Source organism: Papaver somniferum, unplaced genomic scaffold (assembly GCF_003573695.1).
Source record: "Papaver somniferum cultivar HN1 unplaced genomic scaffold, ASM357369v1 unplaced-scaffold_21, whole genome shotgun sequence".
Lineage (NCBI taxonomy): Eukaryota > Viridiplantae > Streptophyta > Magnoliopsida > Ranunculales > Papaveraceae > Papaver > Papaver somniferum.
In genome coordinates this window covers 10,230,714-10,302,802 of record NW_020631041.1, presented here as the reverse complement: position 1 = coordinate 10,302,802, position 72,089 = coordinate 10,230,714, and the positions used below count along the sequence as shown (strand labels likewise).

General features: G+C 37.7%; 3 protein-coding genes and 1 pseudogene across 9 annotated transcripts in view; 3 read left to right on the top strand and 1 right to left on the bottom strand.

Annotated features, from left to right (window-relative positions):
• LOC113340211 (glucan endo-1,3-beta-glucosidase 11-like) overlaps positions 1-1,880 on the bottom strand; it is a 2,988-nt gene extending 1,108 nt beyond the window's left edge. The window contains exons 1-2 of the mRNA XM_026585417.1: positions 1,428-1,880; positions 160-1,304 (exon numbers count right to left, since the gene is read on the bottom strand). Of these exons, the coding sequence (XP_026441202.1) occupies positions 160-1,304; positions 1,428-1,461 (1,179 nt within the window). The 5' untranslated portion in view covers positions 1,462-1,880. The remainder of the gene's footprint in view (positions 1-159; positions 1,305-1,427) is intronic.
• A 34,008-nt stretch (positions 1,881-35,888) lies between these two features.
• Positions 35,889-35,988, top strand: LOC113340394 (annotated as a pseudogene).
• Positions 35,989-41,657: 5,669 nt separating this feature from the next.
• LOC113340056 (polyadenylate-binding protein-interacting protein 11-like) lies at positions 41,658-45,787 on the top strand. Of its 4 annotated transcripts, none has more exons than XM_026585270.1 (11): positions 41,658-41,884; positions 42,020-42,117; positions 42,260-42,883; positions 42,985-43,029; positions 43,129-43,201; positions 43,323-43,435; positions 43,788-43,847; positions 43,935-43,982; positions 44,088-44,156; positions 45,013-45,074; positions 45,166-45,787. In XM_026585270.1, the coding sequence occupies exons 3-11, from the start codon at positions 42,335-42,337 to the stop codon at positions 45,221-45,223; spliced, it is 1,077 nt and encodes a 358-aa protein (XP_026441055.1). In that variant the 5' UTR covers positions 41,658-41,884; positions 42,020-42,117; positions 42,260-42,334; the 3' UTR covers positions 45,224-45,787. The 4 variants fall into 4 exon arrangements, with proteins under 4 accessions (XP_026441055.1, XP_026441054.1, XP_026441056.1 ...); XM_026585269.1 differs by having other exon boundaries at positions 41,659-41,884; positions 42,257-42,883; XM_026585271.1 differs by lacking the exon at positions 43,935-43,982 and having other exon boundaries at positions 41,659-41,884; positions 42,257-42,883.
• Positions 45,788-46,104: 317 nt separating this feature from the next.
• On the top strand, positions 46,105-50,127 carry LOC113340081 (heterogeneous nuclear ribonucleoprotein Q-like). 4 transcript variants are annotated; one of them, XM_026585301.1, is made up of 9 exons: positions 46,105-46,260; positions 46,810-47,341; positions 47,439-47,555; positions 47,663-47,803; positions 47,897-48,073; positions 48,827-49,034; positions 49,226-49,467; positions 49,579-49,664; positions 49,759-50,127. In XM_026585301.1, exons 2-9 carry the CDS (start codon positions 46,859-46,861, stop codon positions 49,895-49,897), a joined length of 1,593 nt encoding a protein of 530 aa, XP_026441086.1. In that variant the 5' UTR covers positions 46,105-46,260; positions 46,810-46,858; the 3' UTR covers positions 49,898-50,127. The 4 variants fall into 4 exon arrangements, with proteins under 4 accessions (XP_026441086.1, XP_026441088.1, XP_026441085.1 ...); XM_026585303.1 differs by having other exon boundaries at positions 46,835-47,341; positions 49,759-50,066; XM_026585300.1 differs by having other exon boundaries at positions 46,531-47,341; positions 49,759-50,066.
• The last annotated feature ends 21,962 nt before the right edge of the window (positions 50,128-72,089 follow it).

The following is a 72,089-nucleotide window of genomic DNA, read 5'->3' as shown; positions in this document are numbered from 1 at the left end:
CTGCTGTGTGGATGATGCATTATAAATATCTAGTCAGTTGGCCTACAAAGGGTCCGTGCTAGAATCTAGCGACATTCTTCGGATGAATTAGGGTCCATTAAATCTAAGTTAACAAAAAATGTCTAACGTAACAAATTAAAGGTTGCAGAAAGAACTTGCCGTGCTAGATGAGAAGGATAAGTAACTAGCCGGTCCTCCGTCCTCTCCGCCTGTGCCGCCAATAATGCTGGTACTGTTGCCGTTGTTGTTGTTGTTGCCGTGACTTCCACTGCTGGTAGAACTACTACTGGTCAGCGAGGACAATTGATAAGCCGGAGTACCATCAGGCTTGAACAATCCGTAATTCCTCTCGGAGAGTGGTCCAGGCTTCAAATTCTCATTGAACATTGCAAAAACATACACACTGAGATCACAGTTAGGCCTCATTGGTGTTCCTTTCTTCTGCGACAACAATTTCATCAAGTTGTTATTGTACTTCATCGCATTCTCCGGCGAGGCTCCAACCTCATCTTCATCCCCTTTAGAAGGCCAGCCGGTCTCGGAAATCAGCACCTGAACTCTCTTGTAACCCATTGTCGTCATAGCCTGGTGAACAGCATCGAGCTGTGCGAACAACATGTTGTCGTAATGCAAATTGGTGTTAGGATCTACAATCCCCTGGTTCTGCTGAAATAAAACGTAGTCGAGCGTAATCTTTGGATTGGCCTTGTAAGCGAAAAACGGATACGCATTGATGAACACAGGGGATCCCGTCGTTTCATGAAATTTCAAGATCTCGTTCACGCAGCCGCGCAGATCTTTCCTGAAAGCACCGGAAGAAGGTGGGTAGGATGTCTCGAGTACACCCAGAGAATGCGCTGTCGTGACGGTCACCTTCTTGTCTAGTCCTAATGTGACCAATGCAGTGTGAATGTTCTGCATCGCCGGCAAGAGACTGTTTGTCAGCGAGGTATCGTTGAATGTCAGAACCTCATTTCCGATGGTGATGCAAGTGATCTTTGTAGCCGGCAAGTAGCACTGGACGTTTGTTTTGACCCAGGCGTCGGCTTTGGCCTGATCTTTCATGGTGGCCAAGTATTCGTTTCCGAGTCCGACGACAAACTCAATGCCGGTGTTTGCAAATGCTTTGAGTACTCTGGGATCTGCGTCGTATAGCTTCACTTTGTTGACTCCGATTGATTTGAAGAGAGGTACAACTTTCTCTGGCGGTGGTAGATTGTTTGCGATCTGGCCGTAGTTGATTCCCACTACTGAGTTAGAAGCGGCAACGAATTTCGCCGCCGGCAACAATGCCAAAATTACCACTGCAAGATTGAACATATAAGAACGAGTTAGAGGTGATCAAAGTATGAAATCTGTTTCTGTGTGAAAATGAAAATATAAAATGCAGGTAGAGAAAAGCAAATGTGGGAATGTTAATAAATTACCTGAAATGGAAAGAATAATAAATCTAGTCTCCATGGATGATATTTAATTGATCTTTTGATGATTTCCTTTTGCAAACTTGGATTATAGAGAGATGATGAGCACAAGGTAGGGAGGATGATGTTCTTCAGGCTAGCTCTACCTACTTGGGAGGGAGAGAGAGTAGTAGTAGCAGTAGAAGAAGAGTAGTGTCAGTGTGTGTGGGTAATAGTAATACTAATAAATGGAATCTTGAATGGATGGACAGACGGTTGTTGTAAATTGTAATTATAGGATCAGGGAAGTTGTTGTTTGTTTCATCATCATCTAGAGAGATAGAGAGTCAGAGCCCGATGCTACACATGTTGGAATAACTATTCTTGACTCGGGAATCGGCATTCTTCTTCATGATCAGTTGGTTCACCAGTAGTATTTTGACTTAACTTGGTATTTGGTACCCAGTCCCAGGAGGAGGGTGAGTGAGTCAAATATTGAATGACTAGGATAGCAACGGCTAGCTAAACATAATCAATTGAATAGTGTGGTACAATAGTGTGGTGGATGGATTAAAGTAAAGAAGAAATCGTCATCACATATTCTCATGTCCTGTTATTGGACTTTGTAGCACCCCCTTTATGGCTCTGCTGCTGCTCCTTAATTAATAATTAATAATAAGTTATAAAGTAATTAGACAACGTTACTAATTGGCGGGGATAAACGGCTAATTAGCATGGGTTTGGGTGTGTATGCAACGGATAATCAAAAAGTGGATCACAATATTTCAGACGAATTTGTATTGCCAACATAAAGTCGTAGGAGTATCATATATATGTAATCCATCCATCCATTTTTATCACGATTTATATAAGGGATATCAGTCCTAGTAAATGTTGGTGTCTATTCTCTCTGATATTCTACTATTCTCTATTATTCCTCTTGTGCTACTTTTTTTATATAAATAAAAGATTTGTTCTCGTAATTTGGCTTTAAGATTATGAAATTAGATTAGTTACATTACAATGATAATTAATTAGTAGTACGTACTGGTTCTTTTTTAACATGCGGTAGATAGTGGTGTATCCATGTGGTGTAAAAAATCCTGGGGCCATCCAGCATTTTTGGTAGATCCATATCATCACTTTACACTCAGTCAGTAGTGAAGAAGAAGAAGATCTTGCCGACTGAATCACTCGAGTCAGAATATTATGCATAGTCTGGACAGACAACCATATAGATAGATTCTCCTGTCAAGTGCTACTACGTATAACCAAATATCATCGCACATGCTTGATTTACCACTTTATATATATATAGATAGATAGATACCCCTTGTTACAAAACAAACATTTCTCTCTCAACAGGTTCAGCCAAAATGAATAATGTAATGTCCACTTATTAACTCGATCACCTCTATGCCTAATTATTACAAGTAAATAAGTTAGTGATTAGTGCATGTGATATACGACTAATGTCGGAGCTGTGTACTTCGTACTAAACTCTTTAGTTTAATTCATGTCTGTTTAAGAACCCATTTTCTGGGACTACACTTAAGTTTTTGGGTGGTTATTGGTAGTAATTGCCAATCACCTCTTATCTGATTTTTTTTAAATACCTATTTTATCCTTAACGATTAACTTAGTTAGTGTGATAATTAATTAGTGTTAGTGTTATGATTAGTAACTGATTAGTTAGTGATTATTGAATTATATTAGTGGGATTGTTTTGTTATAACATTATTATTGAGAGATAAGAATAAGAAGAAGAAGAAGGAAATACGAAGTAGAAGATGGGTGAACCCAATTTTTTTCTTTTTTTTAGTTTAGTAATTATTATTTTAGTGATTCATGTGATGATACCTCATCCTCAGAATCAGAACCCCCTTCACTTCATAGTATATTTGTCAATACTTCTAATGATCCAGAAATAAGTTATTTGTTAGATAATGAAAATTTTTTGCCCCAAACTCAAGCTAACCAAACAAATGATGGATTTTATCAGCCATAACCTGAAGATGAAGCTATGGATACTCAGGTATGCCTCATATTTAGTTAATGTAGCTTGATTGTGCAAAAATTTGGCCAAACTCAAAATTTCTGGAAAAAAATTCGGTTAGGTCAACCTTGTTCGGTTACCAAATTTAGTTTGCAAGGAAACCGAACCGTTCTGAATGTGTAGTTCGGTTACTAAATTTAGCACACACGGGTAACCGAACTACATGTCAATGGTGGTTTTTAAGAGTTCGGTTATGTTTTTCCAAAACATGTAACCGAACTATTTTTATAGAGTTTACAGTGCATAGTTCGGTTTAGTCGATATCAATACTTTTGTTACCGAACCTCTTGTTCGGTAATGTCGCAGAATATATGTATACAACGTTTCTAACCGAACCCATGAGTTCGGTTTTGTCAAGTTTATCAGTTTCATGGCCGAACTTTTATATAGAGAATATAAATATCCAGTTCAGTAAGGCCCAAATATATTTCTGGAAACTACATAACCGAACTTGTTGTTCTGTAGGGTCGATAAAAAAATTTAGATTACTGAACTTTAAGTGTTAATTGTTTATGGTATTGACGTTGTGCTATTACTTGTAGGTTCCATGTGATCCAATTGAACCAATGGAAAACCAGCCTTCCCCAGTGGCATTTTGTACGATGACACATCCCATCGCTACATGAATGACTTGGTATTCACAAATCCGGAAGATGCAAAGAGTTGGGCAAGACAACATGCACAAAAAGACATGTGTGTATTAGTATTGAATGGGAGAGAAAGAAAAACTCGCTTTGAAATAGTTTGTGAGAGAAGCGGTGATCCCGAGAAAAGCCACAAGAGGAAGGGTTATGTTTATAAAGGAAAGACAAATAGGAAGAACAAAACTTTCTCAAAGAAAATTAGTTGCCCATTCAAGCTTGCATTTAATTTAAACGAAGATAAGGGTGGATGGGTTCTCTACAGGGTTATGCAAGGTTGTCATAATCATCCTCGTCCGGAGCATCTTGAAGGACATTTCATGGCGGCAAGCGCTAACTCCTAAAGAGATGGACAAGGTAGCCAAAATGAGGACAATGGGTATTTCACCGGTTCAAATGCTTCAAATACTAAAGGAGGATAACAAGGATAACCACTCATCTTTGTCCACAATTTACAATGCAATTGAGACAATTAGAAGGAAGGAATGGAGAGATAGACAAGTAATGCAATAATTGTTTTTTTTTGCCCAAGAGAAAAACTACGCGGCTCAAAAGGATGTGGATTCGGAAGGAGAGATAACACAACTCTTTATTGCGCATACGACAAGTGTTCAATTGGCTCAATGTTTTCATCAAGTTATAATAATGGATTGCACTTATAAGACGAACAAGTACGAGATTCCATTGTTGAATATTGTTGGGCGTACTTCGACGAAGTCACCGTTTACGTGGCGTTTTTTTTCTTAAGAGATGAGCAAGAACCTAGTTACATTTGGGCACTAAAACAAGTTAAGGCAATCTTCCGAGATGATGATATTTCCGGGGTTATAGTGACGGATAATGATGTCGCATTGATGAATGCAATAGAGGAAGTGTTCCCACTAGCACATAATATGCTTTGTACGTTCCATATATGGTGTAATTTGATGAATAGGTGTAAGCCAATAATTTTTCCACCCAAGAAAATAGGATACGAAGAAATTAAGATGTTACTGCAAAAAGAACGAGGTGATGCAAAAGAGAAAGTTGAAAAACAATATGAATATAAATTACGCTAAATGGGTTGCATTGAACGGTGAATGGGAATCATTGTGTTGGTCCCTTACCGAGGAAGAGTATTATCTAAATCTTGCATAGTTTATCGCCCATTGGGATTCTCCCGATTACCCCGGTGTTGTATCGTATGTTCTTCGCCAATGGTTGGAACCACACAAAGAGAGGTTTGTTTATGCCTATACAAACCAATATAAACGCTTGGGAAATCAAGCAACAAGTTTAGTAGAGTCGGATCACCACCGGTTGAAGAAGAGTCTCTTTGGATGTGTTGATAACTTCGTAACCATGTGGAATGCTATGGAAAATTATTTCAAGCGTGACATTGATAGAATTAAAGAGGATTTCCAAAAAAGCCGTATATTCAAAAGGAACGGAAAATATGCCGACCATCCATTGTTCAAGGGGATCCATTAAAACGTATCTCGGCAATGTATGAAGTTGTTGAATATAGAAGTCGAGTTGATTGATAAGTGGGAAACCAAGGCGGACGAGGTGTGTGTATGTAACATGAAGAAGTCTATGAGACTCCCTTGTCGCCATATGATAATCAACTACGAGCATGGCGTAATCCCTTTAAGCGTCATTGATCCATTTTGGAAGCATCTAAGTTTCATCCCTCCTCCAAAGGGAGAAGAAGCCGAAGAAGAGTTTGGTGATAATGAGATGGGTAGAACCGTACTAGAGATGTATCGTGGCATGAACAAGCTCCAAAAACAAATCTTTTGGGATGACATGAGGAAAATTATATATTCACAAACACAATAGAATGTCTATGAACCGACAAAAGACAAACCGAAAGGTAGACCAAGAAAAAAAGAAACTAAAAAGCAACTACGGGAATATGCAAAGGTGTTACGTAAGAAGAAAAATGATCAAAACGCAAATACTAGATATCCTTGTGTCCATGAATATACCGCGACAATGCACTTGGAGAAAACCAAGAAACGAGGTAGGAGTATTGAGGAGGAAGGCGAAACAAGCGAGCAAGATTTGAAGAAAAAGGGTCCGATGTGTCCATCACAACCAAGCCAACCATCTTCCGGCGACATGAAGCTTAAGTCTCCAATGTTCCCCATCCAACCATCTTCCTAGACGTCAAGCTTGAGGATCGAAATAAAGACTATTTGAATGAGCTACCTCTATACATTAGAGAATACGTTATATCCACCGACGACGTTCCTCCGGCTGGTAATTGTGGTTTTCATGTTGTCAATCAACAACTTGGGCCTTTCATCGAATGTGCCAAGCGATATAATGGGTGTGCAATCACTCATATAAGGCAAAGGTTGTTGTCCAAACTAAAGGAGAATCCGGCCTTTTACAAGACAATGTTGTGTGATGGGGAGGGTAGTATCAATGAGCAATTTGTTATATATCAACTTCGTCTTCATAGGGGGAATCCGATCACAACAAATTATTGGATGAGCATGTCGATATGTGGACACTTAATCGCTGAGGCATTCAATTGTGTGGTTCATTATTTCTCAAAATATGCTAGTTTCACCTTCACCCCGAAAACAACCTTATATGTCGAGAAACTTAAGCGAAGGAGATGTGTGATGGCATTGATTAACAACAACCACTTTATAGGCCTCCGGTTAAAACCCGATTGTCCATTGTCTCCAATATGTGGAACCTCTTATTGGCCTGCATTTAATCCGGATATAATGTTGGGTCGGTGTATCATGTATAAGCCTAACATGGAGATGTGGAATTATTTGAAGAAGTCGGAAGAAATTGTAAATGAAGGTCAAATTTCACTTGCGGATGATTAAATGACACATGTGATGGAACTAAGTATGCTTGTCAATGGAATACTATGTTTTTTGAAAAGTGGTATTAATTTTTGAGTAAATGTTAGTGTTTTATGTAGTTGCCAAATAATAGTTCGGTTGGCAGATTTAAATAAAGAGATTGTTGAACTTCTTGTTCGGTTAGCTGCCCAAATATTGCAGGTAGCCGAACTGTAGTTCAGAAGCCTAACATTTTAACTATTGAATTTGACATTGAAGTTCGGTTAGGAATTGAAATTACAGGACAATGCCGAACTGTACGAGACAGAAGTTCGGTTAGGAAATAAAATTACAGGACAATGCCGAATTGTACGAGACAGAAGTTCGGTTAGGATATGAAATTACAAGACAATGACGAACTTTTATAGGACTTTCCAAAATAAAATTACGTACCATCTAATATCTGAAACGCGTTATGAAAAAGTCTTTAAGGAGGCGGAAATGATATTCATATTTGAAATCCTTTCTCTTCCATCTTCGCCATTCGTTTTTCGATGTTAAAATGATTTCGTCGAATCCTTCACCCTAATTCGATACCGCCTTACAATACGAAATAAAGCCATAAATTCCACAACTGTATCTCTAATCTTTCCAAATCGAATGAACAAAGCTATATGATCACGGTTATAAGGGTTTGTTGTGTCGAAGATGAATTTCTCATGAATTTTCCCTCAATAACTTTGACTCATAATACCATTCATTCTTCGTTCTTCACCCCTCTTTGGATAGTATAATATGTAGTTTCTGCAAAGAGAAATATCTTCTTCTAGAATAAATTTAGGAGTAGTTGCTGCCATTTTTAGGAAATTTTGTAACAAAATGTTAACTATGAAACACCATATATATACCACTTGGGTGTATAACGGCTATAAAATTAGCCGTTACTTGATATTACATTCTAATTTTAAAATTATGTACTATATTTGTATCAGCTAAAGGACATTTAAATTTCAAAATTACAAGTTCGGTTAGGAGATAAAAATTTTCGATCCAACCGAACGCCAAGTTCGGTTATATGATAAATACAAGAGGTAACTGAACCTTTTGTTGAAGGCTCACAGCCAAACTGAACACATATATGATACAAAAAACACTCCAAAATAAACCTAAGAGCTGTTTTCTGCGATTTCTGCTTTAAGAGAATGCCTTTTCCAACATGTGCAATACCAAAAATTTGAGTCTCCAGAGAAGATTTCGGTGACCTAAGGAATAATTTTCTGCTTACCTAAGGAATAAATTAAAGTTCGGTTACATGATAAATGCATGAGCTTACCGAACTTTCTGTTGAAGGCTCACAGCCAAACTGAACACATATATGATACAAAAAACACTCCAAAACAAACCTAAGAGATTGTTTATGTGATTTCTTCTTGAAGAGAATGCCTTTTCCAACATGTGCAATACCGAAAATTTGAGTCTCCAGAGAAGATTTCAGTGACCTAAGAAATAATGATCTTCTAACCGAACTAATATATTATGGATGAAAGCTTACTGCTTCAGCCTACAAACAAGTTCGGTAACCAGTGAAAATGTTGCGAGGTAACCGAACTTGGACTTCGGCAACCTGGTATACTTTTACCAGGTCACCGAACTTGTGGTTCGGTGAACAGGAATTTATCACAGGTTACCGAACTACCATACTATATTTCAACATTTCAGTCTTATAACATTGAAAACACAAACCCAATAAAAATCGAAAAAACAAACAAGGTTCTAAAACAAATATAAAAGTGTTATACATACCAAACTACGAAATACTTAAGTAATTGTTTACAAAACACAAGCACACCAAATTAAACCATACGAAATCTATAACTAAGATGTTTTTTGAAACTAAAATCATACGAAATCACTAACGACCAATTTTACGACCCTTCTTGCCACCTCCTAGTTTATCAAAAGTTTTGGGACGAACTTCCTCATCACTTGTGGTATCGTCTCCTCGACCGGTTTCCTCCACAGCGCGACTTGAACCTTCTCCTTGTTGTCGACCCCTCTTACTACCTCCTTGTTTACCACGAGTTTTAGGTCGAAGTTCCTCATCACTTGGGGTTTCATCTCCTCCACCGGTTTCGTCCACAACGCGACTTAAACCTTCACCTTTTTATCGACCCCTCTTTAATTTCTTAGACCTACTTGGCTCCACCATTCTTTTAGTTATGAGACCCTCCCACTGCTTGTAGTAGTCGGTTTGTTCCTTAGTCAACATCGGCTCTCCACTTTTGATTTTAGCCATCCAATTCTTCAACAATTTCGTACCCTTCGATACCTAATTCAAATTTTAAGCACAAGTAAATATATTTTCAATACTTTGAAACAATCGAAAAGTATAAGAGAAATAAATTTTCTTACCACATTATCCCATAACCTTTTAGCTTCTTCTCCAGAAATAGGCATCTCCTTCTGAGATCTCTTAGCCTCCCTATCCTTTTCCTTTTCCTTCCCCGCATCAGTCTTAGCTTGTTGTTCTTTATTTATCTCAAAATGATGACTAATTTCTTCATAAAACTCCATATAATCTTCCTCACATGCATTTACATCTCCCTCACAAGGTACAAGATCACCTCTTGATATGTGGTAGGTAGTAAGTGCATTCCAATGTGCTACCGCAGGAGTTGGTTCATGTTTTGGCTCAAAATAATTCTCGGTGTTCTTTGTTCCTTCAACTAGCAAATTGAAAATTTCATTCTCCACATCAGGATCCATTTGGACGCAACAAAGTTGTCTTAGTACTCTCCTTGGATTATATATTACGTAGCCGTTAGGATACCAAATTGGTACATAATAAGGCGAGACGGTAGAGAAACCATTCAAGTCGTCTTCATCTACAGGGACATCATCGGGTACGGCGTATGGGTGAAATACCACATCGTTCACCGTAAGTGCATCCAATTTCTCTCTCGACGAAGTCAACTTCTCTTCTTTAGACTTTTTTTGTGCATCCAAAAACAACAATTTTCCTGTTGTAGGTTGGTCATAGGGATAAGGGTATTTTTCCCTATCCAATCCCAATTTAGGGAAGTGGTCGTAAATCCAAACCTATGCAAAAATACGAAAATATCCACGTACATGAAAATTGAATTGGAAGCAGAAAAATTTAGCGAATAATTTGCTAATTAACAATGTAGAAAAACTCACCTGAACAAGAGTTAAGTAACCTCCAATTTGATTACACTTAATCCTCGACCCTTTGCTCATCTCTTCTAAAACAAAAGCAAGCACACCAGTGGCCCGAGAGTATTTGTTCATCTCATCGAGATTCTTCAAAAGCTGTAGATAATGTGCATCCACCCTATTTCCAGAAGTGTCGGGGAAAATGACAGTTCCTAGCATATATAACCAATAAGCGGTGACATGATGCCTAAAGGTCTCCCCGTCCATCACCAACTTTCCTTTCTCCACGTTCTTTTTTGTCTCTCCAAATGTTGCCTTCAACTTTACCAACTTGAATTTCTTCAGCTTCTTCTTTAATGCTCCATTTGACTCTCTTGGATTATACTCATCGCCACGTTTAGGGGATCTCACAGAACGTCCAAGCTCACATTAAGACTTTCTTGCATCCCATCCTAGACATTTTAGAGCCAATTCTTCAAGAGCTTCATAACTCATCGAGGGGTTGTAGCCTTCTAAAAGACATTTACCTTCCACTGGTAAGTCGGTGATATTATGGAAATCATCGGGAGTAATTTCCATCTCGCTGAATGGAAGATGCATAGTATATGCCTCGGGATAATGCCTCTCGAGAAATGCGGATACGACAATAGCGTCAAATTCCACATGTGCTAAATCAATAGCTCTCCATAATACACATTCTTTAACCTTCGCTACAAACTCGTCACACACCAAAGAAAGATCCCATGTGGACGCCTTTTGACGTTTAATAAGACGAATTGCATCCTTATGATCCTACGAAAAGAACATAACACTATTAATACTTGACAAAATACTATTAATACGAAAAGTTCATAACACTATGAACTTAAAGAATACCTTTGTCGCATAGATCTTCGCAGACCATGAGTGTTTGTAGACAAACAATGTTGCCCCTACATCATTTGTAGTACCATAAGTTGGGTTCACTAGTGACAAACACAAATTAGTAGGGGGGATGTGTGAGTATCTTTTGCTAGGCGGCTTCGGCTTCTTTTTTTCTTTAGCAGGAACAATTTCTTGCTCTTCTTTATCATCATTCTCCTCCTCCTCTTCTTCCTCCTCTTCCTCCTCTTCATCCTATACCTCCTCTCCATCCTCTTCCTCCTCTTCATCGTCTCCCTCCTTTCCCTCCTCTTCCTCCTCTTGTCCTTCTCCTTCTTTGTCGGGTCCTAGTTCTTCTTCTTTTACATTTTTCTCTTTAGCAGGAACAATTTCTTGCTCTTCTTAATCATCATTCTCTTATTCATCATCATTCTCTTCTTCAATAACATTATCAATTATATTCTCCATCACCTCTTCATTGACATCTTGGATTACATCACGAACATTCTCTTGGTTGACTTCCGGTAATGAGCCCCCTCCATGTTTAGCATTTGTAGCACCACGCGCGTTTTCGGAAATCTAAATGTTTTGCTCCACGAGGGGTGGGAGTTTTCAAATCCTCATCTAGTTGTATTCTCAATCTTTTTCCTTTGTTCCTAATGAACAAAAACTAAAGTATTAGCTAAACATAAGAGAATATTGTGTTATTAAATGAAATAGAACTAAAGAATAAAGTAAACACAACACTCGAAGTTAACAGACTATAGTTCGTTACCTGGAAAAAAAATGCGAGGAAACCGAACTAAATATTTCAAAAGTTCGGTTAGCCAAAAAAGTTATCGATAAAACCGAACTCATTCTTAACTTTTGAAAAATTTAGTTCGGTTACGAGAGTTTTTTTTGCGAGCACAACGAATTAAATATTTCAAAAGTTCAGTTAGCAAGAAAAATTATCGACAAAACCGAACTCATTCTTTCAAAGGAAAAATTGAGTTCGGTTATGAGAGATTTTTTTGCGAGCAAATATTAGTCTATTTTTTGCGAGCACACCGAACTGTTCTTATTTTTGGAAGTTCGGTTACCAATTCTAGGGTTATACAAAAAATTCTCCTAGCCGAAATATCTACTGTAACTACCATTTTCAATGTGTTTTGATGATTTCTAATCGATTTCTTCATCAAATAACGAATTGAAAAGAATGGGTATGAAGGAAATTACCCACGGATTTGCATCTCACTTGAATCAGACTTCTTGGTTACTGTTGGATGATTGATTTTTCCTCTGAACGGTGCTTCGAGTTGTTTTTGAATTAGCAATTCTTTTGGGAGATTCACTATATGTGAGAATCCCGGACTCAATCCCGGAAGTCTGGGTGTTTGCGTGGAACGCATTGCTTATGAAGATTGATTAATCGATAATGAAATTTTTTCGAATCGACGATTAACGTCGATGTTAACGAAGAAGAGGAAAAGAGGAGAAGAAGAAGAAGATGAAGAAGGAAAGAAAATAATCAGTTTTGAAACTGATTTTAAGTTTTAATTTAGGTTTTAATTAGTGAGTTAGATTAGTGTGGTAGTGGGTTAAATTAGTGGGTTATTAAGGTTAGTTATAACCTTAATTAAAATAAGGACAGATTAGTCTTGCCTTATCTTTTAAGACACTCCTTATATTGTAGGGTGGACATTTGTATCACAAAGTAGTCCCCCACCTTTTCTGAGTAGTCCCCAGAAAATCGTTCCCGTTTAATATGGAGTAGCCATTTCAAACAACTCCTAACTAGACCAGTGGTAGTGGATGATTTTCTCCATCTTCTTACTTTTTAAATGGGCTCACTGACGAGTCACCCATGTCAGTCATTAACTTCTCAACCAAGTGTTTTTTGTGTTGCCCATTTCCATTTGGTTTGAAAGTTACACAGACAGAAGCACAAGAAGGAACCGAACAAGAGGAAATTGCAGTAGAGAACCAGTCGAGGTGTTTCTCTTCTGTTTTCATTTTCTTGTTTCTTATGAAAATAAAAGTAATCAGCAGCAGCAGATGTAATCCAAAGTCCAAACCTGCTCGGCGATTAAATAAATTTTGTTTCGTACTGCACCTTAACGGTTTAGTGGAAAAATCTGTCATTATAACTTAAATCTAAACCTGCGTTTGTTTGTGTCATTCAAATTTTGCAACTTCACCAGATAAATGTCATATATACTCGTTCCGTTCCTTTTTAGTAGACTGGTTTTGTTTTTAGAGAAATATAAAGAAATTAATAGAACTAATCATTGAAAGTGGTCCTCGTGACACTTGTCAATAAAAGTAGTGAAGTGAAATGGTCCCCATGACACTTATCATCAAAAGAAGTAAAGTGAAATGGTCCACATGACATTTGTCATCAAAAAAAGTTAAGAAAAAATGGTCCCAAAAAAATTAAAGTAACATTTGACTTTCCCAATTAATAAATCAGCCTATTTTTTTTTTAATATTTTTTTATAAAAGCCAACCTATTAAAAAGAAGCGGAACAAATATATATAATAAGTAGTTTAAAATCTGGTTCTTGCTTTGAGCACATCTTGAGAAATGCAAGTCGGCAAGTGCTTCAGAATCAGCACTAGATAGATGATTTCAAGGTTTGACTTTAGTATTTTGACCTAGGAATTTCAACTCTGATTTTCCTCTTATTCTTCTTTGATTTTTTTTTGTATCAATACTGTTGTCATGCACGTGGCTTGAATACTACAACATTTTACCTACTCACCACCACGTACGAGACACAGACAGACGTTTGTCTTGATTGGCAAGTGACCCCTCTGTGTTTGATTCTTTATTACTTGCCTTGAGGATTTTAAGCTAGCTAAATGTCAGTCGGATCAGATGGTCCCATACAAACAAATTCACTTTCAAGTGTATCCTACATGATATGAGTTGCCTAAATATCGATATCTTGCGGTTATATTGTACGAGCGACAAGGTGATGGAACACGAATGGTGTAACTCATTACGGATGCTTACATACCATTTTCCATATTTTGGAGAGATTAAGCACGGACCCTCGTTCATCGACACCGGAACTAGCAATTACAACCAATTCATGTTTCAAGACCAAAGGAAAGCAAAGCCTAGTCCATATATACCAAAGGGTCTTTCATAAGATATATACAAGAGTGTGCATCATTGGGTCACTTAGTTTGCAAGTATGCATTTTCTATCTCGGGTCATGAAAATTATTGCAACATTCATCTTTTTTCGCATTTTTCATCATTCTGATACACTCTTGGTTTAGCAACGATGATGCGTAAACATCACGATGCTCTCTCGAGTAAGCAACGCGAAATAAGGATGTTTTCGCATATATGTGCTTTACCGACTAAGCTTTATGGCTTATTAGTACATTCCCCCTTAATGCAGCTTAAACCAACACCCGTTTCCTATATATGTCTTACTGACATTTTTATAACTATGAACATGTAACAAGTCCACCTTCTTTCTCGACTACGAATTCCGGAAACTACACCATAGTAGTGCAATTTCAACTCCTGGCCAATGCTCAACTAGCGAATTGCATAGTGGTGTAATTTCATTGTTGGACGTCATCCCACTAACGTGATGCACCAAATGTTGGTGCAATTCCAGTTTTGGGCCAACATGGCATGAACGCGCAACAAAAACTTGAGATGAAGCTTCATCTCATTCAATGATACATCCTTGAGCATGCACCGTGCGAAAAATGAGGGTGTTACATAACTTGTAAAGCTGAAGATTCAAGACAAAGAGTTATCTTACAATTCGATTTTATAAATATTATGAAACCTGAGATTCTAGGGGATTAGATTGCATTACGAAGTGTTTCTCGCTGTTAAAGACTTATGACAAGATAAGCTCTGAGCCTGATGAGTTTCCTATCATGTTTTTCATAAAGTGTTGGAAATTTTTGAAGACAGATTCGATGGATACAACTAATGAATTTTGTGAGAACAAGTACATTGATGCTAGGCACAACTCTACTTTTACTTCCTTTAATTATGCCCAAGCATGCTTGCATTGATATAAAAAAATATTTTTTTAAAGGAAAAAAGACGAAGAACCTCTTTACGTAATATTAATTGGAAGTCATGAACATGATAATTCAAATACATCGAGTAGATATAACAAAAACATACAAAAGCAAAATATCACAATATAGGAATTGTAATATAATAAAAATACATAATTGTTGATCATAAAAGTAATTGATGTAATCAGAGGGATGGAGTTTTTATTCTGCATCCACCATTTGGAAAATTCTTCTTTTTCATTAAGAGAAAATCCTTTGTAAAAAGGATAATTTGCAGTAAACATCATGATCATAACCAATTCCAGTACCCATTGATCTTGTTTGATTGAATCTTGATCATCCTCACACCGAAATTGATTGTCTTCGAAGATATACTTGAATATATCATCGAATTCCAGTTGAAATGCCCAAAGGCTATAGGAAATCGCAGTAAAACTAAAAAATCATATTAATGGTGAATACTACATGACATAGAACAACCATGAGATATCAACAGTAAAACTAAAAAATAAAACAAACCCTAAAACCTAAAATCACAAATAATATGATTTTTTTTTTAATTGAGAGCATTATAAACTAATAACCCAAACCCGATTCTATTCAAAAAGCTTGCATTCCACCTAAAATTAACTTTTCATGTTGTTATCATGGAAACTTAAATACCATTGGAATGCTTCGTCGTAAAGGTGCTACATTCTTGTGCCCTTTGAGGAGGCACGGGTGAAACTTTGAATCATGTTCTTCTACACTGTACGATGTGGCTCACAAAGCACTGACAAAGAACAAGGATTGGTCGTTCCCCAAACCTATGTATGATGTTTCTCATTTTTGGCCACATAATTAGTTTTCTAATTCTGGTAAAGTAGTTTTGTCACTGATTCTTGCTGCTATGTTTGGGTTATAGGAGAGAAAGGAATGAACGAACTTTCGATGAAAATTACACCTTTAAGTAAGAATGACTTAGGCATTGAAGCTAAAAGTTTTTGTTCTCAGGTTGCATGTTCATGTAAACTTCTCCAATACCATGTTCATGTTTATGCTAGAGTAGAGAGGTGTTGATGCTGGTTAAAATGAAATGGGGTGCCATCAAATGAGCACGTGTGTATTAGGGCATCAATATTGGGTTGATCTCAAATCTTATTCTCTGATCTCCCGATTCAATTCAAAATCAACCCAATAACATCTTCTCTCTTTTAAGAAAGAAGAACATGTGTGAGAAAGGAGTTACCAAACAGACTACTATGTAAATCATTTCCCTTTAGGCGTAGAAAATTTTCTTCTTTCCTTTCCCCGTAGAAAATCTCTCATCCTTCATATTTTTTCCACTATCACAATTTGTGTTAAGCTAGCACACTTGTTTACACTAACCAATCAATGCCATCCCCATAAACTGATTAAGGGGTTGAAAGTTGTTTTCATTTAGTGTTTATTTTTTATTTTTTTTAAATAAAAAAAAATCAAAGCCCATCCGAATTCTACATAATCCCAAATCAAGACAATATCATTTATAGTACATGCTTGAAATGTAGTTATGGAAGCAGCACCAACAAAATTGTAATTCAATATTTCTCCAATTTATCACAAAGAACAAGAAAGTTTCTTGTTTAGTCCATAACAAGCAGATTTTTCTTTGTTGTTGCAATTCTCTTTGACGGACAATACAACCAAGACATAATCATTTAATGTCGATTGCAAGTTGAATCCATTGTAACGCCATATCTAATAATAAATAATCTAATATATATTAATCGACATATATTTTAAAAGAATATCATTAACACTTGACAAGAAAAATACTTACTATGCCATGTTAATAAATTTATTATTTTAATTCTTTATGATAATGTATTTTATGAACTAAAAAGATAATTTTGTGAGAGACACATTCAACATATAAGCGTGATGTTTTACCTTGTACAAAAAAATATAACTCAACCCATAACGAAGAAACATAACCAAGCAAGCAAAGAGACTCTTTTAACACACACAAAGTCGTACGAAACCTTGTACAAAAATACATTCATAAATCTACCAACAAACTCATATTAACTTTTTGTTGATTTTAGCAACAAAAAAAAAAGAAAAAAAAAGAAAGGAAAAACACGAAAAATACAGAGAAAGAAGATAATATTATCTTTTATTGGTGATTGTAAAATCAAATCCTGGTTCTCTCACTGGATCAAAGAAGATACTGAAAATCAAAAAAAGATTAGTAACAAGTAATAATATTATGTCAAGAAATCAAAGAAAGATACCCTTTGATTTATAATGATAAGTATCTTTCTGAGATCCATGTATGCCTGTCAACGGCACTTAACGTAACAAATAATGGCTCTGCCGCTACCTTTGCCGTTTAAATTAGAGGTTAACCGTTATCCGTTAAATGCCGACGGAATTGTAAAATCCAAAACCATTGCCGTTACGTCGGACTTATCGGCTAACAGTTAATTTTCCGGTATTAACCGGTATGTCACAGGACAACACAAAAGCAGGTTTAAAACACAAACCAATTACATAGAATAGTTCTAAATCCAAGCAAACAAGTTCTAAATCCATGACACACAGAAAAAAAAAACATACAGATGTTCATGTTCTAAACCAAATTACATGTTCTATCAAAAGAAAAAAACCAAGTTTTTGCAAAAGAAAAGACAAAGGGATGCCAACTGCATCTGCAACTGCAAATGCATTCCTCCATCTCCAAATTCTCCACTGCCAATGCCAACTGCATTCCTCCTTAGTCCTCAACTTCTGCATTTTGAAAGGAAAATGAAAAGTGTTAGACAGTGATGTCAGTGAAGCAACTTAAGTTGGCAAAGTGGCAATGTCAGTGCAATAAGCCAATAAAAGTAGCAATGTCAGTGCAATAAGCCAATAAAAGTGGCAATGTCAGTGCAGTCACAACTATCAGTAAAAGCTAGTAAAATATTAAGATATAAGGAAACTTACCAGTAACACAACTATTGCTCTCACTGAGAGTGAGATCTGGCAGCCAATCACCCAAACAAAGCAAAGCTTCAAAAGTGGCAATATCCCCATTAAAAACTATCAAGCCATTTCTTCGGATGGTCCATCATAACATTGTTGGAGCTAGCATTGTCAGCAGTAACAGCAAAAAGCTTAGTATCTATGTTCCAATCTAGACATACTGATTTCACTACAGATGCTAGAACTTCTCCAGAATGTGGTGATGGCACTAAAGTATATGCAAGTGTTTTCTTAATCAGTTTCCAATCATCATCTATGTAATGCATTGTCACACAGCAATAACCATCCTTTGTATGCTTACATGACCACATATCTGTTGTTAAACTACACTTAGATGTAATTGTCTCAAATTGGTCTTGTAATTCTTTTTTGAACTCAGTTCTTAGTTTCATGATATCTTCCCTAACTGTATTCCTAGTGTAAAGTTTAGCAGCAGGATTTAAAGACTTCACAAACTCAACAAAATATGGATGCTCAACTATAGTGATTGGATAACCATGTTTAGCAATCATTTTGGCAACTAGTATCCTAGTAGCATCAGCATCATACTTCCAATTAGCAAGCTTAGTTTGTGCATTACCTGTTCTGACTGTAGTAATCTTTGTTTGTCCTTTCTTGTTTGCAGGCTTTTTTTGGCAAGTTTTGGCATGGTAATGCAATTTGCTGGTTCTTTGGCTACTGGGTGCAGTCATTCTCTTATTACAATGTTTGCATTTAGCTACAAGTATCCCAATCTCCTTACCTTTTACCATCTTCTTTTCAGTTAACCTTTCAAAATCATCCCAAACATCAGACCTTACTGCACGCAGTTTCTTCTTTGCTTCAGCTATAATTGGATCTTCATCTACTTCTATTTCTTCTACTGCTTCTTCTGTTGCAACAGCAGCATGTGTTGATTGAATTCCTGATTGTTGAACTTGAGATGCAGAAGGTAATTCAGATGCAACTGAAAAGTGATTGAGAGGGATGACTTCTTTTTAATGAACCAACGCAATTGGATGCTCCTCTTTCGCTTTGGGTCATGATTAATTTCACGAATTGAAAACCCTAATTTCAATTTTCAGAAACCCTAAATTGAAAATTTAGTTTTTAGGATTGAAATTAAACTCGAAATAAAAAGTACAAGATAACCCTAGTTTTCTAATCGAATGAAGATGATGATTTTGCTCGAATTGAAAGGAAGGAGATGACCCTAGTTTTCTAATCAACTGAGGGGTGAGTTTTTCTTCTCTCGTTTGTGAGTTGAAGAACAGAAGAAGATGAAAATGATGTTCATTCGAGTATAGTAACCTAGGTATAGATGAATGTTACACGTGCTAGGCACACGTTAGCGGTTAACGGAACTAAGGCTAACGGAAATAGGTCTTTCGTTGCCGTCACCGTCGGATAAAATTAACCGCTACATTATCGGTAACGGATAACGGATAACGGATATAATGGAACTAAACGTAACGACAACCGGGTAATCGAATTCGGCTAACGGTTAACGGATTTCCATTGACAGGCATGGATCCATGTCTACACGTTAACATCTAATTCATGGAGAAGACTTGAGGACATCCATTATGATCTTCATAACCATTACGCTACACCTGATTTTTCTCGTGTGCATGTTAATGGAGTACTTCATTGGAGAGCATATCGTGAACCAAGAGGAAAGGAGACTTAAGTTATCCTTTCTTTCAATGTGGAGAAAGAGATATCCGAAGAGATACAAATGCCTAGTTTGTTTGATGGAATGTTTCGTACGACTTTGTGTGTGTTAAAAGAGTCTCTTTGCTTGCTTGGTTATGTTTCTTCGTTATGGGTTGAGTTATGGGAATTGGAGGACTACAGAGTAGAATATTCTTGGACTAGAATTGTCAACATCGACATCGAGCATGTTGCACATTTGACACCCTTGCGATCTTTTGAGAACAGTGAAATTCTGTTTGGAATGGATAATAATAATGCATTTAATGTGCTTTTATATGACCTAGAGCATGGAACAACTAGAAAACTTGAGATTTATGATGGTATGAAAACGTACTCATATTGTCTTTCTGTCTAGACAGAGAGCTTAGTTTCTCCTAAATCGGGTACTTACTTGACGCGAGCAGAAACAGAAGATGAAAAAAGTGATTCAGGAAAACTCTCAGAAGAGGTAGGTGGTTTACTCGGCTGCTATTGTATGTCTAAGTATCCTAGAAAAAACTTTGTATGCTAGCTCCACCCGAAATGTATTCCCTTCAAAAAGAAAAAAAACTAAGATTTTTTTTTTTTTGCATGTATTTTCTTTATTGCATCCCGTACAAGTTTCTTGAAAATAACCCTAAAAACAAGTCCGCGTCGGCGGCGCCAAAAATGATGTGATTTGTAGATAGTGGTAAAAGTGGTTCGATTCTCAGACTTGTGAAGGCTATTAATTAGACTTAAATTCTAATATTAAAATAGAAAACTCACTAAAAATTATAGCAAACTCAATCAAAGATGATATCAATACTAAAAAAAACATTGAGGCTAAGATTCCACTATTTTCCAAGTTCAAAGTGATTAAACCAATACTTATATTTATGCAATCTTCTCGTTTAATTTGATTCTAAAATACTGCAACAAGTAGATTTTCAAAAGTAGTAATTGTAAATACCAAGTATGAAGCATCAAAAGTCTTAAAACTAAGCATACTACATCAAAATAGATCACAATCACTCAAATAAAAATCATATTCAATAATAGTTCAAGGCAAATAATCATATAATTATTGCAAATAAAAAGATAAAATAGAATATACCACTTTTTGTTGGAAAAATAGCTTCCTCTATCGCCTCAGCAATGGGGTTTAGCTCCTCATATTAATCATGATCTCAAAATATGTGTTTGTTGCTCAAAAGATGATTAAAAGAGTGAAAACTAATAACACAGACTGTTTGCAATAGTGTATTGGTGTTGCAAAACAGCTGTTACAATGGAACAGTTACAGAAAACTGTTGTAAGTACTGTTGCTTTGTCGCTGATTTTAAGACCCTAGAATACGACTGTCCTGCACAACTTAATGTTCTTCAGCTGTTAAACGACGACACTGTTCTGCGACAGTTTCCCGTGCATCAATGTTCTTCGCGTTCTTCCTCTTCAGCAGCAGCAGCAGCAGAAACAGAGTTTGGTAAAGCTCTGGTTTCTTCTTCTCTGGCTCTCCTTAGGTTCCCAAACTCTCGACACCTCTTCTATATGACCCAAGACATCTATTTATATCAAAAATACCGATTAAATCTCTCCCAAATCTTCCAAAATCTCTTTCCTTCTCTTCACGGCAAAGTTGCGGCAATTTCTTGTTTTAGAATTTCTACGCGTTTCTGAGCTTTCCTTTTTATTCTAAACTCTTCCTTAGATAGATACAAATCTTTGAGAAGGTTTACATCACTTTAATCTCTCTAAAATTTCCTAAAACAGGTCACATGGTGTGCTTGGGAACGACACACAAAAGACTTGCAAGTATACAAGGCCAAGTTTTAGTATAGAGAGTAAGCAAGGGATCAGTCCACAGGGATTAGGAGTGCATAAAGAAGTTAAACTATGCTGGCAGATGATGTAAAACAAGATGCAAGATCACAATGTTATAGTGGCAGTGAAACAAAGAGGGCAAATGGCATGAACCAAGGCTGTGAGCCAAGGGCAGGGGAGACAGTGCACTGATTTCAGTGCACAACAAGCTGTAAATTGCTTAAAAACTAAACAAAGCAGCAAGGAAAATTTAACTAAGCAATAAGAAAAACAGATTCGGAGTTGCAAGTGACTGTGAAAACAAATTGTGGGTTAAGATAAGGCCTTGAATCCACCCTTGTGACCTATCCAGACAATGTAATTCTAGGTTGAATTCCTAATGGAACTAAGTGACAGCTAAGGTCAACTTATGATCCTAAGCATACAAATGGAATGGAAAGAGAATTAGCTTGCTATGAGCACTAATTTCTCCCATTGCTCAATCAAAACAATGCACTAAGGCTCTAACCTAGCATTCCACTATCAGACAGTGCACTGAGGTTTCATCTAAACCTCAGCTGCAACAATTTAGCTCATGCTCAACATATAAACAACATTAACATTCATCATACAAGATAATTCAAACACACTAGACATGGTGAACAAATACAATTGAAATTACTGAATTTGAAATTAAACAAGAGGTAACAGTAGAGAGCACTGGCTAGTCCAGGCCTCTAAGGTGGTGCTCTGTCTAATCCAGGCATACCCTCTACAACACCCAAAGTCCCCTATTTATACATTCAGTTGAAACCCCAAAATTCCCCCAAATCAGCAAAATTAGGGTTTGTAAAAATTACAAATTAACCTCACCTAATTCTCTGAATTCACTCAGTAGCTCTCACCCACGCTTCCACTTCATACATACAATCATTAAAACATAAAATCCCCAAAAATCTAAAATTAGGGTTTTATCAAAAATTGAATTAGCCCTTACCTAATCTCTGAAAACTCTTGAGTGTGTCGACCCATGCTTCCTTATGGTCTCCTGATGCTTCCCACACCTTTAATTGCGTTTCTAGCTCACTAATTTCATTAACCCCTAAAACTAGGGTTTCAGTGGGAAGAATAAGTTGAGGGGTTGATGTAATGAGTGGCTAAGGGATAGGAGAATGATGGAGTGTAGTGGTGGCGGTATAGGCAGAGCAGGTGGTGGTGATGGCGGGGTCAGAGCAGGTGGAGAAGGTGGTGGTGGTTCTGCACAGGGTATGGAGGAGGAGAGGTCGATGGAAGAAGGGGAAGGGGATGTTTGGTAGGGGTATATGGCTCAGATGTTATGGTGTTGAGCGGTTTCAGCGAGGGAAGATGTTATGCGATCTTCGCCGTAGGATGAGAAGATGGTAGGTAGATCTGACGGCGATGCGGAGGCAAGCGATGAGCGACCTTCGGATGAAGGGATACAACGAAACGAACGACACTTGGTGGAGTTAGGTACTGTAGTGTAAAGCGGAGATATCAAACTTTGATGCACAGCAAGGGAGCGACCGTAGGATGCTTCTGAGAACTGTTCTGACGGCTGAAAACGCAAGCGGATATGGATTTGGGTTTTAGGATTTTGGGTATAGAATATGGGTTTGAGAAATGAGTTTGGGCTTGGGAAATCTTGAGCCCACTTCTTCTTTAAGAACAAATCTTCCTTCTTGAGCCCATTTCTAGTCTTTTGGGTTTATGCGCACCATTCTTCGCGGCTTCCTTGCGTAATTTCTTCCGGCTTTTCACTACTTTTCTGCTCCGCAAATCATCCAGACTTTATTTGGTACCTAAAACTGCAAAATTAATTAAGAAAAATATTTATTCTTGAAAACAATGAAAATACAGAATATGGGATAAAATGTAGAATTAATGCACAAAAGATGAGTTAAATGCCAACAAAAAGGGATAAATATATACATTATTTGGCACTCATCAAATACCCCCAAACCTGAATATTACTTGTCCTCAAGTAAAACAAAACTAAGGAAATCCTACCTATACCACTGTCGCTGGTCTCTCGAATGCATTTAGCGTATGCACTAAGCCTTTTAAACCACTAAGTGTCCCTAGTGGACGAGTTAAGTCTCGTGAAGGTTTGCTTAGAACGTACCTACAAAGTTCTAGGTCAAAATATAAGCTCATATTCCATCAAATGTGACATGTGCAAGACAGTTTAAGCTCGCAGCAAAATGGAGATGTCAATCTAGCTATCAAAGGCACAATCCTATCACTGATAACAAAAAAAGACATGTGATAAGAGTTTAAAGTGTATCTACACATGTGTAAAGAAAGATCTGAAGTTATGACTACTAATCACCAAGAGATAGTTTCTCAGGCTAAGAACCAAGGTCGAAATCTAGCTAGCTGTCCGGACTTTACGAGAATTGTGAATGAGTTGGAGGTATTTCACAATTACTCGCGTTGTACATCAATGGCATACACCCTTCCTTTCTTATTACAATAAAACACAAAAGATGACTCTTTACATGACTCTTATTTACATTGACTACTCTCTTTTATTTTTGGAACAAGAGAGGATGGAATTGAAAAATACTTGATATATTTTTATTTTATTTTTTTGATATTTTTTCTGAATATATACATCGTGTTTTTTTTTTTTTTTTGAAACAAGGAAACACTTTTGATACATAAGGAAAAAGAAACAAAAAATTACATGACACTTTGCAAGAGGTAGCCCTTTTTGATGCACCCAGTTAAATTCGATGGTTGTCTTTCTTAATGTAACCTCCACCTTCTATCCCAACCAACCAAAGAACAAGCTAGTCAAGTTTCGTTCAGTATTCTAAAGTGATTGGCAATCGTGACTTCCTATCAAACACCTTGAAGATCGAGGCTATACATGTATTGGTAGATCGTGCGCGTGCAAATTTCTTATCACTATGTGAATTTTGCTAGAATCAGGGTGCCTAAATATCTAGACTAAGACTCCTAAAAATTACATATTTGCACAAGAGTCAACATTTCAAGGTAAATGAGCTCCATTTTTATGTTTTTTTGTTTTTAATTTTTTTGGAATTTTTAATTTTTTCAAAAAGGAAGAGTTCTATTTTTCGATTATAGCATGTTATCAAAGTATCTACTTTTCACCCCCAAACCTAAACTAAACATTGTCCTCAATGTTTCAAAAGATAAACATGATTATAACACATACCATGAGAACGATGCTAAGTGTAGAAAAAAGAAAGAGATTACCGGATATTGGCAAAAGCAAGTTTTGAACTCCATTATTCAAGGCAAAAATCCAACATATGTCAGCCGAGATCATATTGGATTAGCAAAATATATACAAAAGGAACAAAAAGGTTTTTAAGAAATTTTATCTACTGGATTATATACAAAAATTCACCATACACTAACAATCTAAAGAGTTGAGGATCAACCCAAAAGACAAAGTGTAGAGGTTTCAACAGCTTCACACAATAATAATATGATAGGCATGCAAGTGAAGCTGTGAAACAAAATGAGCTACCCCAAAACTTGATTTTTCAACAGATAAAATTTTGGATACAAAATCTCGCAGTTTTTGGGGTTCATCATGCACAAGGTCTAATTCGAAATGAACTTTGCTAGGGACGGGTACACATGCTAATTCCAACTGTGGTTCCTCAAAGATATTATACTTAGATGCAAAATAGTCCAAGAGGACTTGAGAGGCACACAGTTCCAGGCCTAGATTAGGTATTCTCATGAAAATTGGTTTGACAATATTGTGACAAACTAAATCTAGGTAGGATACAAGGCTATCAGATTGTGAGTTAGGCAAGAAAGTGACATCTAAGCGTCTCACATGCATGAGATCAAGAGTATCAATATTATCAGTCACATCAGCATTATCTAAGTCACACTCAAGATGTGTAGCATGCTCATCATCACAAAAAATTTGCACAAGTCCTAATTCAGAATCATGGTTATCCAATATATTCAAATTATCATCAACAGAAGCAATATATTGTGGCTTAAGTATGGAATCAGACACATCAACTATGTTTTCATGCATAGGATCATTAGTGTCAACATAAGATTTACCTAAGTCATGCTCTTCACAGGATAATTGCACAATATCTAAATCAGTATCAACATCACATGCATATGAAATACTAGAAGAAATATCATTCATGAAGGTCGGGGCAGAAAAGCCTAATGCATTTGAAACCAAAGGTTACACAACATTTTCAGCATAGACATGTTCTTCTAACATAACATCATCATCATCATAGTAATATGCATACTTGTCCTTATTAGCAGTTGTGGTGTCATTAGTCAACTCATGTTCCTCTAGATTAGGTTCATATTCAATATCATACACATGAGAAGGACTAGACATGCTATTTCCAAAGTTCAATTCATTACCACCTATATCATGTGACAGTGTCTCAGTTTCCCTAATGGATTCCCAGTGACGGGTTTTCTCTGCAATCTCAGCTAAAAATTTCCATGCATCATCCACAGTTTTATCAAGAAATTCACCATTACACATACACTCAACCATGGCTCGAGATTTAAAGTCTAGTCCCTCATAGAGGATAGCGACAAGTCTCCACTTCTCAAATCCATGGTGTGGACATTCGCTCAACAAATCATTAAAACGTTCAAAATAGTCAAAAACAGTTTCCTCATCCAATTGGACAAAACAATTGATACTTTGACGAATAGCGATGGTCCTATGATGTGGAAAGAATTTTTAAAAAAATAGATTTGTGAGTTGGTCCCAAGTGTTGATTGATTGTGGTCTCAAACCGTAAAACCATGTTTTGGCCCTTTCCTTTAGAGAAAATGTAAACAAACGCAATTTCAGAGAGTCTTCGGACATATGATCAGGTTGCATATTCCGACAAATTTGTTCAAACTCTCTTACATGAGTATAGGGGTTCTCAGAATCGAACCCTCGAAATAAAGGAAGTATTTGTATCATGCTTGCATTTATTTTAAAAGGGTTATTGGTTTGAGGTAAGACAATACATGATAATGGAATTTTTATTGTGGGATACATGTATTCATGGAGAGTATTAGGTTGGCCCATACTGAAAAGACACAAAGCCCACTATTTGGTTTTAAAGGGTTTTCAAAATTTGGTTTTTTATGGGAAAATTTTGGTTTTGATGGGAATGAAAAACATTTGGTTTTTAATGGGAAACATTTGGTTTTTATGGGTTTTGAAAACTTTGGTTTTTATGGGATTAAAAATTTGGTTTTCGAAATAAGGAGCAATTTTTTTTTTTTTTTTTTGTAAACTTAGCCTAGCATAAATTATCACACCCCACAAAAGAAAATAAAAACAACAATAAATAATTACAAGCCCATAAAAGAAAATAAAAGAAAAATAAAAATAAATATAATTATTACAAGCCCAAATTAAAAATAAATTAATTATTACATACCCAAATTGAATATTTAATGGGGCCCAAGTGGGTTACTCATGGTTTAGGCTTACTTGGTTAAGGAGGGAAGCCTAGTTAGGCTTTTGTTCCCTTTGGTTGCACTAGCCCAGTTGGGCTTTAGGATCGTCCTAAGCAGCTCACGCTCAAGCCCAGCAACAACAGGTGGAACAGAGCCCAGCTCAGGAGCAGCAGACTAGGAGCCCAGTTCGCAGAGTAGCAGCAGCCCAGCTCAGTTGTACGAGCCCAGCAACTTGTTTAGATGCAACAGCCCAGGAGCAACAGCAGCACAGCCCAGCGACAGAGATGCACTAGCTTTGGGCTTGGTCTGGCAGCAGCAGCAGCTTCCTTGGCCAGGTTCAACAGCAGCAGAAACTCACCAGTCCCAGCTGCAGCAACAGCAACAGTCCAGAAATTGGCTGCAAAGATTGTGTGCAATGATTGTGTGCAATGATAGCAGGCTACAAGTGCAATGATTGCAGGGCAGGAATGAATGGCATGCAATGATCTTGACAGAGATGCAATGGTAGATGAAAGACAGCAAGGAAAAAAAAACTTCAACACACAGCACCAATCCCCGGCAGCGGCGCCAAAAACTTGGTGTGCTTGGGAACGACACACAAAAGACTTGCAAGTATACAAGGCCAAGTTTTAGTATAGAGAGTAAGCAAGGGATCAGTCCACAGGGATTAGGAGTGCATAAAGAAGTTAAACTATGCTGGCAGATGATGTAAAACAAGATGCAAGATCACAATGTTATAGTGGCAGTGAAACAAAGAGGGAAAATGGCATGAACCAAGGCTGTGAGCCAAGGGCAGGGGAGACAGTGCACTGATTTCAGTGCACAGCAAGCTGTAAATTGCACAAAAACTAAACAAAGCAGCAAGGAAAATTTAACTAAGCAATAAGAAAAACAGATTCGGAGTTGCAAGTGACTGTGAAAACAAATTGTGGGTTAAGCTAAGGCCTTGAATCCACCCTTGTGACCTATCCAGACAATGTAATTCTAGGTTGAATTCCTAATGGAACTAAGTGACATCTAAGGTCAACTTATGATCCTAAGCATACAAATGGAATGGAAAGAGAATTAGCTTGCTATGAGCACTAATTTCTCCCATTGCTCAATCAAAACAATGTACTAAGGCTCTAACCTAGCATTCCACTATCAGACAGTGCACTGAGGTTTCATCTAAACCTCAGCTGCAACAATTTAGCTCATGCTCAACATATAAACAACATTAACATTCATCATACAAGATAATTCAAACACACTAGACATGGTGAACAAATACAATTGAAATTACTGAATTTGAAATTAAACAAGAGGTAACAGTAGAGAGCACTGGCTAGTCCAGGCCTCTAAGGTGGTTCTCTGGCTAATCCAGGCATACCCTCTACAACACCCAAAGTCCCCTATTTATACATTCAGTTGAAACCCCAAAATTCCCCCAAATCAGCAAAATTAGGGTTTGTAAAAATTACAAATTAACCTCACCTAATTCTCTGAATTCACTCAGTAGCTCTCACCCACGCTTTCCACTTACTTCATACATACAATATTAAATAAAACATCCCCATCCCCAAAAATCTAAAATTAGGGTTTTATTATCAAAAATTGAATTAGCCCTTACCTAATCTCTGAAACTCTTGAGTGTGTCGACCCATGCTTCCTTATGGTCTCCTGATGCTTCCCCACCTTTAATTGCGTTTCTAGCTCACTAATTTCATCAACCCTAAACTAGGTTTCAGTGGGAAAATAGGTTGAGGGTTGATGTAATGAGTGGCTAGGGGATAGGAGAATGATGGAGTGTAGTGGTGGCGGTATAGGCAGAGCAGGTGGTGGTGATGGATGGCGGGGTCAGAGCAGGTGGAGAAGTGGTGTGGGTTCTGCACAGGGTATGGAGGAGGAGAGGTCGATGGAAGAAGGGGAAGGGGATGTTGGTAGGGGTTATGGCTCGGATGTTATGGTGTTGAGCGGTTTCAGCGAGGGAAGATGTTATGCGATCTTCGCCGTAGGATGAGAAGATGTAGGTATATCTGACGGCGATGCAGAGGCAAGCGATGAGCGACCGTCGGATGAAGGGATCACAACGAAACGAATGACACTTGGTGGAGTTAGGTACTGTAGTGTAAACGAGATATCAAACTTTGATGCACAGCAAGGGAGCGACCGTAGGATGCTTTGAGAACTGTTCTGACGCTGAAAACGCAAGCGGATATGGATTTGGGTTTTGGATTTTGGGTATAGAATATGGGTTTGAGAAATGAGTTTGGCTTGGGAAAATCTTGAGCCCACTTCTTCTTTAAGAACAAATCTTCCTTCTGAGCCCATTTCTAGTCTTTTGGGTTTATGCGCACCATTCTTCGCGTTCCTTGCGTAATTTCTTACGGCATTTTCACTACTTTTTCTGCTCCGCAAATCATCCAGACTTTATTTGGTACCTAAAAATGCAAAATTAATTAAGAAAAATTTATTCTTGAAAACAATGAAATAAGAATATGGGATAAAATGTAGAATTAATGCACAAAAGATGAGTTAAATGCCAACAAAAAGGGATAATATATACATTATTTGGCACTCATATCACACACGTGACTTCCATATTTTCTGTTGTGAATAAAATCCGTCAATGAGCCTAGTCTAATCGATTTAAACAACCCATATCAGATCCTAGACCCATAAGGAGTCTATCCTATGAAAATCAGAGGTTTAATCGACCTCAACTCCTCCAAATCAGGAACCCTAAATCTGTTTCAATGCACTTATGCCCGCCAAAAACCTGGTTTTGAAATGTTGAAGATGGTTGCCCTTATCCAGGGTAGGGGTGCGAGGGTGCGGATAGCAGCTGCCTGTAAATGGGATGCCCCTTAGTAATTTAGGTTACCCCTTATCAAAGTGAGAGTCCGAATAGCAAATGTCCTCCAGGTGCTTTCCGACAACTTTTCGAGCCAATTTTCCAAAAATGTTTATAGCCAAAAAATACCTACAAATAAATAAAACACCATAAGTAAGTACAAAAATGAGCCCTGACAAATAAGAATCGAGACAAATCGGACACAAAAATGTGTATATCAATACCCCCAAACCTATTATTTGCTAGTCCTCGAGCAAAAAATAAATAGAAATAAAATCCTAACTCACTGTCGCAGGCATCGTCGATTGCATTTAGCGTATGCAATAAGCCTTTAAAACCCTAGGTGTCCCTAGTGGCGGAGTGTTGTCTCAGGAGGGCTTACCAGAGGTATACCCACAAAACCTTATACTCCAGACCCTAGCTATCTACACAGAACCTTGGAAGGCACTAAATAATCTCCTTGGTTGGCATACTTATTGACTACAGGAGGAAGTACCCTGATGCGAAATTCCAATGCTGTACACGAGTTTGCACTAAGCATACTAAAATTCATATGAAGTGACAGAGCTCTACTCAGATAGTCGCACTATGGACATCAATATCCGGAGTCAAAACTAATCACATGGATAGATCAAGAATATGGAATAGAAAAACATAGATGGTTTTGATGTTTACTAGGTGAACGATGTTTCTCATATCTGTCTGAAGGCCTCGCCAAAATGAACCTATCCTAATGGACTGAGATACCGGTCTGACTAATATCAACACACTGGCATATACAAGGGTACCATGGTCGATAATCCTAACTCTAGGTCAACACACTGGCATATACAAGGGTTCCAGTGGTCGACTTTTGAATTTATTCCAGTTGGTCTGATGGTCTGGTCTTTTTTTTTTAATCTCAATCACTCTAATTCACCCTAGCATTGGTAACAACTTGAATCGTGAGCCCCACCTAATCACTTAGAGAACATAGTTTAAAAACAAACAAAATAAAAAACAGAAGTGAAAAGGACTCAACGAGATATGGTGAAACTATCATGTTATTTCTAACACCTGAGCTCTGTGCTTTTATGAATAGACTCTTTAGATGTTGCCATCTAGTCAGATTGGTTCCTCAACTCCTACAACCAAAATGCTTCCATCCACTTAGATTGGTTAGTGCCATCCTTAATAGGGATAAATTTCTAGGCTCTGGAGTTTATTTATTGCAACGAAAAGGTAACAAAAAGTTCTACCCCACCCCCAAACTTAAATCTAACATTGTCCTCAATGTTTCTAATCAAAGAACAGTACCAAAAATATAAGTAACATGAGGAAATAGTAAAGAGAGAAGTCGGAAAGATAGTACCTGGGTGAAGTGTAACCAAAAACCTACAAAAATATTATACAACATACAAAATCGCCTCGATGGTCAATCAAGGTAAACAGGGTCCTCCAGAGGGACCTCCTCAACATCACCTGTAGGAAAAGGCTCTAAAAAGGGCTTCAATCGCTGACCGTTAACCTTCGAAGAACTACTACCATCTGGTGTCTCAATCTCAACAGCGCCATGAGGAAAAACAGTACGGACCACAAAAGGACCGGTCCACCGAGAGCGCAACTTCCCGGGGAATAGATGCAAACGAGTGTCATACAGAAGAACTTTTTGACCTGGAGAAAATGACTTTCGTAAAATATTCCTATCATGCACAAGTTTCATTTTGTTCTTATACTCCTTAGCACTATCGTATGCATCTCTACGAATCTCGTCCAACTCATTGAGCTGGAGCTTTCTTTGAGCTCCTGCCTTGTCAAGTGAAAAGTTTAAGTTCTTAATAGCCCAATAGGCTCGATGCTCTAACTCAACAGGCATGACATGCCTTGCCAAACACTAAACGATAAGGTGACATTCCAATGGGTGTCTTAAACGCAGTACGGTAAGCCCATAAGGCATCAGTAAGCCTCGACGACCAGTCTTTCCTATTTGGATTAACTGTTTTCTCTAGAATACGTTTAATTTCCCTATTGGAAACCTCTACCTGACCACTAGTCTGAGGGTGATATGGGGTTGCTACTTTATGGGTAATACCGTATTGTTTCATTAAAAGAGAAACGGTCTATTACAAAAGTGTGAACCTCCATCACTAATTATAGCTCGCGGCGTACCAAAACGTGTAAGTATATTCTCTTTCAAAAACTGGACTACGACCCTGTGGTCATTCGTTCTACACGGAACCGCCTCAACCCACTTAGACACATAGTCTACAACAAGTATGTAAAGATAACCAAACGAAATAGGAAATGGACCCATAAAATCAATGCCCCACACATCAAAGACCTCAATCACTAAAATAGGGTTCAAAGGCATCATATTTCTACGGGAAATGGTTCCTAACTTCTGGCAACGCTCACAAGAAACACAATGACTATGGGAATCTTTAAACAACGAAGGCCAGTAAAATCCACACTGCAAAATCTTAGCAGCAGTCTTCTTAGCACTAAAATGACCCCCACATGCATGTTCATGACAAAAGGAGATAATACTAGACTGGTCACTCTCAGATACACATCTCCTAATAATCTGGTCCGGACAATACTTAAACAGATAAGGATCGTCCCAAAAGAAATGCTTAACCTCGGCTAAAAACCTAGAACGATCTTGCTTACCCCAATGTTGAGGGGTTCGACCAGTAACAAGATAATTCACTATATTTGCATACCAAGGTGATTGGGAAACAGAGAACAATTGTTCATCAGGAAAGCTATCCCTTATAGGAAGGGAATCACTAGGGGAACTAACAACTAGCCTAGACAAGTGATCTGCTACTACATTTTCTGCACCCTTTTTGTCTCTAATGTCTGGGGAAAATTCCTGTAACAATAGGATCCATCTAATCAATCTAGGTTTGGTATCCTTCTTAGATAAAAGGTATTTCAAAGCAGCATGATCTGTATAGATTATGATCTTAGAACCTAATAGGTAGGACCTAAACTTATCCAAGGCAAACACGATGGCTAAAAGTTCCTTCTCGGTAGTTGTGTAGTTCATTTGGGCATCATTCAGAGTTTTGCTAGCATAATAAATCACATGAAGTAATTTGTTTTCTCGTTGTCCTAAAACGACGCCTATAGCATAATCTGAAGAATCACACATAATCTCAAAGGGTAGGTTCCAGTTAGGTGCCTGGACTATCGGGGCAGTAGTGAGTAAAGTTTTAAGCTTCTCAAAAGCCTCTAAACAAGCATCATCAAAGACAAACTTAACATCTTTTGCAAGCAAATTGCAAAGAGGTCTAGAAATCAAGCTAAAATCCTTAATGAATCGACGGTAAAAACCTGCATGCCCTAGGAATGACCTAATATCTTTTACGGTTTTTGGGACCTGTAAAGTCTTAATAAGGTCAACTTTGGCTTTGTCTACCTCTATACCCTTTGAAGAGACGATGTGCCCTACAATTCCTGATTTAACCATGAAATGGCATTTTTCCCAATTAAGCACTAAATTTTTTTCCTTACACCTAGTCAACACTAATGTCAAATGATGCAAGCACTCATCGAAAGATGAACCAAACACTGAAAAATCATCCATAAAGACCTCTAAGAACCGTTCTACCATATCAGAAAATATGCTCATCATACAACGCTGAAAAGTTGCAGGGGCATTACATAGCCCGAAAGGCATGCGTCTATACGCAAAGGTACCAAAGGGACAGGTAAAAGTGGTTTTCTCTTGGTCTTCTGGGGCAATAACGATCTGATTATAACCGGAGTAGCCATCTAAGAAGCAATAGTGACTATGTCCAGCTAATCGCTCTAGCATTTGGTCGATAAAAGGAAGGGGAAAGTGATCCTTCCTTGTGACCTTGTTCAATTTCCTATAGTCAATACACACTCCCGTGGTCACTCGGGTTGGGATTAATTCATTATTATCATTCTGGACTACAGTGATACCTGATTTCTTGGGGACAACCTGAACAGGGCTGACCCACTTACTGTCTGAAATTGGGTAAATAATACCCGCATCTAACAACTTAAGCACCTCTTTTCGAACTACCTCTTTCATGTTAGGGTTCAGTCGACGTTGCATCTCCCTAGAAGGTTTGGAGTCTTCCTCTAAATGAATCTGATGCATACACACAGTAGGACTTATACCCTTAATGTCTGCTATAGTCCACCCTAAAGCTTCCTTATTGTCTTGAAGTACATTTACTAGCCTACTTTCCTGATCACTATCCAAATTGGAAGCTACAATCACAGGTAAAGTCTCAGATGGGCCTAAAAACATACTTTAGAGTATCGGGTAGTGGTTTAAGGTCCAACTTTGGGGGCTCTTCTAAAGAAGGAATTAGGGTAGTCTCAGAAACTGGTAACGGTTCGAACCTAGCTTTCCATCTATCAGTGTCTAACACAGGGGGAATCTAATAGAGCATTCACCTGTTCAATAGTGCTATCGTCGTCAAAATCTAAACCAAAATGGGATAGACAACTTTCTAATGGGTCTTCAGACAAGATGTTTGGTAATGACTCCTGAACTAAGGCTTCTATCATGTTCACCTCCTCAACACATGTGTCATCTAGCTCATGAGGTTGCTTACTGACATTAAAAATGTTCATCTCCATAGTCATATTACCAAAAGATAAACTCATCACACCATTTCGACAGTTAATGATCGCATTAGACGTAGCTAAAAATGGGCGACCTAAAATCACAGGTATCTGGTTCTCTGGGTCAGGGACAGGTTGGGTATCTAGGACCACGAAATCCACTGGATAAATAAACTTGTCGACCTCAATAAGAACATCCTCGATAACACCTCGAGGGATTTTAACAGACCTATCAGCTAACTGCAGTGTCATCTGAGTAGGTTTCATTTCACCAAGTCCTAGCTGTAAGTATACATGGAATGGCAGTAAGTTCACACTGGCTCCTAAGTCAAGTAAAGCTTTTTCTACCCGGAAGTTACCTATTGTGCAAGCAATGGTAGGAGAACCTGGGTCTTTGTACTTTGGAGTTGTGGTGTTCTGAATGATTGAACTTACGTGACTAGCTAAAAAGGCTTTCTTATGGACGCTAAGTTTTCGCTTTCGCGTACACATATCCTTAAGGAACTTGGCATAAGCAGGAATTTGCCTAATTGCATCTAATAAGGGAAGGTTTATGGTAACTTGCTTAAAAACCTCCACTATGTCATTAAAGTTCGATTCCTTCTTTGTTGGTACTAATAGCTGAGGAAATGGGGCTCTAGGCCTAAAATCAGACCTTTCAGGAACCGAATTCACATCATCAGAAACTTTATCAGTCTCTTCAGCTACTGGTCCTGAGAGGTGAGATCCTGAGGGGTGAACTACAGTATGTTCACTATCGGGCATGGTTACCTTATTGTCTACAACTCTACCACTTCTAAGGGTTCTAACAACATTCAATTGATTCGATGGTTTTGCACCTAATTCATGAACTCCTCTAGGGTTGGGTTGTGTTTGACTAGGAAACTTACCTTTTTCTCTCAAAGAATCACTTATCAGACCAACCTGGGTTTTTAACTCGGAAATAGCCTGACTATTTTCTTGTCCTATCCTGTTACTAGCTTGTAGACTCTGTTCTACGGATAACTGGAATTTTGCAGTTTGCTGAGTTAACAAGGCGAGAGATTCCTCTAAACTTAGGATTTTCTTATCTGACTGATTCTGAAACTGAGCTAGTCCTGAAGGATTCTTAGTATAGCCAAAACCTGGGGGAGCATTAGAATTACTAAACTGACCTTGACTTTGGCCCTTAGACCACGAAAGGTTCGGATGGTTTCTCCAACCAGGATTATAGGTTTCTGAATATGGGTCAATCTTTTGACGGTTATCAAATCTAGTGTTATTATAAAGAGCATTGGCCTGCTCTTCAATATTCTGGCCTTCCCAAAAAGGCTCCACTCTACCACTAGTCTGGCCCACTTCTAAGGCTTCTAACCTTTTTGCTATAGCAGCAATTTTGGCATCTGATTCATAGCCTCCTTCTACCCTATTAACGTTTCCTCTACTTAAAATTGTTTTCTGGGGTGCCCTACTATTTTCCCATTGCTGGGTTTTTTCGGCGATTTCATTAAAAAATTCCATCGCCGCATCAACAGTTTGGTTTTCAAATCCACCAGTGCATAGAGACTCAACCATGGTCGTTGTGGAATAATCTAAACCCTCATAAAGGATCTGAACTAGCCTAACCTTTTCTAAACCATGATGAGGACACTGGGATAATAAATCATTGAACCTTTCCAAATACCTATATAAAGATTCTCCCTCTTGTTGTGAAAATGTGCATATTTGCGTCCTAATAGACGATGTTTTGTGCCTAGGGAAAAACTTATTGAAAAAGGCAGATGTAAGTTGTTCATATGTCTCAATTGACTCGGAGTCCAAACTATACAGCCACGACTTGGCCTTATCTTTCAGGGAAAATGGGAATAACCTAAGTTTCAAAGCATCATCATCTAAGCCTCTAATTCTTAGAGTACTACAAATTTCCTCAAAATCCCTAACATGGTAATAAGGGTTTTCATTTTCTTTCCCTAAAAAGATTGGGAGCATCTGTAAGGTCCCAGGTTTCAGTTCATAGGGTGCCTCCGTTTCAGCTAACTTAATACACGAAGGACGGGTAGTCCTAGTTGGATTCAACAAAGCTTTCAAAGTTGCCATTTCTGGCGCTATCGGAGCAACATGGATTCTCTCCTCAGTCAAAGAACGTTCAAAAACAGACTCTTCAAAAGCCGGACTTTCTAGATTAAGGTAATCGAGACGCTTCGAACTACTAGGTTTCTCTTTAACAAATCTACCTAGTGCGTCTCTTTTACGTTCAGGCATACAATAAAATTTTCTAAATTGGAAAGTTAAGCAAACACAGATCAAGGCCGACTCAACCAAATCAAACCTATTGATTTCTAGCAAACAAAAAGCATGATGGCTCCACTTAGATTGTTTCTAGACCAGCTTCTAATCCTTCTAACGGGAATTCGTTACAATTTAAGAAAACCCCTCTGGAATCAATCCAAGTTAACGTAAGTTGAATAGAGGCGAGGGAAGCTCGGTGGAGCTTTGATACCCAAGGCCTCACCGGTATTACAAGGCGGCGCAGTCACGCATTCAACTTACAGATACCGTCAAGAACTTCGAAGTATGCTCAAAAGAGTAACCAATATTTTTCAAATGACTTTCCTGTTAAGCTCGTTACCCTATCGGTCTCGTTCTAGTCAAAATTTTAGGCTTAGGTTCACGTAGGTTACGTGTTCCTAAAGCGGGAAAGAAGAGAACGGTGATGAAATCCGAACCCTTATCTTGTATGGCCAGGCCTTGCCCTTTACTAGAAAAATAAATGTTCGTATTCAGTCCTCAACATATATGCATACGAAGGAGTCCAGTAACTCGCTGACAGGGGATTCACGAGTGTTTAGAATCTTACCTCCCGTTCCAGACGGGGGATTAATCGGTTGTAGTCGACTCGGGCCACTGACTCCGATGTCTATTGTACGAACACAAGGTGCAGAGACAATATCGTAATTGTCCTCCTTCTCTGCAAACAATTTATATTTAAAGTACCCTTCCGTAGGGTAATAAAAAAAAATAATGTCCCAAAATCCAAAAGTCCAAAAAAATAAAGAAAAATTATAAAAATAATAAACCCTCATATAATTTTTTTTCTAAAAGAAAATAAACAAACCCTAAACTAAAATTTTCTAAAATAAAATTGTCTTCTTTTCTGTTCTTTTTGCTTTAATCTTTAGCTCCAAGTCTTTATGAAATCACCAAACTCCTTGAAACAATTCTCTTTATGATCCAGAACCTGTAGACATAAGATAAATACCCCAAAACATAAAAAAGGACAAAAATAATAAAAAAATAAAAAAAATAAAAAAAATCTAAAACCCTAAAACTAAGTCCGCGTCGGCGGCGCCAAAAATGATGTGATTTGTAGATAGTGGTAAAAGTGGTTCGATTCTCAGACTTGTGAAGGCTATTAATTAGACTTAAATTCTAATATTAAAATAGTAAACTCACTAAAAATTATAGCAAACTCAATCAAAGATGATATCAATACTAAAAGAAACACCGAGGCTAAGATTCCACTATTTTCCAAGTTCAAAGTGATTAAACCAATACTTATATTTATGCAATCTTCTCGTTCAATTTGATTCTAAAATACTGCAACAAGTAGATTTTCAAAAGTACTAATTGTAAATACCAAGTATGAAGCATAAAGTCTTAAAACTAAGCATACTCCATCAAAATAGATCACAATCACTCAAATAAAAATCATATTCAATAATAGTTCAAGGCAAATAATCATATAATTATTGCAAATAAAAAGATCAAATAGAATATACCACTTTTTGTTGGAAAAATAGCTTCCTCTATCGCCTCAGCAATGGGGTTTAGCTCCTCATATTAATCATGATCTCAAAATATGTGTTTGTTGCTCAAAAGATGATTAAAAGAGTGAAAAGTAATAACACAGACTGTTTGCAATAGTGTATTGGTGTTGCAAAACAGCTGTTACAATGGAACTGTTACAGAAAACTGTTGTAAGTACTGTTGCTTTGTCGCTGATTTTAAGACCCTAGAATACGACTGTCCTGCACAGCTTAATGTTCTTCAGCTGTTAAACAACGACACTGTTCTGCGACAGTTTCCCGTGCGTCAATGTTCTTCGCGTTCTTCCTCTTCAGCAGCAGCAGCAGCAGAAACAGAGTTTGGTAAAGCTCTGATTTCTTCTTCTCTGGCTCTCCTTAGGTTCCCAAACTCTCGACACCTCTTATATATGACCCAAGACATCTATTTATATCAAAAATACCGATTAAATCTCTCCAAAATCTCTTTCCTTCTCTTCACGATAAAGTTGCGGCAATTTCTTGTTTTAGAATTTCTACGCGTTTCTGAGCTTTCCTTTTTATTCTAAACTCTTCCTTAGATAGATAAAAATCTTTGGGAAGGTTTACATCACTTTAATCTCTCTAAAATTCCCTAAAACAGGTCACACACGTGACTTTCCATATTTTCTGTTGTGATAAAAATCCGTCAATTGAGCCTAGTCTAATCGATTTAAACACCCATATCAGATTCCTAGACCCGTAAGGAGTCTATCCTATGAAAATCAGAGGTTTAATCGACCTCAAACTCCTCCAAATCAGGAACCCTAAAATCTGTTCTTCACTGCACCTATTTTCCCGCCAAAACCTGGGTTTTGAAATGTTGAAGATGGTTGCCCCTTATCCAGGGTAGGGGTGCGATTAGCAGCTGCCTGGAAATGGGACGCCCCTTAGTAATTAGGTTACCTCTTATCCAAAGTGAGAGTCCGAATAGCAAATGTCCTCCGGGTGCTTTCCGACAACTTTTCGAGCCAATTTTTTCCAAAAATGTTTATTAGCCAAAAATACTCACAAATAAATAAAACACCATAATAAGTACAAAAATGAGCTCTAACAATATATAGAATCGAGACAAATCGGACACAAAAATGTGTCTATCAGATACCCGAAGGCAATGATGAGCCAACCCCCTGAAAGCCCTTAGAGACGGCATTGCAACCCACTCCAATTTCTAAGGTTCCTAGTTCCATAAATAATGTTCAATGATTTGTGTTCTCATTGGAGACTTGTCACTCCTTTCTTGATGGTGGTTTCGGTGAGGAATAAGCCTTCTTCATCAGAGAAATTCTTTCTTCTTTTGCTCCCTCAATATTTTACACACTAATAATCTCAGAAATCAAAGAAAGATATCCTTTTTTTGCTCAAGAATTAAACAAACACAAAACTATACACAAGTCCTACGTACGAATATGATACCCTAAAACATTGTTTAACACGTGCTCTTTTTATTGCCACCACCATTTCATTTTTTCCACGACACAATTCTTAAAAAATTAAGGGAGAACGCGGCATATATAAAATTTACAAAAATGGTTTATACCAGAATACAAAAAAAGAAAACCAATAACGATGTCAATATAAATAAGATTTTTTTTTTGAAGGTATAAATTAACATAATTCTACAATCAATTTGGCACACGACATATTTTAAGTCTAGATATGAAATGATAACAACATTATTGTTTAACGTCTTACTTAATGGAAGTAGAATAAAAAATGATGATTTATATTATTTTCATTTGAATCTTGTTATTAATGATATATATCGTTGATATTATGAAAATGTACAATTTGGAAAGTCAGTGTGTTTTATTAAAATTCTGTCAAGATGATGCGTTCCTTTAAATTTTTTGGAAAGTCAGTGTGTTTTATTAAAATTCTGTCAAGATGATGAAAATGTACAATTTGGAAAGTCAGTGTGTTTTCATTTGAATCTTGTTATTAATGATATATATCGTTGATATTATGAAAATATACAATTTGGAAAGTCAGTGTGTTTTATTAAAATTCTGTCAAGAAGATGCGTTCCTTTGAATTTTTTGTATAACACTTTTAGATTGTGATTGATATTTGGTATAGATTGGTGTCCTAACGAATGTTGTTGAGAAGATCTATAGTTGAAAGTCTGAAAGAAATGAACCCGTTAAACCATTTGGAAGGCCATAAGTCCACCATTGCTAGAAGTTCGGATAGTCTTTCTAGTAAGGAAAGAATCGAAAAATGACTCAATGTGCTTGTTCGCAGTATTTGATCATTCATCATATTTTGTCGTAGAATAAAAATCATTATTCTTTCATCAAGTTGCATGAATCTCTCGACTTTGATCACTAAATAACTAAAATCGTAGTACGCTCGATTCATCAGGTTTTGTACCACTTCAACCTACATAAAAATCACTTCGGTGCGTCTCGGTTCAGATTGTTATCATTCACTCGGTAACATTCAGTACCCCACTCGTTCAAGTTGCCGAAAGGGAGAATAACAAAAATAAATATGAAGGATCAAAAGATTTTATTTTCTGCCATTCTCTTTCTTTCTACATCAAGTTCAAAGAATATCTCAATATATAATGAAGAAATGATAGTATTTGGTTGTTTTATTATAGGTTTCATTTTATTTGGTCGAAAGAGATTATTAGGTTAAACTTTTAAAGTGACCTTTGACGCAAGAATGAAGGTTATCCAAGAATAATTCCAACAAGTTATGAATCCTAACGAAGTCGTTCTTCTGAAATCAAAGACCAAGAGTGATTACTTAGGATCAACTTCAAATTTGTATTGAATCTACAAAAGATGAACTGCAATGTCAAAATAAGTATTGAATCTACAACATATATGGAATGTTGGATTATAATGTAACAATCAACCGAAATGCCAAAAATAAGTGATAAAACTATCGAAATCGCAAAATCCAACCAGTATTTTTGTTCAGACATATATTTACTGTTGGATCAAACTGTAATTTTTTTCTTCATCTAGTTCTTATGTACAATCACTTGTTTTACCGTGTCGTTAGCTTGTGTGCTCTCTTATACATTTCGATCTTTGTTCTCGGCATCATTGAACCAAAATTTTAAGATCAATTCTTGTTTGATCATATCTCTAGAAATGAAAAGGAAATCAAATCATAAGAAAAAACCCTAATTATAACTAATCAATGAAAGAGACGCTAACCTGCAGATGGTCGCAACTACACACTCAATCTCCACGACGTATTTCGGTTTCGGATCTCACAGATTAGCGAAAGAAAATGAGGATTTGATATTTATTGTTATATATCCGCACGTATAGAAAATAGGGGTATATGTGTAATTTGATAATTATGGACCCTAAAATAATATTAATTTCCGATTGGACCCTATAATAAATAACTATATGAGTTTTGGACCAAACAACAAATTTGTAAGCACTAAATCCTCCCAGAATCAAATCAAATGGGCTGAAAATGAGGTGTTTTACTCTACAAATCCACTAATAAAATGATATGGGTTAAATCAAGGGACGGGCTAAAGCCTTATTTGGCCCCTTCATAAGCCCGTCCCTAGTAAGATCTCTCCTCATTCAATTGAAGATCAAGGCAACAACAACTCCTCTCTTTTAAGAAAGAAAAACAGGTGTGAGAAAGGGGTTATCTATCCATCGATCAAAGATTCATCATCATCATCCATCATCTCATTATTAGTACCATTTCTTGTCTTTTAATGGATCACCAGTTTATAATATTAGCTTAACAAAAATATTACTAAAAAAACCCCACAGAGACGAAGAAGAAGAAGGGAGAAGTAGAAGATCCCAACAACAAACATACAGTAAGTTTAAGTTGAATATAAAAATCACTCTTCTTCTGACTTTAAATATTATACTCTCTTTCTCTTTTACACTTTTGAGGCAAAAAATAAAAAATAAAACTTGGGGTTTTTCCCCCTTTTCACGATCTTGATCAGGAACATGGTGGTGCTTGTGGTTGGATCCATCGCTCTTTGAATCGGCAGCTGCGGTGGTGGTGGTAGTGGTGTACTAGTAGTAGAACCTACAATCGAAGGTTTGCCTCCCTTTTCTGATTGATTTGATTCGTTTAGTTTTTTTCTGAAAATAAAAATGCAATCTTTTTCTCTCTATTTTTGATCATTTTCTTAATTAAATAAATGAAAAAGATCCTTTCTTTTTTGGGTTTGTTTCAGAAGATCGAGATTGTAAAATAAATAAACTAGATTTACGGTTGATCAGAGTTAAACCTGACCTTGTTCTGTACTGAGTCCATGGCCGTTCCTGAGAACAATGCTGCTAGTGATGATGCTGTTGATCAGTCTTCTGTACAAATCAAAAAGGTCCAGCAGCAACAGCAGACTGAAGCTCCCAAAACCAATCCTACTCCGGTGGGTCGAGGAATTACCAATAATCATCACAATCAGCACCATACCACCAATGGGAATAATGGGGGTTCTGTAATTCATCAAAGGAATATGAGGGAATTGGAGGAACTCCTCTCCAAATTGAATCCAATGGCTGAAGAATTCATTCCTAGCCCAACTTCCCTCTTCACTGCTAAGTTTAACATTGGAATTCCCAATCAATACCCTCCTATCAACTACAACAACAACAACTTTGTGCTGACAACACCAATGCCGATGATGCTCAACAACAACAATGTCAATAATAATGACAACAATGTTGCTGCTTCTGCTGATGGTAGGCGCAAGAGATTTAGTTACAGTCAAGGAAGGCGCAAAATGAACACTAGGACAAGAATGGCACAGCGAGAGGATGTTATTAGGAGGACTGTGTATGTCTCTGACATTGATCAACAGGTATACATATGAAATTTGAGATTCAAGCTTCTCAATTTAATTTGTGTTGTTATTTATTGTTGTATCCTGATGTCCACGAGTAACTTTGCTTTGTCAATTAGGTTACCGAAGAACAGCTTGCAGCACTCTTTATCAATTGTGGACAGGTAATTGGTCATCTGTAGCGATTGTGTAACTTTTCTCATCACGTCCGTCCCTCCAATGTTTCTCTCTGAACAAATTTTACACCTTTTGAGCTGCTCAAGGTTGTGGACTGCCGGATATGTGGGGATCCTAATTCTGTTCTCCGCTTTGCTTTTGTGGAATTTACTGATGAAGGTGACTTCTCTTTACTTTTGTGTTTTTTCCTTTTAAGGTTTTGTTAATTCGATGCTATTTCTGTTGCAGTCTTATACGTGACCCGACCACTGATGATTGTTTTGGTATGTTTCTATTCCAGAAGGTGCAAGGGCTGCCCTGAGTCTCGCAGGAACAATGCTTGGGTTCTATCCAGTGAGGGTGCTGCCTTCAAAAACCGCAATTGCACCTGTTAACCCGACGTTCTTGCCCAGGGTGAGAAATTGCTTCTGATATTGTCCCTTTCCTTTTCCTTTATGGAAATGCTTATTGTTGTGCTTATCTTTCTTGTCAACGGATTGAGTGAAGTTAGGAAGTGATAGCTGTATTAAGTATCTCGTGCTGTTATATTTAAGTATTTCCATTAATATTATTTTGCCATAAATTTTGTACGTACACAATCTACCAGTACCCAAGTGTTAATGCGACTCATAGCAGCATTTGCATCGTTCTTCCCAGTTATCATCTTACAAGTGTTAGTGCTCTATGTCGTATGATAAATAAATGTTGGATGTAATATACTTATTGACATGTTTATAACTTGAGGTTGACTTTATTTCCGTTCCAGTCTGAAGATGAGCGCGAAATGTGCGCTAGGACCATTTATTGCACAAATATTGACAAAAAGGTCGCCCTTCAATTTCCATTTTTACTGGTTTAGTGTACAATTTGACTGTGGAAGCTTTTATCTGACTTTCTTGTTAATCTCAAGTAGATTTCTCATGCTGATGTCAAACTCTTCTTTGAATCAATCTGTGGGGAGGTTTGTTGCTGCCACTTTAAGAAATGTTAAAATTCTCGCTTATTGGATCTGTTGGTCTTACCTTTTAAGGAAAAGTTTTCACGAGACAACATGTACTTTATACAGGTTTATCGCTTGAGGATTCTTGGAGACTATCGTCATTCTACGTGTATTGCTTTTGTTGAGTTTGTTATGGTAATTCTCCTTTTTTACGCCTCTGCTTGATTAATTTACCTTGAATATACCGAGCCTTATAGTTTGAGTCAAGTATAGATTCAGTTCTTAAAGGTACTGGGAGTATCAAAAGTGATACTTAGAGAATCTAAGACATCATATACGTAAGCAAAAGAACTTGCAAGTCGTCTGGTTGGTGTAGGTCTATCCCCGAAATTTGGTCACAGTTTAAGACACAGCCGTCAAAACTAAGTTATGCTTGTTTTTCATGCTTCCTCAGATTTTTGTTAATAGACTTGTTTTCGTTGTATTAAAACGATCAAGTTTTGAAGAAGTTCTAGACTTTGCTGACACCACAGTTTGTTTGAAAGGTATGTTTAAGCTAGAGAGCAACACAGACTTTAGAGAACTGAGATGAATTGATAGTTTTGGAATCCGATACTAGGGCCTGACTCTGAGATGAATTGTTGTGCTGCCAGCCAAGAATGCATCCGATGGAAAGGTCTGTGATGCACTATCTTGTGCATCATTTGTGAAAAACCTTTTGACATAAACGAATTAGGCTTCTTCTGCCCTTTAACTTTTTGACTCTGATAAAAAGCCTAATATGAGTATCCAAACTTTTTTTCTGCTTTCAGGTCCTGCCTTTTATTTTTCATTTACCTCTTCGTTTTTGCATTACAGAAAAAGCATGTCGTGATACTATTTTGATTATGTTCGAGTTATTTATCACTTAGTGATATCATGTCAAGCTCATAGTAAACATTGCACATGGTCAATCACAGTGTAGTTTTTCTCTGTTAACTCAGGCTTATTCCTTAGACCAACTGGTCCAGCAAATGGATGGCTTTTCTTATGGTTTTTATTCCTCTTGCAGGCAGAGAGTGCTACTGCTGCTCTAAATTGTAGTGGTGTGGTTCTTGGGTCGTTGCCTATAAGGTCAGTTGATTTTGTTGTTGTTCTCCCACTTCCTTGTCTTTTTCGGGTTGTGTCAACTTTCTAATCACGGTTCTTGTCATCCTGTATCCAGGGTGAGCCCATCAAAGACACCAGTCCGCCCACGTCCTCCTCGTCCGAACATGCACTGAACCATCTTTGCAGGTCTCTGAGACAGATGATGCAGCTACAGAAATATGATTATCTATGCATATATTTATAGAGAGCGAGAAACATGAAGACATATACACTAGGGAGTTTACTACAGTTATTCCGACTTTTTTTTGTTCTTTTTCCTGCTTCTAGCACCGTAGACGGGATGAAACTTCGAGTTTTTGGGGATATCATTTCAATTTATTTCTCAATGCACATTAAATTGACATCAATCAGTATCCGTAGAGAAAAACTTCCATCAAAGGAACAGAGGTAGATTCTGTTCGGTTGGTTTTATGAATTATTGTCCTGTCGAAAGAAAAATGAATTATTTCTGTTTATTTCATGGACCTGTTGGATATATGCTTGATATGTTTCATCATATTCCACGGATGGTTTAATCTTGATATGCTTGGATTCAGTAGTGGAGGTTTTAGAGGGTGCAGCAAGGTTCAACTTGGTAAAGGTTATGTAGCAATAGAATCCAAGCATTGGATAAATTACAATGACTTGTAAGCTGTAATGTGTATCACATTTTGTTGAGTGTAGCACTTGTTAGAATTTGACAGTTTAGAGGTAGTCACTTCCTTTTCTCTCTATCCAGCTTTGCAAGTTGATGTCCAATTCTTGTACTCTTATCCCTCGCAACTCGTCTTTGTTACCCAAATATCTTGTCTTGTGGATCAATACTCTTTGTCTTGGTTGTGGTGTATTTTTTATCCAGCAATATCGCAATCAAACCATTCGAATATCCAAAAAAAAAAAAGAAAAAGAAGCAAGAGTTAGTGGGCCCTATTAATGGGCTTGTGGTGTAATAAATTGTTGTTGTTAAATATCCAATCAATTCCCTTCCACAGGGGACACGACACGAGGCGAGAGTATCCTGGAGTCTGCTGCTTAAAAGGAAAAACCCTAGATTTAGAAAACATTTCGAGAAAGATAGAGAGAGACTGTTTAGAGAAACCAAAAGAGAAAGAGCTTTTTCACAACACAGAAAATCTCTGAAAGTGATTAGAGAAACCAGAAATCTCCTCCGGTAAGCAGACCCTCTTTCACTTACTCTCTCTGTCTGTGTTATTCTGTCCAGATTTGGTATGAATTTGATTCATTCATGTTCTTCTTGTTTCTAGGGTTCATTTATCACTATTGGGAATGAAATGCATGTCTAGATTTTAAGAAGTTTCCTAAAATCTGTTTGTTAATTTAGTTTCAATTTTGTCTAAACTATTTGAGTGTCTTGTCCCGTTTGCAACTATGGGGGATCCTTATCTTTTCATTTCAATCTATTATGATGATCATGATATAGAAAAACTCATCAGAAATTACAGACAAACAAATACTGCGAAAACCAAATCTATCTTTGTTGTTTACTTTTTTACCCTTGATAAAACTAGAAATATACCAAATCATGCCACCTACATTCCAATTACTAAGAGATTCTTCTTCTTACTACTATACTACTCTGCAAATAAATCGTCATCCTACTACTGGCCTTAACATTTATCTTCTTCTTATTATTGCCTCTTCACTCCAAACCCATCATATCCATCCTCTCTGCTGCCAATGTCTCCGGCATCCTCCACAGTTGTCATCGTCCTTCAAGCTTGCAGGTTGGTTATACTAGAACTTGAGCTATGGCGGCTGGGGATCATCCTTCGCACGTGGTAGGAACTGAGGAACATGTAGACCTCGATGAGGACAACTATATTGAAGAAGAAGAGGAGGAAGAAGAGATGAGTGACGAACCGAGCGAGGAAGATGACAGAATGGACGAGCGGAAAACCAGGGATGAGGATTACAATGAGCATGGGAAAGAAGAAGAAGAAGGTGATGAAGAAGAAGAAGAAGACAACTTGAAATCAGATGATGACCAGCATGCAAACGGGAAGGCCGCTTTATCAGAAGATGATGGTGGAGCACACAATGGTGTTGAGTCTATTGAGGAGGATGAAGACAAGGCAAATCTATCTAAATTTCACGATGACGAAATGAAAAAGCGTGCTGAACTTCTTGCACTTCCTCCACATGGGTCTGAGGTTTTTATTGGTGGATTACCTCGGGATGTCACAGAGGATGATCTAAGGAACCTTTGTGAGCGAATTGGTGAAGTTACTGAGGTGAATGCTTACCCACGTTTAACTTCTTGCACTAGTAGAATTGATTCTCCTTCTTCGTTTGACAAGTCTCTAACTCTTATACAACTTATTGTTATAGGTTAGACTCATGAAGGATAAGGATACAGGAGAAAACAAGGGCTATGCGTTTATAACATACAAAACTAAGGAGTTTGGACAAGATGCCATTGAAGAGTTCCGCAATAAAGAATTTAAGGTAACTCTTGTTCACATTTGGTTTTGGTACCTGGTCACTTTGTAGTTAACTTCTCTGTATAACATATTAAAATTGATGGTTTTCCCCATTGTTTCTTATTCGTATAGGGAAGAACCATAAGGTGTTCGCTCTCTCAAGCTAAACACAGGCTGTTTATGGGAAACATTCCTAAGAGTTGGAGCGAGCAGGAACTACGAAGAGCCATTGAGGAGAATGGTCCTGGAGTTGAAAATATTGAACTTTTGAAGGTGGAGTCGCCATGCCGAGCTGATTTTTTTCTTCTTCTTATAATATAAATGGCCTAGTTGCTCACTTAATTGGTCGTGTTGTTTGCCTTTCAGGATCCACAAAATCCAAGCCGCAATCGTGGTTTTGCTTTCGTCGAGTTCTACAATAATGCTTGTGCAGATTACGCACGACAGAACATGTCAACCCCAAAATTTAAATTGGATGGGAATACTCCAACAGTTAGCTGGGCTGATCCCAAAAGTTCACCTGATCCTGCTGCTGCAGCTCAGGTATTGCCTTGCTAGACATTGTTCTGCTCAAATTTTCCAACTTGGTTTCACAAGTTTTTTTGACCAGTCATACATTATGTGTGTGGTCTGAGCAGATACTTAATCCCCTTGTTCTTGTGGGTAAACCCCTTATTTTTCCGGGGCTAGTTTTGGACAAATTTTACCTCTCTCTACTGTGGGCAGTAGTTCCCGTCTACATGAGGCCTTTCCTAGTCGGTCATTTAGTGGATGGTTCAACAGGTATATACTAGATGATTAAACATGTAAGGATCACTAGTCAAAGACGTGACAGAATTAGGAGCAAAGCAGTTGAACGCACATCCAAGTTACGGAGCCTCTTATAGACTAGGGCAACTGGATTTGATACACATGTGAGTTGAATGTTAGTGTAAACTGATTACGTCCACAGTCCTATCTCCCATGAGAACTGGTGTCTCCCCTTTGTATTTGAGCTTCTCAATTCTCCCAAAAGATATGCTTGAAGGCACAACCAAGTTACCGAGCCTCTTAGAAATCAGGGAAACTGAGCAAGGTATACGCAAGAATTAAATGTTAGTCCAAACTGATTATGTCCACTGGTCCCTGGAAAATCGATGTCTCCCCTTTGAGCTTCTCAGTTTTGCCTAAAAGATGATGCCCAACTTATTATTTTGTATATTCATGTCTGTTGAAGATACCATATCTTTTTTTTATCTCTTTTACAGTTTACCTTGATGCTTTAAGTGGCTCAGCACTTCTGTTGGAATTTTACAGGTGAAGGCCCTTTATGTGAAAAACTTGCCTGAGAACACTACAACAGAACAGCTGAAGGAATTATTTAGACGTCATGGAGAGGTCACAAAAATCGTTTTGCCTCCTGGTAAAGGTGGGCAAAATAAGAAGGAATTTGGATTCATCCATTATGCTGAGAGATCAAGTGCATTGAAAGCTATAAAAGGGACAGAAAAATATGAAATTGATGGTAATAATACGTATGATAAACTTTATTTTAATTCTGTGACAAATATGATTGGTTCAAAAGCTGGACATGATAAATACCAAATTAGTTAGAGTTGATAAAAATGTGCAGAATAACTGGCTTGTTCAAAGCACATATATCTTTACATTCCATGAATTCTGTGAAAGTAACTGGCTAACAATGAACCTATGCAGGTCGTGTCTTGGATGTAGCCCTTGCTAAACCTCTGAATGAGAAGAAATTTGATACGAATAATTCTTATAAGCCTGCAGCTGCTCCAGCATACCTCCCATATCAGTATGGAGATCCATATGGTGCTGCAGCTGCGGCTGCTGCATATGGTGGCGCGGCTGCTGCATATGGTGGTACTGCTGCTGCATATGGTGGTGGTGCTGCTGCATATGGTGGCGTAGCGGCTGGTGGTGGATTTCAACAGGTTGGTTAGATTGTATGTAGTGAATATATTTTCATCTTGGGTAATAACTTAGGTTCTTCTGCGGCTGTTAGTTTGCATTTTCTCATGGAGTGGGTTTGATTTGTGCTGCAGCCTATGATATATGGTAGGGGACCAATGCCAGCAGGAATGGCAATGGTGCCGATGGTTCTGCCAGATGGCCGAGTTGGATATGTTTTGTAAGTTGTCTTCAGTACCTGATTTAGTGTTTAAAACTTCCCACCTGCCTTCTTTATTTTTAATTGATTCTTATTCATGATGCAATTGGTACAGACAACAGCCTGGTGCACAAACTCCTGCACCCCAGCCTTCTCGGAGAGACGATAGAGGCAGTGGGTCAGGTAGATCACAAGGAAGAGGAGGAAATGGTGGCGGTGATGGGGGTCGTAACCGTAGATACCACCCTTATTAGTAGTGGTGGAATCTTGTAATAGGATCTGTTTTCTTAAAGAATTTTGATCTAACAAAACAAGAAAAAGAAACTTGGGACAAACAAAGTCATTTGCCTAGCCGTTTCTTCTGTAACTCATCTATAGTGTCGGATGAAACTTTTGACTTAAAATGAGAAACTTCCCGAAAAATTATTTTCTTGTCCCGTTTCATCAATTCTTAACTTGGGGGCGAGGAGCCTAAAGTTTTATACTTCTGTAGTTGTATTTGTGTATATTTCTTAAAATTCTGCAGTTTTATAACTAGTTTCCTTCAGTCCAGGTTACGGTTACAAGTACACTCCCATTTCAGTTTTACATAATTGTTTGTCAATCGCCTTTCCAAGATCAACTATCTTCTGGCCATCTTTCAGCAAAATCGCCTCTTGGATTTACTCGCAAGTGCAAGCAGTTTATGGAAAAGCTTGTAAATTAAGAAGTAAAAAAGTTGGAAACGGTTAAGGAAATACGTGTGAACAACCCAAAGGACCAAAGAAGAGGAGAGCGTGTCAAAGCCAGGGACACTATCATATGACTAAGCGAAACTAAACGATGACACCTGTGTAATCCATCCAAATCACCATTGGCTTAACGAACCGAACATCACAACAACAAAGAAATCGGCGCCAACAAAGACACACATGATCTCAAATCACAGATAATAAGATAAAAGATTAGTGGAGAGATTGGTATGAATGAAAAGTAATTCCATTAATCTTTAAGAAACACACACAAAAATTGAGACAGGCCTAGTAGTATGCATTTTCATATAGAGGCCAATGATTCGTTTAGAATATGTATCCTAGTCCCAAAGTTACAAACAAGAAAAAAATTATATACAGTGATGAAGAAAAATCATTTCATGTTGTATACACGTCATAAATGGCCCACCATTAATCGAGCAGGCATCGAGAGAAAACCGGACAAATTAACCGCTTCTTAACTGATGAGGATCAACCGAGGAGCCTTAATCTTTAAGTTTTCTAAACATTTCTAGACACATACGTGTTATTTGTCTTACCGACTTACTGGATATAAATAGCCAGTTCTCAACCATGGATGTACTACTTTAAGAAACCGAGTAATAAGAAATGAAATGAGGAATTTAATTCCCATCTTCTCCTCCCATCTTTCTTCTTCTATAATTTCAGTTACATACCAACACCAACAATGTTTAATTGTATCGGCATAGTACATACATGAGAGTCGCATGAGAACACAACACGTTATCAGCACGAATAGCTCGATGCCTCCAATTGATAAACCAGTGTTCGGCGATAGTTATGCCAAGCTGCCGGGGATGATACCCACAAAGCCATATAATCAACTTCACAATTTATATTTGTGTTTTGAGTTGAATTTGTGTTTTTGATTATATATGTGGATAGTAGTACTGACTCTGTTGCTTCTATTGATCAGGGTAGTAACACTGTTAATGGAGGCAAGTTGTTCTACAAGTATTGCAAACTTGTACGAATGTTTTTGGGTAAGTGCGAGGATGGTGAGAACCACGACTCCGTAAACTTTAATAATTTTCCGCTATATTATTTTTGTTATGGTACTTACGGTTTTAATACCAGCGAAGCGAGAAATTGTTGTATCCCTAGAGGATAACATAAATTTAATTTCTCTTGCTCTAAATAATGTCCAGAGATTTTGAAATAATTCCACCAGAAGTTGGAATTTCGTCTAGCATAGTATGAATGCAAAAGGGCACGGTCCGCTAGCCGTTTGGTCCCAGAAGTGACCCATTATAAAGTGCTAGCCGGTTTCTATCAGCGGTCCCTGAAGTGACCTGTGACTGATATTGAGGAATTTTCCTATATTGCATGTATCCATTTGCACACTTGTAAATTAATATTTCGTCGACCCCCGAGGGACGAAAATGGAGATTTATTATGTCGGTACCATATATGTTTTCTTTGTTTTGAGTTTTGTTTATTTTATTTACTTGTTTTTGAATTGATGGATTCCCGAGGTAATCCATGAGATGTCGTTGACCCAGAAGCGGTCCAACATTTAAATTATGGTTCCATGCGGTGATCCAAAATATTTAGGTTCCAGTAGTAATCCATAAAATAGACTCCAGAACTGGTCTATCGAAATACTAGGATTTCAGGAATAGCCATAAAATTTTGGGTTCCCAAAGTAGCCCATGGTTACCAAATGTTTTTGTTGGTGACTCTACTATTTTTCTCTCGTCTTATCTTTGCCAAAGGATATGGATTCCAGAAGTAATCAATCCAGTATAGATATGGACGATGGAGATACTTGTCTCAAATTTAGACGAAACAACAAACACGAATTTTCGAACCATTTTATAACCTTGTAGAGGTTTCTGGAAATGTGAAAAATATCATTTCAGGTTCGAATAGTATGATAGACATCTGCAGAAGAGCGTGTATCATTTTATATGGTGGTGTGGTATTTGCCTTATATTCTATCAGGTTCTAGAAGAATCTGTTGAGTTTTAGAAATATTTGGTATTACCACCTTGAAATAATAAATGAGCATTTTTATGGAGTATTTTGTTACTTCATTTGTTTTTGTGCTAGAAGCACGTTAAGAGAAGTTTGAGGCTCTCTCTTTTATGGGAGTGCCATATGAAAATTCTATCAGTAGAATCTCACAATGTCATTAGCCAGAAGTTTAATGACCTCGATTTTTCATGCCTAGGCATGGTCCGTATGGACACCAAAGTTCTACCAAGATGAGTAGACAATTAAAAATTCTCATGTACATCCTTTACAGAACCTGAAGCTTCTATTACATGAGGATGTAAATTGTGTTGTTTGGTCCCAGAGACAATTAGTCATTAAATTCCATTAACATTAACATTATGGTAACCCGTTGCTGAAACACCAACTTTAATCCCTAGAAAGTATTCAAGGTGGCATATGCAGGATTTATTCACCCTGCAGTATGGACAATTATTTCAATACTTTATCGTATTGATAGACACGTCTACTAGATGGTCTCTTGTTATATTAACACGTGATGTTAGATTTTGGCAAACTGTTTGTGCAAATCTTGTGGCTGCGTATCCATTTTTATACTTTCCAGCTAAGTCCATTTATTTTGGTGGTAAATTTATAGGCTTTTGATGCTTTGCCTTCAGTTGGTATTATATCGAGCATATAGTTAGCACATGTGCGCACTCGACATGGTCTAGTTGAGTTCTTTGCTTAAGCATCTTTAGTTTATTGCTCGACCAACTATTTACTATCAATTATGTCTTGCGAAGCAACCTTACAATTTACGTGTTTGGTCCATAGCGTCACCCAGCTATATATATTGGTTTCGATTCATAAGACATTTAAAACCGTGTGTTGGTAATGTCTTATTGTAGATGAGACTGTATTCCCGCCGTTAGGGGGAGGAAGTAAGCCGCCAAAAAGGAACGGCGTGAAATGTCTCATCTCTTGTCGAGCCTGCGGCTGTTTTTGGGACACTTATTGTGTGGTTTAATTAACACCCAAAATCTATCATGAGCAGAATTTCCTTTGAAAATCAGGCAATTATGGAACCAGAAGTTTCCAGAAATGAGATAGTAATGTTTCCGCCATGATCAGGAAAACTAAAATGCCACCAGAAGTTGGCATGACAACCCGCCACCAGAAGTTCGGCAAGAGTAGGGTTGATAACCTTTAAGGTTCTCCCACTTTAGTCAGGGGGAGAAACGTCACCATAAAAGGATGGTGCAAATTATGATAACCTAAAAGGTTTTTCCCTCCCTAACCAGGGGAGAAAGAATGCCACCTGAAGATGGCACGTATTATATCGACAAATTTAAGAATTTTCCCTTGAAGTCATGTATATGACCGACACCATTTAATGGTTGCAGTAAGAAATGTCGATAATTAATAGGTTATCTGATTAAGTATTTATCCAGATCAAATAAAGTTTGGATGCCGCTATATATTGGCGTGAAACCATCTCAGTTTGTTTTTCTCACCCCAAGATATTGGATGTAATTGAGGTGTTGGAGGTTACTCATGATTAAAACAAATAACTGCAGTAGCTCTGGGAAAATATTGTTTGTCACTTGCTTAAGGATGCGGACACGAGAAGTTGTCACAGCAGGTTAAATCATGCATCTCGCAGTGACGAAGTCGTGTGTTAAAACACACTTGAGGCCTAAATAACTGCCTCATATATGCCTCTAAAAAGAGAATCCAATCACTTTCCTAATATGTAGTGCTCTTGAAGAGAGACTAAAGATAGTGCTCGTGGAGACTATCGGAATATGATCCACATTCTCTAAATTTGGAACTCTTTATTAAAAATGAGGAGATGATAATGCCCCTGAAGTGGCGCTGGTACCAGTATGTGAAACTTTTATTGAGAGTGCATGCACTAGAGAATGTGTTAGATTGTATATAATTGTCGATTATTTTACAATAGTAGTTGTGTACCCCTCTGCAGAGGAGCATCGACATTGTGATTGATAGGCATATGATCCGTTCCCCTCAAATTAAGGTAGAGGATGGAATCTCTCGAAAAAGCGCAAAGATCGGATCCGACTCACACCGTAAAATTGCGAGGCCTGAAAATTACAGGTTGGTGTTTGAGATTAAGCGCATAGAGAATAGTATTATCGTTTTAAGTACGATTGAGGGTTTCCTGCTTGAACCCCAGGATTAGCTCTGTAAAACTTAATGATGATGATAGAAACTCCAATCCAGGAGCAAGACTCTAATTCAAGAGATAAAAGACAATAACAATGGTGTTTAACCAATAATCCCAGCGATTTTGAAATAATTCCACCAGAAGTTGGAATTTCGTCTAGCATAATATGAATGCAAAAGGGCACGGTCCGCTAGCTGTTTGGCCCAGAAGTGACCCATTAAAAGTGCTAGCCGGTTTCTATCAGCGGTCCCTGAAGTGACCTGTGACTGATATTGAGGAATTTTCCTATATTGCATGTATCCATTTGCACACTTGTAAATTAATATTTCGTCGACCCCCGAGGGACGAAAATGGAGATTATTATGTCGGTACCATATATGTTTTCTTTATTTTGAGTTTTGTTTATTTATTTATTTACTGTTTTTGAATGATGGATTCCCGAAGTAATCCATGAGATGTCGTTGACCCAGAAGCGGTCCAACATTTAAATTATGGTTCCATGCGGTGATCCAAATATTTGGGTTCCAGTAGTAATCCATAAAATAGACTCCAGAACTGGTCTATCGAAATACTTGTATTTCAGGAATAGCCATAAAATTTTGGGTTCCCAAAGTAGCCCATGGTTACCAAATGTTTTTGTTGGTGACTCTACTATTTTTCTCTCGTCTTATCTTTGCCAAAGGATATGGATTCCAGAAGTAATCAATCCAGTATAGATATGGACGATGGAGATACTTGTCTCAAATTTAGACGAAACAACAAACACGAATTTTCGAACCATTTTATAACCTTGTAGAGGTTTCTGGAAATGTGAAAAATATCATTTCAGGTTCGAATAGTATGATAGACATCTGCAGAAGAGCGTGTATCATTTATATGGTGGTGTGGTATTTGCCTTATATTCTATCAGGTTCTAGAAGAATCTGTTGAGTTTTGAAATATTTGGTATTACCACCTTGAAATAATAAATGAGCATTTTTATGGAGTATTTTGTTACTTCATTTGTTTTTGTACTAGAAGCACGTTAAGAGAAGTTTGAGGCTCTCTCTTTTATGGGAGTGCCATATGAAAATTCTATCAGTAGAATCTCACAATGTCATTAGCCAGAAGTTTAATGACCTCGATTTTCATGCCTAGGCATGGTACGTATGGACACCAAAGTTCTACCAAGATGAGTAGACAATTAAAAATTCTCATGTACATCCTTTACAGAACCTGAAGCTTCTATTACATGAGGATGTAAATTGTGTTGTTTGGTCCCAGAGACAATTAGTCATTAAATTCCATTAACATTAACATTATGGTAACCCGTTGCTGAAACACCAACTTTAATCCCTAGAAAGGATTCAAGGTGGCATATGCAGGACTTATTCACCCTGCAGTATGGACAATTATTTCAATACTTTATCGTATTGATAGACACGTCTACTAGATGGTCTCTTGTTATATTAACACGTGATGTTAGATTTTGGCAAACTGTTTGTGCAAATCTTGTGGCTGCGTATCCATTTTTATACTTTCCAGCTAAGTCCATTTATTTTGGTGGTAAATTTATAGGCTTTTGATGCTTTGCCTTCAGTTGGTATTATATCGAGCATATAGTTAGCACATGTGCGCACTCGACATGGTCTAGTTGAGTTCTTTGCTTAAGCATATTTAGTTTATTGCTCGACCAACTATTTACTATCAATTATGTCTTGCGAAGCAACCTTACAATTTACGTGTTTGGTCCATAGCGTCACCCAGCTATATATATTGGTTTCGATTCATAAGACATTTAAAACCGTGTGTTGGTAATGTCTTATTGTAGATGAGACTGTATTCCCGCCGTTAGGGGGAGGAAGTAAGCCGCCAAAAAGGAACGGCGTGAAATGTCTCATCTCTTGTCGAGCCTGCGGCTGTTTTTGGGACACTTATTGTGTGGTTTAATTAACACCCAAAATCTATCATGAGCAGAATTTCCTTTGAAAATCAGGCAATTATGGAACCAGAAGTTTCCAGAAATGAGATAGTAATGTTTCCGCCATGATCAGGAAAACTAAAATGCCACCAGAAGTTGGCATGACAACCCGCCACCAGAAGTTCGGCAAGAGTAGGGTTGATAACCTTTAAGGTTCTCCCACTTTAGTCAGGGGGAGAAACGTCACCATAAAAGGATGGTGCAAATTATGATAACCTAAAAGGTTTTTCCCTCCCTAACCAGGGGAGAAAGAATGCCACCTGAAGATGGCACGTATTATATCGACAAATTTAAGAATTTTCCCTTGAAGTCATGTATATGACCGACACCATTTAATGGTTGCAGTAAGAAATGTCGATAATTAATAGGTTATATGATTAAGTATTTATCCTGATCAAATAAAGTTTGGATGCCGCTATATATTGGCGTGAAACCATCTCAGTTTGTTTTTCTCACCCCAAGATATTGGATGTAATTGAGGTGTTGGAGGTTACTCATGATTAAAACAAATAACTGCAGTAGCTCTGGGAAAATATTGTTTGTCACTTGCTTAAGGATGCGGACACGAGAAGTTGTCACAGCAGGTTAAATCATGCATCTCGCAGTGACGAAGTCGTGTGTTAAAACACACTTGAGGCCTAAATAACTGCCTCATATATGCCTCTAAAAAGAGAATCCAATCACTTTCCTAATATGTAGTGCTCTTGAAGAGAGACTAAAGATAGTGCTCGTGGAGACTATCGGAATATGATCCACATTCTCTAAGTTTGGAACTCTTTATTAAAAATGAGGAGATGATAATGCCCCTGAAGTGGCGCTGGTACCAGTATGTGAAACTTTTATTGAGAGTGCATGCACTAGAGAATGTGTTAGATTGTATATAATTGTCGATTATTTTACAATAGTAGTTGTGTACCCCTCTGCAGAGGAGCATCGACATTGTGATTGATAGGCATATGATCCGTTCCCCTCAAATTAAGGTAGAGGATGGAATCTCTCGAAAAGCGCAAAGATCGGATCCGACTCACACCGTAAAATTGCGAGGCCTGAAAATTACAGGTTGGTGTTTAGATTAAGCGCAGAGAGAAGTATTATCGTTTTAAGTACGATTGAGGGTTTCCTGCTGAACCCCAGGATTAGCTCTGTAAAACTTAATGATGATGATAGAAACTCCAATCCAGGAGCAAAGACTCTAATTCAAGAGATAAAAGACAATAACAATGGTGTTTAACCAATAATCTCCAGCGATTTGAAATAATTCCACCAGAAGTTGGAATTTCGTCTAGCATAGTATGAATGCAAAAGGGCACGGTCCGCTAGCTGTTTGGTCCCAGAAGTGACCCATTATAAAGTGCTAGCGGTTTCTATCAGCGGTCCCTGAAGTGACCTGTGACTGATATTGAGGAATTTTCCTATATTGCATGTATCCATTTGCACACTTGTAAATTAATATTTCGTCGACCCCCGAGGGACGAAAATGGAGATTTATTATGTCGGTACCATATATGTTTCTTTATTTTGAGTTTTGTTTATTTTATTTACTTGTTTTTGAATTGATGGATTCCCGAAGTAATCCATGAGATGTCGTTGACCCAGAAGCGGTCCAACATTTAAATTATGGTTCCATGCGGTGATCCAAAATATTTGGGTTCCAGTAGTAATCCATAAAATAGACTCCAGAACTGGTCTATCGAAATACTTGGATTTCAGGAATAGCCATAAAATTTTGGGTTCCCAAAGTAGCCCATGGTTACCAAATGTTTTTGTTGGTGACTCTACTATTTTTCTCTCGTCTTATCTTTGCCAAAGGATATGGATTCCAGAAGTAATCAATCCAGTATAGATATGGACGATGGAGATACTTGTCTCAAATTTAGACGAAACAACAAACACGAATTTTCGAACCATTTTATAACCTTGTAGAGGTTTCTGGAAATGTGAAAAATATCATTTCAGGTTCGAATAGTATGATAGACATCTGCAGAAGAGCGTGTATCATTTTATATGGTGGTGTGGTATTTGCCTTATATTCTATCAGGTTCTAGAAGAATCTGTTGAGTTTTAGAAATATTTGGTATTACCACCTTGAAATAATAAATGAGCATTTTTATGGAGTATTTTGTTACTTCATTTGTTTTTGTACTAGAAGCACGTTAAGAGAAGTTTGAGGCTCTCTCTTTTATGGGAGTGCCATATGAAAATTCTATCAGTAGAATCTCACAATGTCATTAGCCAGAAGTTTAATGACCTCGATTTTTCATGCCTAGGCATGGTACGTATGGACACCAAAGTTCTACCAAGATGAGTAGACAATTAAAAATTCTCATGTACATCCTTTACAGAACCTGAAGCTTCTATTACATGAGGATGTAAATTGTGTTGTTTGGTCCCAGAGACAATTAGTCATTAAATTCCATTAACATTAACATTATGGTAACCCGTTGCTGAAACACCAACTTTAATCCCTAGAAAGGATTCAAGGTGGCATATGCAGGACTTATTCACCCTGCAGTATGGACAATTATTTCAATACTTTATCGTATTGATAGACACGTCTACTAGATGGTCTCTTGTTATATTAACACGTGATGTTAGATTTTGGCAAACTGTTTGTGCAAATCTTGTGGCTGCGTATCCATTTTTATACTTTCCAGCTAAGTCCATTTATTTTGGTGGTAAATTTATAGGCTTTTGATGCTTTGCCTTCAGTTGGTATTATATCGAGCATATAGTTAGCACATGTGCGCACTCGACATGGTCTAGTTGAGTTCTTTGCTTAAGCATATTTAGTTTATTGCTCGACCAACTATTTACTATCAATTATGTTTGCGAAGCAACCTTACAATTTACGTGTTTGGTCCATAGCGTCACCCAGCTATATATTGGTTTCGATTCATAAGACATTTAAAACCGTGTGTTGGTAATGTCTTATTGTAGATGAGACTGTATTCCCGCCGTTAGGGGGAGGAAGTAAGCCGCCAAAAAGGAACGGCGTGAAATGTCTCATCTCTTGTCGAGCCTGCGGCTGTTTTTGGGACACTTATTGTGTGGTTTAATTAACACCCAAAATCTATCATGAGCAGAATTTCCTTTGAAAATCAGGCAATTATGGAACCAGAAGTTTCCAGAAATGAGATAGTAATGTTTCCGCCATGATCAGGAAAACTAAAATGCCACCAGAAGTTGGCATGACAACCCGCCACCAGAAGTTCGGCAAGAGTAGGGTTGATAACCTTTAAGGTTCTCCCACTTTAGTCAGGGGGAGAAACGTCACCATAAAAGGATGGTGCAAATTATGATAACCTAAAAGGTTTTTCCCTCCCTAACCAGGGGAGAAAGAATGCCACCTGAAGATGGCACGTATTATATCGACAAATTTAAGAATTTTCCCTTGAAGTCATGTATATGACCGACACCATTTAATGGTTGCAGTAAGAAATGTCGATAATTAATAGGTTATATGATTAAGTATTTATCCTGATCAAATAAAGTTTGGATGCCGCTATATTGGCGTGAAACCATCTCAGTTTGTTTTTCTCACCCCAAGATATTGGATGTAATTGAGGTGTTGGAGGTTACTCATGATTAAAACAAATAACTGCAGTAGCTCTGGGAAAATATTGTTTGTCACTTGCTTAAGGATGCGGACACGAGAAGTTGTCACAGCAGGTTAAATCATGCATCTCGCAGTGACGAAGTCGTGTGTTAAAACACACTTGAGGCCTAAATAACTGCCTCATATATGCCTCTAAAAAGAGAATCCAATCACTTTCCTAATATGTAGTGCTCTTGAAGAGAGACTAAAGATAGTGCTCGTGGAGACTATCGGAATATGATCCACATTCTCTAAGTTTGGAACTCTTTATTAAAAATGAGGAGATGATAATGCCCCTGAAGTGGCGCTGGTACCAGTATGTGAAACTTTTATTGAGAGTGCATGCACTAGAGAATGTGTTAGATTGTATATAATTGTCGATTATTTTACAATAGTAGTTGTGTACCCCTCTGCAGAGGAGCATCGACATTGTGATTGATAGGCATATGATCCGTTCCCCTCAAATTAAGGTAGAGGATGGAATCTCTCGAAAAAGCGCAAAGATCGGATCCGACTCACACCGTAAAATTGCGAGGCCTGAAAATTACAGGTTGGTGTTTGAGATTAAGCGCATAGAGAATAGTATTATCGTTTTAAGTACGATTGAGGGTTTCCTGCTGAACCCCAGGATTAGCTCTGTAAAACTTAATGATGATGATAGAAACTCCAATCCAGGAGCAAAGACTCTAATTCAAGAGATAAAAGACAATAACAATGGTGTTTAACCAATAATCCCAGCGATTTTGAAATAATTCCACCAGAAGTTGGAATTTCGTCTAGCATAATATGAATGCAAAAGGGCACGGTCCGCTAGCTGTTTGGCCCCAGAAGTGACCCATTATAAAGTGCTAGCCGGTTTCTATCAGCGGTCCCTGAAGTGACCTGTGACTGATATTGAGGAATTTTCCTATATTGCATGTATCCATTTGCACACTTGTAAATTAATATTTCGTCGACCCCCGAGGGACGAAAATGGAGATTTATTATGTCGGTACCATATATGTTTTCTTTATTTTGAGTTTTGTTTATTTTATTTACTTGTTTTTGAATTGATGGATTCCCGAAGTAATCCATGAGATGTCGTTGACCCAGAAGCGGTCCAACATTTAAATTATGGTTCCATGCGGTGATCCAAAATATTTGGGTTCCAGTAGTAATCCATAAAATAGACTCCAGAACTGGTCTATCGAAATACTTGTATTTCAGGAATAGCCATAAAATTTTGGGTTCCCAAAGTAGCCCATGGTTACCAAATGTTTTTGTTGGTGACTCTACTATTTTTCTCTCGTCTTATCTTTGCCAAAGGATATGGATTCCAGAAGTAATCAATCCAGTATAGATATGGACGATGGAGATACTTGTCTCAAATTTAGACGAAACAACAAACACGAATTTTCGAACCATTTTATAACCTTGTAGAGGTTTCTGGAAATGTGAAAAATATCATTTCAGGTTCGAATAGTATGATAGACATCTGCAGAAGAGCGTGTATCATTTTATATGGTGGTGTGGTATTTGCCTTATATTCTATCAGGTTCTAGAAGAATCTGTTGAGTTTTAGAAATATTTGGTATTACCACCTTGAAATAATAAATGAGCATTTTTATGGAGTATTTTGTTACTTCATTTGTTTTTGTACTAGAAGCACGTTAAGAGAAGTTTGAGGCTCTCTCTTTTATGGGAGTGCCATATGAAAATTCTATCAGTAGAATCTCACAATGTCATTAGCCAGAAGTTTAATGACCTCGATTTTTCATGCCTAGGCATGGTACGTATGGACACCAAAGTTCTACCAAGATGAGTAGACAATTAAAAATTCTCATGTACATCCTTTACAGAACCTGAAGCTTCTATTACATGAGGATGTAAATTGTGTTGTTTGGTCCCAGAGACAATTAGTCATTAAATTCCATTAACATTAACATTATGGTAACCCGTTGCTGAAACACCAACTTTAATCCCTAGAAAGGATTCAAGGTGGCATATGCAGGACTTATTCACCCTGCAGTATGGACAATTATTTCAATACTTTATCGTATTGATAGACACGTCTACTAGATGGTCTCTTGTTATATTAACACGTGATGTTAGATTTTGGCAAACTGTTTGTGCAAATCTTGTGGCTGCGTATCCATTTTTATACTTTCCAGCTAAGTCCATTTATTTTGGTGGTAAATTTATAGGCTTTTGATGCTTTGCCTTCAGTTGGTATTATATCGAGCATATAGTTAGCACATGTGCGCACTCGACATGGTCTAGTTGAGTTCTTTGCTTAAGCATATTTAGTTTATTGCTCGACCAACTATTTACTATCAATTATGTCTTGCGAAGCAACCTTACAATTTACGTGTTTGGTCCATAGCGTCACCCAGCTATATATATTGGTTTCGATTCATAAGACATTTAAAACCGTGTGTTGGTAATGTCTTATTGTAGATGAGACTGTATTCCCGCCGTTAGGGGGAGGAAGTAAGCCGCCAAAAAGGAACGGCGTGAAATGTCTCATCTCTTGTCGAGCCTGCGGCTGTTTTTGGGACACTTATTGTGTGGTTTAATTAACACCCAAAATCTATCATGAGCAGAATTTCCTTTGAAAATCAGGCAATTATGGAACCAGAAGTTTCCAGAAATGAGATAGTAATGTTTCCGCCATGATCAGGAAAACTAAAATGCCACCAGAAGTTGGCATGACAACCCGCCACCAGAAGTTCGGCAAGAGTAGGGTTGATAACCTTTAAGGTTCTCCCACTTTAGTCAGGGGGAGAAACGTCACCATAAAAGGATGGTGCAAATTATGATAACCTAAAAGGTTTTTCCCTCCCTAACCAGGGGAGAAAGAATGCCACCTGAAGATGGCACGTATTATATCGACAAATTTAAGAATTTTCCCTTGAAGTCATGTATATGACCGACACCATTTAATGGTTGCAGTAAGAAATGTCGATAATTAATAGGTTATATGATTAAGTATTTATCCTGATCAAATAAAGTTTGGATGCCGCTATATATTGGCGTGAAACCATCTCAGTTTGTTTTTCTCACCCCAAGATATTGGATGTAATTGAGGTGTTGGAGGTTACTCATGATTAAAACAAATAACTGCAGTAGCTCTGGGAAAATATTGTTTGTCACTTGCTTAAGGATGCGGACACGAGAAGTTGTCACAGGAGGTTAAATCATGCATCTCGCAGTGACGAAGTCGTGTGTTAAAACACACTTGAGGCCTAAATAACTGCCTCATATATGCCTCTAAAAAGAGAATCCAATCACTTTCCTAATATGTAGTGCTCTTGAAGAGAGACTAAAGATAGTGCTCGTGGAGACTATCGGAATATGATCCACATTCTCTAAGTTTGGAACTCTTTATTAAAAATGAGGAGATGATAATGCCCCTGAAGTGGCGCTGGTACCAGTATGTGAAACTTTTATTGAGAGTGCATGCACTAGAGAATGTGTTAGATTGTATATAATTGTCGATTATTTTACAATAGTAGTTGTGTACCCCTCTGCAGAGGAGCATCGACATTGTGATTGATAGGCATATGATCCGTTCCCCTCAAATTAAGGTAGAGGATGGAATCTCTCGAAAAAGCGCAAAGATCGGATCCGACTCACACCGTAAAATTGCGAGGCCTGAAAATTACAGGTTGGTGTTTAAGATTAAGCGCAGAGAGAATAGTATTATCGTTTTAAGTACGATTGAGGGTTTCCTGCTGAACCCCAGGATTAGCTCTGTAAAACTTAATGATGATGATAGAAACTCCAATCCAGGAGCAAAGACTCTAATTCAAGAGATAAAAGACAATAACAATGGTGTTTAACCAATAATCTCCAGCGATTTTGAAATAATTCCACCAGAAGTTGGAATTTCGTCTAGCATAGTATGAATGCAAAAGGGCACGGTCCGCTAGCTGTTTGGTCCCAGAAGTGACCCATTATAAAGTGCTAGCCGGTTTCTATCAGCGGTCCCTGAAGTGACCTGTGACTGATATTGAGGAATTTTCCTATATTGCATGTATCCATTTGCACACTTGTAAATTAATATTTCGTCGACCCCCGAGGGACGAAAATGGAGATTTATTATGTCGGTACCATATATGTTTTCTTTATTTTGAGTTTTGTTTATTTTATTTACTTGTTTTTGAATTGATGGATTCCCGAAGTAATCCATGAGATGTCGTTGACCCAGAAGCGGTCCAACATTTAAATTATGGTTCCATGCGGTGATCCAAAATATTTGGGTTCCAGTAGTAATCCATAAAATAGACTCCAGAACTGGTCTATCGAAATACTTGGATTTCAGGAATAGCCATAAAATTTTGGGTTCCCAAAGTAGCCCATGGTTACCAAATGTTTTTGTTGGTGACTCTACTATTTTTCTCTCGTCTTATCTTTGCCAAAGGATATGGATTCCAGAAGTAATCAATCCAGTATAGATATGGACGATGGAGATACTTGTCTCAAATTTAGACGAAACAACAAACACGAATTTTCGAACCATTTTATAACCTTGTAGAGGTTTCTGGAAATGTGAAAAATATCATTTCAGGTTCGAATAGTATGATAGACATCTGCAGAAGAGCGTGTATCATTTTATATGGTGGTGTGGTATTTGCCTTATATTCTATCAGGTTTTAGAAGAATCTGTTGAGTTTTAGAAATATTTGGTATTACCACCTTGAAATAATAAATGAGCATTTTTATGGAGTATTTTGTTACTTCATTTGTTTTTGTACTAGAAGCACGTTAAGAGAAGTTTGAGGCTCTCTCTTTTATGGGAGTGCCATATGAAAATTCTATCAGTAGAATCTCACAATGTCATTAGCCAGAAGTTTAATGACCTCGATTTTTCATGCCTAGGCATGGTACGTATGGACACCAAAGTTCTACCAAGATGAGTAGACAATTAAAAATTCTCATGTACATCCTTTACAGAACCTGAAGCTTCTATTACATGAGGATGTAAATTGTGTTGTTTGGTCCCAGAGACAATTAGTCATTAAATTCCATTAACATTAACATTATGGTAACCCGTTGCTGAAACACCAACTTTAATCCCTAGAAAGGATTCAAGGTGGCATATGCAGGACTTATTCACCCTGCAGTATGGACAATTATTTCAATACTTTATCGTATTGATAGACACGTCTACTAGATGGTCTCTTGTTATATTAACACGTGATGTTAGATTTTGGCAAACTGTTTGTGCAAATCTTGTGGCTGCGTATCCATTTTTATACTTTCCAGCTAAGTCCATTTATTTTGGTGGTAAATTTATAGGCTTTTGATGCTTTGCCTTCAGTTGGTATTATATCGAGCATATAGTTAGCACATGTGCGCACTCGACATGGTCTAGTTGAGTTCTTTGCTTAAGCATCTTTAGTTTATTGCTCGACCAACTATTTACTATCAATTATGTCTTGCGAAGCAACCTTACAATTTACGTGTTTGGTCCATAGCGTCACCCACTATATATTGGTTTCGATTCATAAGACATTTAAAACCGTGTGTTGGTAATGTCTTATTGTAGATGAGACTGTATTCCCGCCGTTAGGGGGAGGAAGTAAGCCGCCAAAAAGGAACGGCGTGAAATGTCTCATCTCTTGTCGAGCCTGCGGCTGTTTTTGGGACACTTATTGTGTGGTTTAATTAACACCCAAAATCTATCATGAGCAGAATTTCCTTTGAAAATCAGGCAATTATGGAACCAGAAGTTTAGAAATGAGATAGTAATGTTTCCGCCATGATCAGGAAAACTAAAATGCCACCAGAAGTTGGCATGACAACCCGCCACCAGAAGTTCGGCAAGAGTAGGGTTGATAACCTTTAAGGTTCTCCCACTTTAGTCAGGGGGAGAAACGTCACCATAAAAGGATGGTGCAAATTATGATAACCTAAAAGGTTTTCCCTCCCTAACCAGGGGAGAAAGAATGCCACCTGAAGATGGCACGTATTATATCGACAAATTTAAGAATTTTCCCTTGAAGTCATGTATATGACCGACACCATTTAATGGTTGCAGTAAGAAATGTCGATAATTAATAGGTTATCTGATTAAGTATTTATCCTGATCAAATAAAGTTTGGATGCCGCTATATATGGCGTGAAACCATCTCAGTTTGTTTTTCTCACCCCAAGATATTGGATGTAATTGAGGTGTTGGAGGTTACTCATGATTAAAACAAATAACTGCAGTAGCTCTGGGAAAATATTGTTTGTCACTTGCTTAAGGATGCGGACACGAGAAGTTGTCAACAGGTTAAATCATGCATCTCGCAGTGACGAAGTCGTGTGTTAAAACACACTTGAGGCCTAAATAACTGCCTCATATATGCCTCTAAAAAGAGAATCCAATCACTTTCCTAATATGTAGTGCTCTTGAAGAGAGACTAAAGATAGTGCTCGTGGAGACTATCGGAATATGATCCACATTCTCTAAGTTTGGAACTCTTTATTAAAAATGAGGAGATGATAATGCCCCTGAAGTGGCGCTGGTACCAGTATGTGAAACTTTTATTGAGAGTGCATGCACTAGAGAATGTGTTAGATTGTATATAATTGTCGATTATTTTACAATAGTAGTTGTGTACCCCTCTGCAGAGGAGCATCGACATTGTGATTGATAGGCATATGATCCGTTCCCCTCAAATTAAGGTAGAGGATGGAATCTCTCGAAAAAGCGCAAAGATCGGATCCGACTCACACCGTAAAATTGCGAGGCCTGAAAATTACAGGTTGGTGTTTGAGATTAAGCGCAGAGAGAATAGTATTATCGTTTTAAGTACGATTGAGGGTTTCCTGCTGAACCCCAGGATTAGCTCTGTAAAACTTAATGATGATGATAGAAACTCCAATCCAGGAGCAAAGACTCTAATTCAAGAGATAAAAGACAATAACAATGGTGTTTAACCAATAATCTCCAGCGATTTTGAAATAATTCCACCAGAAGTTGGAATTTCGTCTAGCATAGTATGAATGCAAAAGGGCACGGTCCGCTAGCTGTTTGGTCCCAGAAGTGACCCATTATAAAGTGCTAGCCGGTTTCTTCTATCAGCGGTCCCTGAAGTGACCTGTGACTGATATTGAGGAATTTTCCTATATTGCATGTATCCATTTGCACACTTGTAAATTAATATTTCGTCGACCCCCGAGGGACGAAAATGGAGATTTATTATGTCGGTACCATATATGTTTTCTTTATTTTGAGTTTTGTTTATTTTATTTACTTGTTTTTGAATTGATGGATTCCCGAAGTAATCCATGAGATGTCGTTGACCCAGAAGCGGTCCAACATTTAAATTATGGTTCCATGCGGTGATCCAAAATATTTGGGTTCCAGTAGTAATCCATAAAATAGACTCCAGAACTGGTCTATCGAAATACTTGGATTTCAGGAATAGCCATAAAATTTTGGGTTCCCAAAGTAGCCCATGGTTACCAAATGTTTTTGTTGGTGACTCTACTATTTTTCTCTCGTCTTATCTTTGCCAAAGGATATGGATTCCAGAAGTAATCAATCCAGTATAGATATGGACGATGGAGATACTTGTCTCAAATTTAGACGAAACAACAAACACGAATTTTCGAACCATTTTATAACCTTGTAGAGGTTTCTGGAAATGTGAAAAATATCATTTCAGGTTCGAATAGTATGATAGACATCTGCAGAAGAGCGTGTATCATTTTATATGGTGGTGTGGTATTTGCCTTATATTCTATCAGGTTTAGAAGAATCTGTTGAGTTTTAGAAATATTTGGTATTACCACCTTGAAATAATAAATGAGCATTTTTATGGAGTATTTTGTTACTTCATTTGTTTTTGTACTAGAAGCACGTTAAGAGAAGTTTGAGGCTCTCTCTTTATGGGAGTGCCATATGAAAATTCTATCAGTAGAATCTCACAATGTCATTAGCCAGAAGTTTAATGACCTCGATTTTTCATGCCTAGGCATGGTACGTATGGACACCAAAGTTCTACCAAGATGAGTAGACAATTAAAAATTCTCATGTACATCCTTTACAGAACCTGAAGCTTCTATTACATGAGGATGTAAATTGTGTTGTTTGGTCCCAGAGACAATTAGTCATTAAATTCCATTAACATTAACATTATGGTAACCCGTTGCTGAAACACCAACTTTAATCCCTAGAAAGGATTCAAGGTGGCATATGCAGGACTTATTCACCCTGCAGTATGGACAATTATTTCAATACTTTATCGTATTGATAGACACGTCTACTAGATGGTCTCTTGTTATATTAACACGTGATGTTAGATTTTGGCAAACTGTTTGTGCAAATCTTGTGGCTGCGTATCCATTTTTATACTTTCCAGCTAAGTCCATTTATTTTGGTGGTAAATTTATAGGCTTTTGATGCTTTGCCTTCAGTTGGTATTATATCGAGCATATAGTTAGCACATGTGCGCACTCGACATGGTCTAGTTGAGTTCTTTGCTTAAGCATCTTTAGTTTATTGCTCGACCAACTATTTACTATCAATTATGTCTTGCGAAGCAACCTTACAATTTACGTGTTTGGTCCATAGCGTCACCCAGCTATTATATTGGTTTCGATTCATAAGACATTTAAAACCGTGTGTTGGTAATGTCTTATTGTAGATGAGACTGTATTCCCGTTAGGGGGAGGAAGTAAGCCGCCAAAAAGGAACGGCGTGAAATGTCTCATCTCTTGTCGAGCCTGCGGCTGTTTTTGGGACACTTATTGTGTGGTTTAATTAACACCCAAAATCTATCATGAGCAGAATTTCCTTTGAAAATCAGGCAATTATGGAACCAGAAGTTTCCAGAAATGAGATAGTAATGTTTCCGCCATGATCAGGAAAACTAAAATGCCACCAGAAGTTGGCATGACAACCCGCCACCAGAAGTTCGGCAAGAGTAGGGTTGATAACCTTTAAGGTTCTCCCACTTTAGTCAGGGGGAGAAACGTCACCATAAAAGGATGGTGCAAATTATGATAACCTAAAAGGTTTTTCCCTCCCTAACCAGGGGAGAAAGAATGCCACCTGAAGATGGCACGTATTATATCGACAAATTTAAGAATTTTCCCTTGAAGTCATGTATATGACCGACACCATTTAATGGTTGCAGTAAGAAATGTCGATAATTAATAGGTTATCTGATTAAGTATTTATCCTGATCAAATAAAGTTTGGATGCCGCTATATATCCGTGAAACCATCTCAGTTTGTTTTTCTCACCCCAAGATATTGGATGTAATTGAGGTGTTGGAGGTTACTCATGATTAAAACAAATAACTGCAGTAGCTCTGGGAAAATATTGTTTGTCACTTGCTTAAGGATGCGGACACGAGAAGTTGTCACAAGGTTAAATCATGCATCTCGCAGTGACGAAGTCGTGTGTTAAAACACACTTGAGGCCTAAATAACTGCCTCATATATGCCTCTAAAAAGAGAATCCAATCACTTTCCTAATATGTAGTGCTCTTGAAGAGAGACTAAAGATAGTGCTCGTGGAGACTATCGGAATATGATCCACATTCTCTAAGTTTGGAACTCTTTATTAAAAATGAGGAGATGATAATGCCCCTGAAGTGGCGCTGGTACCAGTATGTGAAACTTTTATTGAGAGTGCATGCACTAGAGAATGTGTTAGATTGTATATAATTGTCGATTATTTTACAATAGTAGTTGTGTACCCCTCTGCAGAGGAGCATCGACATTGTGATTGATAGGCATATGATCCGTTCCCCTCAAATTAAGGTAGAGGATGGAATCTCTCGAAAAAGCGCAAAGATCGGATCCGACTCACACCGTAAAATTGCGAGGCCTGAAAATTACAGGTTGGTGTTTGAGATTAAGCGCAGAGAGAATAGTATTATCGTTTTAAGTACGATTGAGGGTTTCCTGCTGAACCCCAGGATTAGCTCTGTAAAACTTAATGATGATGATAGAAACTCCAATCCAGGAGCAAAGACTCTAATTCAAGAGATAAAAGACAATAACAATGGTGTTTAACCAATAATCTCCAGCGATTTTGAAATAATTCCACCAGAAGTTGGAATTTCGTCTAGCATAGTATGAATGCAAAAGGGCACGGTCCGCTAGCTGTTTGGTCCCAGAAGTGACCCATTATAAAGTGCTAGCCGGTTTTATCAGCGGTCCCTGAAGTGACCTGTGACTGATATTGAGGAATTTTCCTATATTGCATGTATCCATTTGCACACTTGTAAATTAATATTTCGTCGACCCCCGAGGGACGAAAATGGAGATTTATTATGTCGGTACCATATATGTTTTCTTTATTTTGAGTTTTGTTTATTTATTTACTTGTTTTTGAATTGATGGATTCCCGAAGTAATCCATGAGATGTCGTTGACCCAGAAGCGGTCCAACATTTAAATTATGGTTCCATGCGGTGATCCAAAATATTTGGGTTCCAGTAGTAATCCATAAAATAGACTCCAGAACTGGTCTATCGAAATACTTGGATTTCAGGAATAGCCATAAAATTTTGGGTTCCCAAAGTAGCCCATGGTTACCAAATGTTTTTGTTGGTGACTCTACTATTTTTCTCTCTGTCTTATCTTTGCCAAAGGATATGGATTCCAGAAGTAATCAATCCAGTATAGATATGGACGATGGAGATACTTGTCTCAAATTTAGACGAAACAACAAACACGAATTTTCGAACCATTTTAAACCTTGTAGAGGTTTCTGGAAATGTGAAAAATATCATTTCAGGTTCGAATAGTATGATAGACATCTGCAGAAGAGCGTGTATCATTTTATATGGTGGTGTGGTATTTGCCTTATATTCTATCAGGTTCTAGAAGAATCTGTTGAGTTTTAGAAATATTTGGTATTACCACCTTGAAATAATAAATGAGCATTTTTATGGAGTATTTTGTTACTTCATTTGTTTTTGTACTAGAAGCACGTTAAGAGAAGTTTGAGGCTCTCTCTTTTATGGGAGTGCCATATGAAAATTCTATCAGTAGAATCTCACAATGTCATTAGCCAGAAGTTTAATGACCTCGATTTTTCATGCCTAGGCATGGTACGTATGGACACCAAAGTTCTACCAAGATGAGTAGACAATTAAAAATTCTCATGTACATCCTTTACAGAACCTGAAGCTTCTATTACATGAGGATGTAAATTGTGTTGTTTGGTCCCAGAGACAATTAGTCATTAAATTCCATTAACATTAACATTATGGTAACCCGTTGCTGAAACACCAACTTTAATCCCTAGAAAGGATTCAAGGTGGCATATGCAGGACTTATTCACCCTGCAGTATGGACAATTATTTCAATACTTTATCGTATTGATAGACACGTCTACTAGATGGTCTCTTGTTATATTAACACGTGATGTTAGATTTTGGCAAACTGTTTGTGCAAATCTTGTGGCTGCGTATCCATTTTTATACTTTCCAGCTAAGTCCATTTATTTTGGTGGTAAATTTATAGGCTTTTGATGCTTTGCCTTCAGTTGGTATTATATCGAGCATATAGTTAGCACATGTGCGCACTCGACATGGTCTAGTTGAGTTCTTTGCTTAAGCATCTTTAGTTTATTGCTCGACCAACTATTTACTATCAATTATGTCTTGCGAAGCAACCTTACAATTTACGTGTTTGGTCCATAGCGTCACCCAGCTATATAATTGGTTTCGATTCATAAGACATTTAAAACCGTGTGTTGGTAATGTCTTATTGTAGATGAGACTGTATTCCCGCCGTTAGGGGGAGGAAGTAAGCCGCCAAAAAGGAACGGCGTGAAATGTCTCATCTCTTGTCGAGCCTGCGGCTGTTTTTGGGACACTTATTGTGTGGTTTAATTAACACCCAAAATCTATCATGAGCAGAATTTCCTTTGAAAATCAGGCAATTATGGAACCAGAAGTTTCCAGAAATGAGATAGTAATGTTTCCGCCATGATCAGGAAAACTAAAATGCCACCAGAAGTTGGCATGACAACCCGCCACCAGAAGTTCGGCAAGAGT

Excerpts from the sequence above, each read along its gene's own strand:
- LOC113340081 (XM_026585301.1), top strand. The coding sequence starts at position 46,859 with ATGGCGGCTGGGGATCATCCTTCGCACGTGGTAGGAACTGAGGAACAT. Across the intron at positions 47,804-47,896 it reads AAAATATTGAACTTTTGAAG|GATCCACAAAATCCAAGCCG; the intron begins GTGGAGTCGCCA and ends TTTGCCTTTCAG. Across the intron at positions 49,035-49,225 it reads AGAAAAATATGAAATTGATG|GTCGTGTCTTGGATGTAGCC; the intron begins GTAATAATACGT and ends GAACCTATGCAG.
- LOC113340056 (XM_026585270.1), top strand. The coding sequence starts at position 42,335 with ATGGCCGTTCCTGAGAACAATGCTGCTAGTGATGATGCTGTTGATCAG. Across the intron at positions 43,436-43,787 it reads ACCCGACGTTCTTGCCCAGG|TCTGAAGATGAGCGCGAAAT; the intron begins GTGAGAAATTGC and ends TTTCCGTTCCAG. Across the intron at positions 44,157-45,012 it reads CTTTTGTTGAGTTTGTTATG|GCAGAGAGTGCTACTGCTGC; the intron begins GTAATTCTCCTT and ends TTCCTCTTGCAG.